The 72089-nt window shown below is 40.0% G+C and overlaps 1 non-coding gene across 1 annotated transcript; it reads right to left on the reverse strand.

The window, feature by feature from the left end:
- Nucleotides 1-42456: 42456 nt before the first annotated feature.
- On the reverse strand, nucleotides 42457-42530 carry TRNAN-GUU (transfer RNA asparagine (anticodon GUU)). Its single transcript has one exon. It is a non-coding gene; the product is annotated as a tRNA-Asn (tRNA).
- Nucleotides 42531-72089: the final 29559 nt, after the last annotated feature.

Consider the following 72089-nt stretch of genomic DNA (forward strand, 5'->3'; position numbering starts at 1 on the left):
TTGATAAGTCAAGATGAGTAGGTTAGAAGGTAGGGGACAGGGAATGATGAATTCAGTACTAAAGATGTTGAATCTAAGTTATTAAGAGGACATCAAATTTCAGCATATAATAGGAAATGCAGAAGTGATACTCTGGAAGCTAACATTAGGACTTAACCAAGGTGACAGTAGCCATCACTGAGGCTGTGAAAGACACCAGGTAGATCTGAAGGGTGAGTACCTGATTTCAGTGACTTAGGAAATGATAATAATTGCACAGATATTGGTAGAATCCCCTCCCTCACTATGCTTAGAGGCTTTATCATCCAGAGTCCTTCACAAAGACACACACACACACACACACATGCACATGCACACTCTAGGGTTCTCAAGGCTTTAGGGGAAGAAGAAGATGTATCTTATATCAGGGAGTAAAGACCTTTCCCCTACACTCTTAGGTTCTGTGGTTGGGCCTGAGAATTAAACTGACAAAGATAGGTTAAGGGGAGAAAAGCATACACATTCTATTTGATGTTAATGTTTCTAGGTGTATACGGAGGTCTTCATATAAAAGAAATGAAGTCCCAAAGAAGTGGATAATCCTGAGAGCTTACATACCATGTTAACAAAGAGTGAGAAAAACTGGAGATGTGATAAGACAAAGGAAAAGGGGGCTGGGACTAGGGGTGGTAAACTGTGGGAAAGTGACTAGGAAGTAAGTGGGGGAAAGTAATGAATATGGGTTATGTAATAAGGTTTTTTAATAGTTTCATCTCAACATCTATTTCCTGTCTTGGGTGATAAGAGTGTTCTCCACTTTCTGCTACAGGGAGGGCATCTTTTTCACAGGAAATTTATGCCTTGCTTTTAGGGAGAAAGGAGGAGGGCAGAGAGCCTTTCCTGCATCTGCTATCTGCCTTCAGCTCAAAATAATCAATATGCCAAAGCAGCACATTGTGGAGCAGCATGTTCTGACCCTCTTTATTTGCCATTCTTGGCTTAGCAAATTTTGTAAAATACAACATAAACAAGATTTTAGCACACATGTATGAAGTATACCACAATATAAAACAGATACATACTGAAACTAAAATTATTTTGTTACTATGTTTATAGCATTTATTTCAGCATTGCAGCATCCTACCAAACTCGAATTTACTAAGCACTTTGGGAGTTGAGAAAATGAAACAGAAACCCAACTCTCAGTGATCATTTTTCAAAGTAAGGGAAATTAGACATAGACATGTATATGAATGTAATGTATATGTATATGAAAGTAATGAATACTAATAAGTATAAGACAGGGTAGAAAGTCATGTAATAAGACAGGGATACAAAATACTATTCCAGACTTGATGGGGTGGGACAGGTGACAAGGCTCAGGTGCTTCGGACAGCTCCATGAGGGACAAGACAACCAAACTGGTCCTTGAAGCATAGCAGGACTTTCAATGTGGAGATAAAGGAGATGGCTGTCACCAATAAGAGGAGCAATGACACAGAGCTGGGGGAATGTAGCTTGTGTGTAGGTAAAAGCAAGTGTTTGGTTTGAGCCAAGGGCAGGGTTGATTGAAGGGAGTACAGGACTTTAAAATTGGAAACGTTGGGTCAGGTCAGGTCGTGACGGCCTCAAAGGTCATGCACTAAGGACTTTGGACTTGATTCTGAAGCCAGGGGAGAGCTTCTGAAGGCTCGGGGGTGGGGAGGGCAGGGGGAGACATGGTGTGATCATGGTGACACTGGGTAAGATGGAAAGAGGAGGACGACCTGGAGGCGTGTAGAAATGAGGCTCCATCAAATTAAGATGCAGGGATTATATGTTATAATAGAGGGTCCGTGTCCACACTTCACAATGTCACGGTGCCCTATTTAAAATGGTTATGTTCTCAAACTAGGATAAAGAGGCAAGTTTCTCTGTCTTAATATGGATTTCAGCCTAAGGATATTTTGTAAAGGTCAAATTACTCACAGAAATAAAGCATCTGTTTGGAATAACTCTGCTAAAACACGGGACACCATGGAAGAATCACACAGGGCAGTGTCAGCTGCTTTCAATGAGTACAGATAACGACTTTTGAACCTTCAGAGACTCCTTTGATCCACAAGTAAGGTGACATTCAGGTTTAAGTGTTACCACTCTGTTCATAAGAATGGTAGCTAAGAGAGAAAAACAATCGAAACTGATCTTTATTCAATACCACAATCAATGGTAAATGATGTTAACTGGATAGGTTTATGGTTCTACGTAAGTATTTTTTGAGGCCAAAGACTGAGGTAATATCAGGCAACACAGCCTAAGGCTTTTAAGTGTATTCCAGTGTTGGCTGTTGAAACTTTCGAACTGATTAGACCTGATGCATCCAACTAATCCTTGATATATTTATGAGCAATGGGGAGAAATGGGACTTTGTCCTTCACACGGACAGTTTCTTCATTCATTCAATCATTCACCTTTGTTCTTTTGCCCTTCCTGGCACTTGTAATCATATATAGAGAGAAATATTAACCACATAAAAACATACAAGTAAATATAGGTTTAGAAACAGCGGTACGTATTCTGAAAGGGTAAGGACCAGGCACTGTGAGAATGAGGAGATGGATGGATGTAGGTGATCAGAGAAAGATTCTGGAAGGAAGAGGTATTTAAACTGAAGTAGACATTAGCCAGGAAAAGAAGGACAGCATTTCACAGGAAGACAGAATCTCAAGTCTAGTTAACTGTAATAATTTACAACAAAGTTACATGACCCCAGTATACACTCTATTGGACCTAGAGGTACAACATAAAAATATTATAGATCATCTAACAATATGTGAAAATGTCACTCATTAATTTTAAATAGCAATTTGCAATACTATGGTTATAAACTATTTGGCTTGGGGCAATATATTTCCATGTCATGAAATTATTAATTCTCATTAAATGCTAATGATCCTTACTGTGAAGATTAGAGCTAATTACGTACTCCTTTCACCAACAGTAATTTATTAGCTAGTCATGATGAATCCGGTAAATGTTTCTGTGTTAGTTGGCCAAAGTAAGTTTTATGGACCAGATACCAACACCACAAAGCACATACATAAACAAATACTTAGAAAAATAAATACTGCCATCGTCAGATAATAAAGTTGGAAAACAGATGGACAACAGGACTAAACGTTATGATATATGAAATAATTATCCAACTAACATTAGTCAGGTGACCATACATGCTGTTTCCATGGTTACAGGCACTGGTGTAACAGGACAGTGTGGGGAGCAGATTTACCTCATCACCCTGTCAAAATCAAAACTGAAAACAATTGAAGTCTTTAGAGCTGGATTTCTTGACTGAAATATTAACAATAGGTAAAACTGCTCTTACAGATTCATTTCTTTCAATTTGGAACAAATTGAAGCCATGTAAGAGCACAGCGCTAACTCAAGAGTTTGGCAATAAATTTAAATTGTTAAAGTTAAGCTTTGAATATTTCAAATATGTTGTAGATTTAAAATTCTGAGGATTACATGGGATTACACATATCATAAATGTTTTTTTAGTAGTATAAATTAAGTTTCATGGTAAATAAAAATATGACATTTATCCAAGAAATCTACTACATTTTCATTTGCAAACTTTTGTATATTTTATTATATCTTACATGGTATGCATTACAATTAATAGTTGCCACTTTTTTTAGGAGACCCTGTTATAGAACATACCTAATTTTTTTTTAATGTAGAAAATTCATCACTCATTATAAAAAGATAGACTTTGGCTTTAAAAAATGTATTTTCTCTTATCATTTAAAAATAAATCTATTCAGGGGACTTCCCTGGTGGTCCAGTGGTAAAGAATCCCCCTTACAATGCAGGGGATGTGGGTCCTATCCCTGGTCAGGGACCTAAGGTCCCACATGCCGCAGGGCAACTAAGCCCACGCACCACAACTATGAGGCCTCACACCTCAACTAGAGAAGAGAAAACCCGCGCACCACAACTAGAGAGAAGCCCACGTGCCGTAAGGAAAGATCCCACATGCTGCAACTAAGAAAGACCCGAAGCAGCCAAAAATAAATAAAATAAGTAAATAATGAAAACAAACAAAAAAAACTTAAAAAATAAATCTAGTCATAAAAATTAAGTGTAATAGAATGGATAAACAACAATGTCCTATTGTACAGCACAGGGAACTATATTCAATATCCTATAATAAGCCATAATGGAAAAGAAAAAGTAAATTAAAATAAAGAAAAAAAATTAAGTGTATATATAATTCTTCTGATATATATGTATATATCAACTAACTCAATCATATTCAAATACATCAATTTTAAAGTTACAAGTATGCTATAAACATATAACATATGTCATTTCCTAACACGGGGCGGAAGCCCTTTGGAAACTCTCCCCAGCATGTACTGAATGCCTTCCTCACTGAGCACAGTCTGATTTCCCGTAGGAAGATTTTTGCCTAATCTTTCTTCTGCTCCACACGGTGCATTTTTAGAGATCTCCAAATGCTGTAAACAGTCAATTAAATAAAACAAAATTTAATTAAACCTATGCATGAAAAATTGAAAGGAGTGTCTTAGAGCAGACCTTGCTCTACTGTCAAAGGCAGTTCTATGGGGAAGCATATCAGGCACAGTGTTTTGAGCCACTGGAAATTAATATTACAATGAATCAACCATGTAACATAAAAAAGAATTCCCCATCACCCTCGGGGAGATGGGTCAAGGCAGACTGAAGGGGCAGCAAGAGAGTCACAGTAATTCTAGAAGAGTTTGATGAATGAAATGCAGGAATAAGTGAGTTCAATTATGAAAGTCACAAGGATTCCCCAGGAAGAACAAGGAGCTACAATGTTATTAACACACTTCACAAAACTATAATTGTGATTATAACTTCTTCCTGGTAAAGACCTAGAGATAGAGCTAGGGAAAAGTTCTCACTTGGTATACAGGCAATGACACTCTTTTTTCTTTGTATACTACTACAACTAAATTAGGGAGTACATCTGCTTAAAGGGAAGACAATTTAGAATTGAACTAAACTCAAACTGTATAATTTCTTCATTAGTAAACAGGGATACCACTATTTATCTCTCACAGTGTTGAGGAGATTCTATGATGCCAGGTATATAAAGTCCTTAGCACAGTGCCTGGCATACAGTAGAAGCTCAGTAAGTATGCATGTATATGTCATCATGATCAAGAGCATCATCAAATGAACCACATCATCTTTGCCATCACACTCTTTATATTCAGGATATTTTATTCACAAAATTGGACAATGTTAGTATTACAGAAATATTCCAGAATCCAAACCCAACATTTGTCCCCAAACTAAATTACATTTTAACCTCCCTCTACTATAGAAAGCATGAAGCTAAACCAGCTTTAACACAGTTCCACCTCTTCCATGGCAGAGTTTCAGAAATTTTTTCCAAATAAGTATTAATAATATTTTAAATTCAGAAAAATCAAGTCCTGTCTTAGTTCCTAAATAACTGGGTTTTTCCTATTAATTACCAGATAATTTTAGAGCTGAAAGTGAAATGATCTAGACAAGACACTCATGGTAAAAAGCACAGAATGGTTAAGAGGCGTGCCTATGACTCTGAATTCAGCACAGGACGGGACTGGAAGAGGTCTCCTGACCAAATGCCAGACTATCTCCATCACCACAGATGCATCCCGTACATATTCAGCTACACCAAAGAGCTTCCCACTTATCAATTAAATAGCATACTACCAAGGACCATCCAGGCTTTCCTTCTTAACAGATACTTTTACACAAAACACTGAGTGCTCTGAGTTTCTAACAAACCAAATAGAGACTAAAAACACTAACTTAGGTATCGTAGTTGAAATAATATTTCCTACAGAAGAGTTAAAAAGTGTTTTTTATGTGTAAACACTACTAAGTCACTAAGTATATTTGAAGCATGTAAATTATACACATTGTGTGGGAATACTTACTTTAACATTCATTTGTTTTACTGAGAATTCTTGGTGCTAGGTCAACTTATTGACTCAGATTCCAAAAGGATACCTGTAGGACAAAACTGTCTTTTTCACCAATGACCTAGTTTATTCTTCAAAAGAATTTAAAATAAATGTGATGCTTATCCAAGACAATCATTCCCACACTCATCTTCCAGCATCTAAAATACCTGCCCTCCTTTTCCTAAAGTAAATTTACATTTAGAGAAAGAGTTTTGATAACAGATTTTTTTCTAGCCTGGAATTTGATAAGTTTATCGATTTAAGATAAAAATTCAAACTCCAATTTCACTATCTGGCTATAAAATTGAATGCCATTCTGGGACAATATAAGTGCCAATATTATTAACTTTATTTGTACCTTCTCCAGTTCTTTTTTCTTTATATGTAAACGAAAAGAATTCCTTTGATTTACAATGTCTGTCTCAGCAATCAGCTTCCCTCTGTAAAGGAGTCTATCACATATTGTCATGTTACTTCTTTGCGTAAACTCTGACTTCAAACTTTATCCCATCCATAGCAGAAGCTTCAGTGTAGGATCTTTCCTGTTCTCGTTTGTTTCTTTGTGCTCCCTCTCTTTGAAACCTGTTTATCTTGCTTAAATGGAAAACATCAGTGAATCCATCTAAGCTCAAAGGAAAAGAATAGCAGTTATAAAACCTCTGCCATAACTATGATTATTCTACAGCCCTTCTTCAATTTCCAGGATCAAAAAATAACAATAAACTTCAGATTTTCTAAATTTCTTTCACATGTCATTTTTTTAAAACAAACACAAAACCGGGAAAGTTACTATTTTGGTTCTTATTATGAAGAAGAAAATAGAACTAAGCAGAGTAAAAAACAAACAAAGTCAAAGAAACCAATAAAAGCAAGAAAAGGATGAAGAAAACAATAAAGTCTAACATTTCCAAAGAAGATTCACCCCAAAATATTTTCCTTAGTTTCATCCTCAGTTATGTCAAACTTTAGAACAATAGTTATTTTTTGAAGCAACAATTTGATTTTTTGTTTTCATACTAAGATGTGTTCTATGGAAAAGCAGATAATAAAACAAAAAATAATTCTTAATTTTTAAAAATTGCAGTTATAGTTGAAACTTTACAAGGAGTAAAGCTGAAACTTCCCACTCTGGAATCTCACCCCATAGGGATACCCCTCCCATCTTTCTGGCTTTCTTCTAGTTTATATTACTGTTTCTCAAAATAACCCCATTTATTCTGCTATTTCTTGATTTTTGTTTGCTGTTCATACTGTCCTCTGATTTCTTCCTATGGAAAATGAATTTCACACCTACCCACACCCACCAAACAAACAAACCATCTTCCCTCTTCCCAATGCAGTTATAACACAATCAGTCAACATTCTATGACTCATTTTCAGGACAATGCATCTACATAGCGAAGCCACACAAGGTTCTAGCGTGTAACTTTCCCCCAACTATTTCCTTTGCTTGGTTTTCTCTGTATCTGCCTCTGAATCATCCATACACTCTCCTGAACAAGCTGCCAATCTTCTGAAGGGTTGGGGAGAGGTGGCTGACCTGCTCTGGGAGTCCAAGTAATGTCTCTCAAATAATTTTGCAAATGTCGGTGCCACTCTGGGCCCCTTCTCTCAGAGATTCCTGCTTCCTACAAATTCCTGTGGCTTTCTGGAGCTCTGCAGAGAGAAGCTGGCTCCCCACCAACAGTCTTGGGTTTCCACCTTATTCACACTGCTAAATCAGGTATCACTCCCCTGCTTTTGCAATCTTTGTTGATATCTGTTGTCTGTTGTCATTTCCTCCCATTCTCTTTGTTCTTGCGGGTTTGTTCCTTTTTAATCGTTTAATATCCTTTGAGTGTGGTTTACAGAGGGAACACAAATAAATGCATCTGTCCAATCCACCATGATTAACCAGAAGGATTTGTTGTGATTATTCGTAAAGCATGATTTTCTATGTTTTTTTTTAACATAACCAAACCCATTTCTCTTTTGTCCACTTCTAGCTGTCCGCCAATAAGTCTGATTAACTAATTGGGATGGATTTTTTTTTTATAACGTTTTTGCCATTCTTTTGCCATTTTCCCCACTTGATGGCACCCTTCTCCAAGATCCATTATCTTCATGTTTCTTTCCCTTTCTCTCTCTCTCTCTCTCTCTCTCAACAAGAAATTTGACCTTAGGGGCAGGGGAAAAACACACAAACTTATTCATACTAGGGTGTAAATGATTGACATCATTAAAAAGTGCTTCCCAGGATTTTAATACAATGAAAAATTCTAAATTGAAGTTAAGGTACACTGGAATTTCCAAAGATGTATTGGAAACTCTCTCTGGGAACAGGAATATGTTGGGAGAAAAGTGGAGTCGAGTAAAAAATGAGAGAGAAGGGGAAGAGAAAATGAAGTAGGAGGGACTAACAGAGGAGATAAGATTGGTTGGTGATAATGTCCAATTTCAAGAGATAATTTAATAACTTTTTTCCTAGATATGCAGATTTGGAAGAAACCAGAATAAATATATTAAGAAAACAAAGACACTCTCGTGAGATAGATAACACTCAGGAAAGTTCTTTGGAAAATACAAAGCACTATAAAAATATTAAAAGGTATCAAATTCAATAAGTATTTCTATTGTGGAACTTCCAGAAACATGCCCTTATTTATGTACAGCATTCAAGTCAAATACCATAAATTACTACAAATTTCCATTCATTTATATACACCCACTAGCTTTTCTATTTTCTCCCAGTGGCCTTTATGCAAAAGTCTTTGCCTTCTAAAAATGACTCCATGAAGCAATTTTGTTATGATGGATAATTAAGGGCTCTGTTACCTTATGGAGGCCACTGAACTTTCTTCTTGAACTTTTCTATGGAATTAATTTTCCTATACTTGCTCAGTTTCACAAATTTCCTAAACTTGTTCAGTTTACAAGAAGAAGTCAAATCATTTCAAGGTCCATAAAACCAAACGAACAGCAGACAGTGGTTAATTAGTCTGAAGGAATCTTAGCAGCTACAAATCTATTAGTAGCTGGACACAGGGACTTCCACCAGTGGTTTTCCCAGTATTTCAAATATGAAAACTCTGTTTGAATGCCAAAATACCTCCACACCTGAAATACATATGACCCAAAAAACCCACAAAAATTAGCAATGCTTTTGAGTGCATCTGTATTTTCCTAATCATAACAGCATCGGTATACATTTGAGAATTAGCACACAGACAAGAGTTGGTGAGCATAGAGACCAAGGGGCCTCAGTAATTTTGACCCACAAGCAGGCAACCATTGACCTACAGCTTACCCTGCCCGTGTTTTTTGTCTTCCAGTAGAGAATAATTAATTTCTCACTTAAAATGAGAGGAAATGAGAGAAATTCAGACACAGCTGTGGCAAGTTTCTACCTTATTGGTTCCTCTTGTTAAATCTGGGAATTGATTCTTCTTTTTTTTTTCCGGTACGCGGGCCTCTCACTGTTGTGGCCTCTCCCGTTGCGGAGCACAGGCTCCGGACGCGCAGGCTCAGCGGCCATGGCTCACGGGCCCAGCCGCTCCGTGGCATGTGGGATCCTCCCGGACCGGGGCACGAACCCATGTCCCCTGCAACAGCAGGCGGACTCTCAACCACTGAGCCACCAGGGAAGCCCTCTTCTTTTTTTTTTTTTATAAGATTTTTTTTTAATGTGGACCATTTTTTAAGTCTTTATTAAATTTGTTACAATATTGTTTCTGTTTTATGTTTGGGGTTTTTTGTTTGTTTGTTTGTTTTGGCTGAGAGGCACGTGGGATCTTAGCTCCCCGACCAGGGATCAAACCCACACGCCCTGCATTGGAAGGCGAAGTCTTAACCACTGGACAGCCAGGGAAGTCCCCACGGATTCGTTTTTAATCCAAATTATCTCCCATTAGAAAATACAGCTTTGCAAGTTTTTGAATCTTTTAAAAGTCCTAATTGTAAAGCATTCACTGTCTGTGACAGTGGTTCTCAACAGTATCAGATTTAACAACCCTTTTCTATAATGAATATCCTTAATGTCCCCCTTCATAGCTTACTTTATCTAGGACTGAAATAAACTAATCCAAACAGCAATTTATTACTTCTCATAATTCTGTGGGTTCACAGGGCAGTTCTTTTGCTTGGTGTGGTGTCATGTGGGGCTCAAGACAGCTCAGAGGTCAAAATGGTCTCACTCACACAACTGGCAGTTGGTGCTGGCTACTGGCTGGAAGCTCAGCTGGGCAGATTGGCCAAGGCCACACCTCTCTTCCAGGTGGGCCCCTCCAAGTGAGGGCTGGGGCCTCTTCATAGCATGGCAGCTGGGTTCTAAAAACCTGGCTATTTCATTAGATCTTTTAGTGTAGTCATATCTGAGCATTTACATATTGAATACATATTTTGTGAATTATTTTCTTTTATTCCTGTTTAATTATAGTTGGGGTGCTATTTTCATTTTTTAAAACATTGTGCCTGTAGTTAGATTCCATTATCTAAGAATTTCATTTGAGGGTATGTGATAGATGATGCTTCCAAAGATGGCCAAAACAATCTCTCTCATCTCACGGGTTCTTTGACAATATAACCTCGCCCCTCCAACACCAAGAGATGGTTTCCCCTTTCCTTGAATTTGGGCAGACCCCATGACCTGGTTTGACCAATAGAATCCAGCAAAAAGATGCTGTGTAACTTTGGGGGGCTTGGCTTAAGAGGTTTGCAGTGTCTACCTTTGCTCCAGGAAACATGTGATTTCCTTGATTTTGCAGTAACTACACGACTGACTATATTAATACCCTATTCAACTAACTGTGTACATCAGAGCCAGGACTAAGGTGAGGGGAGGGAGGTACTCATCTAGGGCACAAAATTTAAAGGGCTCCTTAAATGTAAACTCAGTAAACAAGATCAACAATATTCTGATGCAATCTTTTAAAACATAAAATTAATGGATACCAAGGGGAAGGGGGAGGGATGAACTGGGAGACTGGGATTGACATATATACACTATTGATACTATGTATAAAATAGATAACTAATGATAACCTACTGTATAGCACAGGGAACTCTACTCAATGCTCTGTGGTGACCTAAATGGGAAGGAAATACAAAACAGAGGGGATTTATGTATATGTACAGCCGATTCACTTGGCTGTACAGCAGAAACTAACACAACATTGTAAAGCAACTATACTCCAAAAAAATTAATTTAAAAAATATCAAATTAATGCCAAAAAAATCTATGATGAACAAAGTAACAAAACTTTAAAGACAGGACATACAGAGTAAGTTTTCCAGTAATTCTGACACAATATCTTTATGTCATTTAAGCTTCCCTGTCCATAATGACTTTTCCTAAATTATGAGTCTTTTTTGTATAGCTTCTGATAAAACTCTTCAGTATTACTTTATACTGAAGGGCTACTGACTTACACTTGTATTAAAGTACTACTGACATATTTGTAGTAGGATATAGCTCAGGTTGTCTTTATTTCTTTTTTTTTTTCTATTGAGATAGAGTTGACATACAATACTATGTTAGTTTCAGGTGTACTACATACTGATTTGACATGTGCAATACATTATGAAATGATCATCCGGAGAAGTCCAGTAACCACCTATCCCCACACTAAGTTACTACAATATCATTGACCATATTCCTTAGTTCAGTGTATCCTTTTAAACTCTAGCAGGACTCAGGAATATTTTTCATTGTGCAGAACTGAATCGAGCTTGGAGGGACATCAAGCACACCTGGCCCCCTCCACAATGATACCAAATCATTGTGTCAACCCAAAATGCCCCACGTTTCCAAACCCACTGACAGCGTAGGGGCTGCCCTGAGTGAAAACTTGGAGGTGATCATCAGAGTATGAGTGAAACAAATAAACAGGCTGTATGTAAGCATCTTTTGAAAACTGTCTTGGTTACACATCTAAGGTTGATTTGAACTTTATTTAAGTCACACGTGAAGGCTCTCTAGGGTTTTTAAAAATTAAAGAGCCTTTAAGATATGATATTGCATGTCCTGTTTTAAAAACTAGACAATGATAAAAGCTTAAAGCTGAAGCAACCACACACTACTCACAATATTCCATTTAAAGCTCTCCACTGGAAGCGCTATAACAACTATACTGTTATTCATCTCTTTCATCTAGCCACAAATGAGGTAATTAAGGGTTATTATGTTTTATTTAGTCATGTCTTTCCCTATTTTGTTCCAAAATTCAGGCTTTTTGATTTTGGTAGTGTGTCATGCATCTCAACAAATTATTTCCTTTCCGTTAATTCACAACAATATAGGCATACCTTGTTTTACTGTGCTTTGCCTTACTGTGCTTCACAGATATATTGCATTTTTTTTACAAAGTGAAGGTTTGTGGCAACTCTGCATCAGGCAAGTCTATTGGTGTCATTTTTCCAACAGCATTTGCTCACTTCGTGTCTCTGTGTCACATTTTGGTAACTCTCACAATGTTTCAGACTTTTTCATTACTATTATATTTGCTATGGTGATCCGTGATCACTGATCTGTGATGTTACCATTATACTTGTTTTAGCATTTTTCAGCAGTAAAGTATTTTAAAATTAAGGTGGGTACATTGTTTTTTTAGACATAATGCTATTGCACACTTAACAGACTACAGTATAGTGTAAACATAACTTTTATATGCACTGGGAAACCAAAAAATTCATGTGACTCGCTTTACGGCAGTAGTCTAGAACCAAACCCACAACTCCGACATATGCCCATAATCAACTTTTCATTCCCCAAAGTACCTTTGTAGGGGAAAAATAATAAGATTTATGCAAAGAAATGTCCCAAACTCCCATACATTAAAAAAAGCTACTAAAACTTATGGATTTTGCTGTGGTTATCAACTAGGAAAGTGCATATAAATTCTAGGGTGTTTTTGTTTTGTTTTGGCAATGGCAAAATCTAATAAGTATTAAGTCAGAGTAACTGAAAACAATTTCAGGTGCACCTCTAAGATTTTCCCTCCACCTTAATGGTGGGCTACTTAACTCCATTTAAAGGTACATGCTTTTGACCACGTCACTTCTTAACCCCATGTCCCAAACATTTAATCATACATTTAATTTAACTAACAGTTATACTCACAACACTCTGAGTGCTCTTAATTGTAAATAGATGTCTTAGATTATTAAAACGAAGAGTCTTTACTAAAAAACATCCCTGTATTCTTGGTTATTTGGAAAATTAATAATAGGGCTGGTGTTCCCAGGGCCATCAACCATAATATGCTGCAGACCCGTAGATCACTCTGTAGGTTCCTTTGGGTTCTATAGGATTTTGTGAGTTTTCCAAAACTTGTTCCAGCCACAAAGACAGTTAACTTAATTAACTAATAAATAACTTGAACTGTCCATTTTTTCCTGTTGTCCTACAAGATCTTACATTAGAATTCAAAGACATTAAAGAATAAGGCAGGGGCTTCCCTGGTGGCGCAGTGGTTGGGAGTCCGCCTGCCGATGCAGGGGACACAGGTTCGTGCTCCAGTCCGGGAAGATCCCACATGCCGCGGAGCGGCTGGGCCCGTGAGCCATGGCCGCTGAGCCTGCGCGTCCGGAGGCTCCCGCTCCGCAGCGGGAGAGGCCGCAACAGTGAGAGGCTCGCGTACCACCAAAAATAAATAAATAAATAAATAAAAACAAGAATAAGGCAGATATTACAAATCGCTTGCCTTCTGAAATTCCTAAAACATGAAGTTTTCTGATCGCTTACCTTATAAAATACTGTAACAGTGGGAGAGATATACCAAATAAACTGTCCAATCTCCCCGGTTTTTTGTAAATAGAATAAGTCTCCAGTGAGAATTTTTTAACCTAATTATTGATTTATGATCTCAAAACTATTTCATTAGGAAGCTTTCCTTCCCATTTTGGCAGTCTATTTTTGGCACAAGAATCTAGGCCAAATACAAAGTTTATTGAATAATTTCTGGAATGAAAACTGTTGAACATTCCCTATAAATATACTCTGAGTTTAGAGCATTAAAATGGTATTAAAAACTCAGTCTACAATACAAAGTACGTTATTATACGCTCCAATAAAATATATGTCTTTAAGGCAAATTTACAGGACTGTAGCCTCCATCCTGCAGTATAGTCAAAATTATGTTTCATCTGAAGCATGAAATTTGCTGAGTACCAAATTCATCTTGCTGTGTCCTCTGTGAATACACTCCTTTGTTTATCAGCCATCACTAACATTTATTAACTATCTTCAAAATACAGTCCTTTCCCTCAAGAAGTTTAAGATATGGTAAAAGTACAGAAGATGATATAAAGCCATTGCTATAGTGTGAACATTTGTATAGAAATTCCAAAATGGAAAACTAGAAAAGTATTTAAAATATTTTCTAAGTTCGGTAAATGGCTTCTTGCATTCCTTCAGGCATTACAGAACATACTAAAAATACAAAATAATGAGGCATCATCCACAGAGCAGCAAAGAGACACCTGTGAGAAGAGGTCATCTGACTCAGAAACTAAGTCCGCCTCAGAGCCCTTCACTTACATGGGCTCCTTCCAAGATCCAGTAACCAATTTTATATTCATAATTTTGTATTCTTCTCCTTTAGTGGACTTGAGGACATGGGGAGGGGGAAGGGTAAGCTGGGACAAAGAGAGAATAGCGCTGACATATATACACTACCAAATGTAAAATAGATAGCTAGTGGGAAGCAGCCACATAGCACTGGGAGATCAGCTCGGTGCTTTGTGACCACCTAGAGGGGTGGGATAGGGAGGGTGGGAGGGAGACGCAAGAGGGAGGAGATGTGGGCATATACGTATATATATAATGATTCACTTTGTTATACAGCAGAAACTAACACAACATTGTAAAGCGATTATACTCCAATAAAGGATGTTAAATTTTAAAAAAAGCCTCCGAAACTGCATAAACTGCAGACCCCACAAAACCTGGATCTGTCCCAGCGAGAGAATAAACAATATGTGATTTCCATGTGAGTAGGATACTTGGCTGAGATAATTTCAAAACACTGTAACCAGAGAGATAGAACAGGTTCCTAGATGACAAAACTCAATCCTATTAAAACGTCAAGTCTCTCAAAATCAAATTGAGCATTTAATGCAAGTGCAATAAATATTCCAACAGCATTTAGAAAGCACAACAAGACTTCGGGAAAATCTGGGAAACATCTGGGAAAAAATAAGAATCACCAAGAAATTTTTGGAAAAGACAATTAATTGGGCCTCCCTGGTGGCGCAAGTGGTTGAGAGTCCGCCTGCCGATGCAGGGGATACGGGTTCGTGCCCCGGTCTGGGAGGATCACATATGCCGCGGAGCGGCTGGGCCCGTGAGCCATGGCCGCTGAGCCTGCGCGTCCGGAGCCTGCGCTCCGCAACGGGGGAGGCCACAACAGTGAGAGGCCCGCATACCGCAAAAAAAAAAAAAAAAAAAGAAAAGACAATTAATTGAATATGAGATGCAGAATTGAGGGGAAAATGACTGCTTTTCCAGATACAAAACATATTATAAACCCTCAACAATTTAAACCATGTGGTACTACTGTAAAAAATGTACACACTGAACAAAACGAAAGTTAGGATGTCTAAAACATTAATAAATGATAAAAGAGTTACACAAATTCAGTAGGAGAGGGAAGAAGTGTTAGGAAAATGGTGGTGGTACAATTGGTTAGATCTTTGGGAGTGAAAATCCATTTAGATCTTAATCTTATACCATTCTCTCAGCTAAACTAAATAGATGAAGTAGTGAAATATTGTTTAAAAAGATCAAATTAGAGACAAATTATAAGAAAATAAGACTTAATATTTATCAACCCTATGGAGGAATGGTTTTTTAAAGCTTAGAAACAATGAAATAAGTTACAAAATAAAATACTGACAGAACTAACAATATGAAAATTAAAAATATCTGCACACATACACAAAACATTACGAATGAAAGGCAAGCAAGCTATGGGGATAAAATAGTTTCTGCAAGTATGCAAGATTAATATCAACTGTATATAAAGAGCTCATACAAATCTATAAGAAAAGCACTGAGATCCCAAAAGATAAATATGCAAAAATCATGCACAAACAGTCTGGCAGTTCCTTAAAAGTTCAAACATGGAGTGACCATACGACCCGGCAATTGCATGCCTAGGTGTATGCCCAAGAGGAGTGAGAATATATATCCACACAAAAACTTGTACATTAATGTTCAAAGAAGCATTATTCATGACAATCAAAAAGTAGAAATAACCCAAATAACCATCAACTGATGAATGGAAATAAAATGTGTGAAATCCATATGATAGAATATTATTGGGCAATGAGAAAGAATGAAGTACCTGCTACAACATGGTTGAAGTTTGAAAACTTATGCTAAGAGAAAGAAGCCAGCCACAAAAGACCAGTGTGTGATTATACGAAATACCGTATTCTATGAAATGTTCATATGATTCAATGCAATATCCAGAACAAGCAGACACAGGGAGATAGAAAGTAGAGATGAGTGGTTGCCCAGGTCTGGGCAGGTTTCAGGGGAGGTGAGAAGTGACTGCTAGTGGGTACCAGGTTCCTCGCTGGAGTCATGAAAATGCTCCAAAATTAACTATGGTGATGACTGCACAGCTCTGTGAATATACTGAAAACCATTGAACTATACACTATAACTGGGTTAACTGTATGGTATGTGAATTATATCAATGTACAGTACATTTATTCAATATGCAATATAGATAGTATATTCTATCACTATACTGTATACTATAGCAATATACATTACAAATAGCTTTATTATAGCAATCTGTTATTTTTTTAAAGCATGCACAGTCAAATCACAGAAGAGAGGGCAAGTTCACAAACATGAGGAAATTATCAACATCCCTAGTAATCAAAGAAATACAAACCAAAGCAACAAGGAGACACTATTCTTAGCAATAAAAATAATAGGGGGATAGTTTTTAAATGATAATTCTCACTGCTGCCAGAAGGATGGCAAAACAGATATTCTCATGTAGTGTTAGTGAGAGTGCAAAGTGGCACAGCCCGTTTTTTAAATTTTATTTATTTATTTGTTTATTTATTTATTTATTTTTGGCTGTGTTGGGTCTTCATTGCTGTGTGCAGGTTTGGGCTTTCTCTAGTTGCGGCGAGTGGGGGCTACTCTTCATTGCGGTGTGCAGCCTTCTCATTGCAGTGGCTTCTCTTGTTGCAGAGCACGGGCTCTAGGCACTCAGGCTTCAGTAGTTGTGGCACGTGGGCTCAGTACTTGTGGCTTGCGGGCTCTAGAGCACAGGCTCAGTAGTTGTGGCGCGTGGGCTTAGTTGCTCCGCAGCATGTGGGATCTTCCCAGACCAGGGATCGAACCTGTGTCCCCTGCATTGGCAGGTGGATTCTTAACCACTGCACCACCAGGCAAGTCCGGCACAGCCCTTTTTAAAGGTAGTTTAGCAATATATATCAAGAACTCCAAATATAGTAATACTCTGCCTCAGCAGTGTTGATTATAAAAACACCTACAAAATTCATCTTCTATATGAGGGGGGAAATCATTATATACAAAGATTCACATTTCTGTATTATGTATGACAGTGAAGAAATGAAACATCTTAAATGTTCGGTAATAGTAAAATAGTTAAGTGTTTGTGGTATACACACTAAATGGAATATTATGCAGCCACTAAAAACATAACACATACTTATCTGGGAAAATTATTATTACATGACATCAAGAGAAAAGTGGCAGCACAAAAATGTATATACAATATGATTACAACTAAGCTAAACTTTTTCTCCTTTTTTTGTATTTTTAAATTATCTTTAATAAAGCATATTTATAAATTTTAACAAATATCAAAAAGAAAAGATAAAACAGCAACAATAACTACAATGCAAGGGACTACATGATGCTTGGCTTATGGATGTTATAATGAGCACCAGAAATTCAGAGAAGAGTTTCAAACTGAACGTTTCAATGTTTCATCTGCAGGTGACTTTGAGTTTCAAGGTTTTTCTTCCTCCAACAAAATCATTCAATGAACTCATTTATAGACCCCTCGGCCCTGGCATGTACAAACAAAAACCAATAAATACGGGATAATGTACACCTCAATCCATTTTATGAGATATGATTATTTTCCCTTCAGTCCTAACTCTGCTCTACAACTATATTTACAATAAACATTCACTCAAACTACTTCCAATCTAGATTTGTTAAATATGTTTTTAAAGAAAAGATAGGGGGCTTCCCTGGTGGTGCAGTGGTCGAGAGTCCACCTGCCGATGCAGGGGACATGGGTTCAAGCCCCGGTCCGGGAGGATCCTACATGCCGCGGATCAACAAAGCCCGTGCGCCACAACTACTAAGCTTGTGCTCTAGAGCCCATGCTCCACAACGAGAGAAGCCACCACAGTGAGAAGCCCATGAACCTTAATGAAGAGTAGCCCCCACTCACCGCATGTGCGCAGCAACAAAGACCCAACACAGCCAAAAATAAATAAATAAAAATAAATAAGTTTAAAAGAAAAAGAAAAGAAAAGATAGTATATAACCTGCTTTAAATTGCCACAAATAGAATCAAATATGGCAACATCTTTAAGGAAAACTACTCACAATCAAAATAGAATACATTTTATTCTTTAAAGAACTATCCAGGACTTCCGGGGAAGATGGCGGAAGAGTAAGACGCGGAGATCACCTTCCTCCCCACAGATACACCAGAAATACAGCTACACGTGGAACAACTCCTACAGAACACCTACTGAACGCTGGCAGAAGACCCCAGACCTCCCAAAAGGCAAGAAACTTCCCACGTACCTGGGTAGGGCAAAGCGGAGAGATTCCCGCACAGAGGATAGGTGCCGACCGGCACTCACCAGCCCGAGAGGCTTGCCTGCTCGCCCGCCGGGGCGGGCGGCGCTGGAAGCTGAGGCTTGGGCTTCGGTCAGAGCGCAGGGAGAGGACTGGGGCTGGCGGCGAGAACTCAGCCTGAAGGGGGCTAATGCGCCACAGCTAGCCAGGAGGGAGTCCGGGAAAACTCTGGAGCTGCCGAAGAGGCAACAGACTTTTTCTTCCCTCTTGGTTTCCTGGTGCGCGAGGATAGGGGATTAAGAGCGCTGCTTAAAGGAGCTCCACAGACGGGCGCGAGTCGCGGCTAGAAGCGCGGAGCCCAGAGACAGGCGTGGGACGCTGGGGCTGCTGCTGCCGCCGCCAAGAGACCTGTGTGCGAGCGCAGGTCACTGTCCACGCCGCCCTTCCGGGAGCCTGTGCAGCCCGCCACTGCCGGGGTCCCAGGATCCAGGGATGGATTCTCTGGGACAACACACGGCACGCCTAGGGCTGGTACAACGTCACGCCAGCCTCTGCCGCTGCAGGCTCGCCCTGCATCCCGTGCCCCTGCCTCCCCCCCGGCCTGAGTGAGCCAGAGTCCCCGAAACGGCTGCTTCTTTAACTCTGTCCTGTCTGAGCGAAGAACAGACGCCCTCCGGCGACCTACATGCAGAGGCGGGGCCAAATCCAAAGCTGAGACCTGGGAGCTGTGAGAACAAAGAAGAGAAAGGGAAATCTCTCCCAGCAGCCTCAGAAGCAGCGGATTAAAGCTCCACAATCAACTAGATGTACCCTGCATCTGTGGAATACATGAATAGAAAACAAATCATCCCAAATTGAGGAGCCAGGAGTCAGTACTGTGCCTCTGAGGTGGGAGAGCCAACTTCAGGACACTGGTCCACAAGAGACCTCCCAGCTCCACATAATGTCAAACGGCGAAAATCTTCCAGAGATCTCCATCTCAACACCAACACCCAGCTTCACTCAACGACCAGCAAGCTACAGTGCTGGACACCCTATGCCAAACAACTAGCAAGACAGGAACACAACGCCACCCATTAGCAGAGAGGCTGCCTAAAATCATAACAAGTCCACAGACACCCCAAAACACACCACCAGACGTGGACCTGCCCACCAGAAAGACAAGATCCAGCCTCATCCACCAGAACACAGGCAGTAGTCCCCTCCACCAGGAAGCCTACACAACCCACTAAACCAACCTTAGCCACTGGGGACAGACACCAAAAACAACAGGAACTACGAACCTGCAGCCTGCAAAAAGGAGACCCCAAACACAGTAACATAAGCAAAATGAGAAGACAGAAAAACACACAGCAGGAGAAGGATCAAGATAAAAACCCACCAGACCTAACAAATGAAGAGGTAATAGGCAGTCTACCTGAAAAAGAATTCAGAATAATGATAGTAAAGATGATCCAAGATTCTATTTCCAAGATCCAAAATCTTGGAAATAGAATAGACAAAATGCAAGAAACAGTTAACAAGGACCTAGAAGAACTAAAGATGAATCAAGCATCGATTAAAAACACAATAAATGAAATGAAAAATACTCTAGATGGGATCAATAGCAGAATAACTGAGGCAGAAGAACGGATAAGTGAGGTGGAAGATAAATAGGGGAAATAACTGATGCAGAGCAAAATAAAGAAAAAAGAATGAAAAGAACAGAGGACAGTCTCAGAGACCTCTGGGACAACATTAAATGCACCAACATTCGAATTATAGGGGTTCCAGAAGAAGAAGAGAAAAAGAAAGGGACTGAGAAAATATTTGAAGAGATTATAGTTGAAAACTTCCCTAATATGGGAAAGGAAATAGTTAATCAAGTCCAGGAGGCACAGAGAGTCCCATACAGAATAAATCCAAGGAGAAATACACCAAGACACATATTAATCAAACTGTCAAAAATTAAACACAAAGAAATCATATTAAAAGCAGCAAGGCAAAAACAACAAATAACACACAAGGGAATCCCCATCAGGATAACAGCTGATCTCTCAGCAGAAACTCTACAAGCCAGAAGGGAGTGGCAGGACATAATTAAAGTGATGAAGGAGAAAAACCTGCAACCAAGATTACTCTACCCAGCAAGGATCTCATTCAGATTTGATGGAGAAATTAAAACGTTTACAGACAAGCAAAAGCTGAGAGAGTTCCGCACCACCAAACCAGCTTTACAACAAATGCTAAAGGAACTTCTCTAGGCAAGAAACACAATAGAAGGAAAAGACCTACAATAACGAACCCAAAACAATTAAGAAAATGGGAATAGGAACATACATATCGATAATTACCTTAAATGTCAATGGACTAAATGCTCCCACCAAAAGACACAGATTGGCTGAATGATACAAAAACAAGACCCATATATATGCTGTGTACAAGAGACCCACTTCAGACCTAGAGACACATACAGACTGAAAGTAAGGGGATGGAAAAAGATATTCCATGAAAATGGAAACCAAAAGAAAGCTGGAGTAGCAATTCTCATATCAGACAAAATAGACTTTAAAATAAAGACTACTAGAAGAGACAAAGAAGGACACTACATAATGATCAAGGGATCGATCCAAGAAGAAGATATAACAATTGTAAATATTTATGCACCCAACATAGGAGCACCTCAATACATAAGGCAAATACTAACAGCCATAAAAGGAGAAATCGACAGTAACACAATCATAGTAGGGGACTTTAACACCCCACTTTCACCATGGACAGATCATCCAAAATGAAAATAAATAAGGAAACACAAGCTTTAAATGATACATTAAACAAGATGGACTTAATTGATATTTATAGGACATTCCATCCAAAAACAACAGAATACACATTTTTCTCAAGTGCTCATGGAACATTCTCCAGGATAGATCATATCTTGGGTCACAAATCAAGCCTTGGTAAATTTAAGAAAATTGAAATTGTATCAAGTATCTTTTCTGACCACAATGCTATGAGACTAGATATCAATTACAGGAAAAGAGCTGTAAAAACTACAAACACATGGAGGCTAAACAATACACTACTTAATAACGAAGTGATCACTGAAGAAATCAAAAAGGAAATTAAAAAATACCTACAAACAAATGACAATGGAGACACGACGACCCAAAACCTATAGGATGCAGCAAAAGCAGTTCTAATAGGGAAGTTTATAGCAATACAATCCTACCTTAAGAAGCAGGAAACATCTTGAATAAACAACCTAACCTTGCACCTAAAGCAATTAGAGAAAGAAGAACAAAAACATCCCAAAGTTAGCAGAAGGAAAGAAATCATAAAGATCAGAGCAGAAATAAATGAAAAAGAAATGAAGGAAACGATAGCAAAGATCAATAAAACTAAAAGCTGGTTCTTTGAGAAGATAAACAAAATTGATAAACCATTAGCCAGACTCATCAAGGAAAAAAAGGAAGACTCAAATCAATAGAATTAGAAATGAAAAAGGAGAAGTAACAACTGACAGTGCAGAAATACAAAAGATCATGAGAGATTACTACAAGCAACTCCATGCCGATAAAATGGACAACCTGGAAGAAATGGACAAATTCTTAGAAATGCACAACCTGCCAAGACAGAATCAGGAAGAAATAGAACATATGAACAGACCAATCACAAGCACTGAAATTGAAACTGTGATAAAAAATCTTCCAACAAACAAAAGCCCAGGACCAGATGGCTTCACAGGCGAATTCTATCAAGCATTTAGAGAAGAGCTAACACCTATCCTTCTCAAACTCTTCCAAAATATAGCAGAGGGAGGAACACTCCCAAACTCATTCTACGAGGCCACCATCACCTTGATACCAAAACCAGACAAGGATGTCACAAAGAAAGAAAACTACAGGCCAATATCACTGATGAACATAGATGCAAAAATCCTCAACAAAATACTAGCAAACAGAATCCAACAGCACATTAAAAGGATCATACACCATGATCAAGTGGGGTTTATTCCAGGAATGCAAGGATTCTTCAATATACGCAAATCAATCAACATGATACACCATATTAACAAATTGAAGGAGAAAAACCATATGATAATCTCAATAGATACAGAGAAAGCTTTCAACAAAATTCAACACCCATTTATGATAAAAACCCTGCAGAAAGTAGGCATAGAGGGAACTTTCCTCAACATAATAAAGGCCATATATGACAAACCCACAGCCAGCATTGTCCTCAAGGGTGAAAAACTGAAACCATTTCCACTAAGATCAGGAACAAGACAAGGTTGCCCACTCTCAACACTCTTATTCAACATAGTTTTGGAAGTTTTAGCCACAGCAATTAGAGAAGAAAAGGAAATAAAAGGAATCCAAATCGGAAAAGAAGAAGTAAAGCTGTCACTATTTGCAGATCACATGATACTATACATAGAGAATCCTAAAGATGCTACCAGAAAACTACTAGAGCTAATCAATGAATTTGGTAAAGTAGCAGGATACAAAATTAATGCACAGAAATCTCTGGCATTCCTATATACTAATGATGAAAAATCTGAAAGTGAAATTAAGGAAACACTCCCATTTACCATTGCAACAAAAAGAATAAAATATCTAGGAATAAACCTACCTAAGGAGACAAAAGACCTGTATGCAGAAAATTATAAGACACTGATGAAAGAAATTAAAGATGATACAAATAGATGGAGAGATGTACCATGTTCTTGGATTGGAAGAATCAACATTGTGAAAATGACTCTACTACCTAAAGCAATGTACAGATTCAATGCAATCCCTATCAAACTACCACTGGCATTTTTCACAGAACTAGAACAAAAAATTTCACAATTTGTATGGAAACACAAAAGACCCCGAATAGCCAAAGCAATCTTGAGAACTTAAAATGGAGCTGGAGGAATCAGGCTCCCTGACTTCAGACTATACTACAAAGCTACAGTAATCAAGACAGTATGGTACTGGCACAAAAACAGAAAGATAGATCAATGGAACAGGACAGAAAGCCCAGAGATAAACCCACGCACATATGGTCACCTTATCTTTGATAAAGGAGGCAGGACTGTACAGTGGAGAAAGAACAGTCTCTTCAATAAGTGGTGCTGGGAAAACTGGACAGGGACATGTAAAAGTATGAGATTAGATCACTCCCTAACACCATACACAAAAATAAGCTCAAAATGGATTAAAGACCTAAATGTAAGGCCAGACACTATCAAACTCTTAGAGGAAAACATAGGCAGAACACTCTATGACATAAATCACAGCAAGATCCTTTTTGACCCACCTCCTAGAGAAATGGAAATAAAGACAAAAATAAACACATGGGACCTAATGAAACTTAAAAGCTTTTGCACAGCAAAGGAAACCATAAACAAGACCAAAAGACAACCCTCAGAATGGGAGAAAATATTTGCAAATGAAGCAACTGACAAAGGATTAATCTCCAAAATTTATAAGCAGCTCATGCAGCTCAATAACAAAAAAACAAACAACCCAATCCAAAAATGGGCAGAAGACCTAAATAGATATTTCTCCACAGAAGATATACAGACAGCCAACAAACACATGAAAGGATGCTCAACATCTTTACTCATTAGAGAAATGCAAATCAAAACTACAATGAGATATCATCTCACACCAGTCAGAATGGCCATCATCAAAAAATCTAGAAACAATAAATGCTGGAGAGGGTGTGGAGAAAAGGGAACACTCTTGCACTGCTGGTGGGAATGTGAATTGGTACAGTCACTATGGACAACGGTATGGAGGTTCCTTAAAAAACTACAAATAGAACTACCATATGACCCAGCAATCCCACTACTGGGCATATACCCTGAGAAAACCATAATTCAAAAAGAGTCATGTACCAAAATGTTCATAGCAGCCCTATTTACAATAGCCCGGAGATGGAAACAACCTAAGTGTCCATCATCGGATAAATGGATAAAGAAGATGTGGCACATATATACAATGGAATATTACTCAGCCATAAAAAGAAACGAAATTGAGCTATTTGTAATGAGGTGGATGGACCTAGAGTCTGTCATACAGAGTGAAGTAAGTCAGAAAGAGAAAGACAAATACTGTATGCTGACACATATATATGGAATTTAAGAAAAAAAAAATGTCCTGAAGAACATAGGGGTAAGACAGGAATAAAGACACAGACCTACTAGAGAATGGACTTGAGGATATGGGGAGGGGGAAGGGTAAGCTGTGACAAAGCAAAAGAGCGGCATGGACATATATACACTACCAAACGTAAGGTAGATAGCTAGTGGGAAGCAGCCGCATAGCACAGGGAGATCAGCTCGGTGCTTTGTGACCGCCTGGAGGGGTGGGATAGGGAGGGTGGGAGGGAGACGCAAAAGGGAGGGGATATGGGAACATATGTATATGTATAACTGATTAAATTTGTTATAAAGAAAAAAAAATAAAAAAACTTAAATAGTTATGAATTTAAGAATACAGAAAAAAAAAAAAAGAAATATCCAGGGCTTCCCTGGTGGCGCAGTGGTTGAGAGTCTGCCTGCTGATGCAGGGGACACGGGTTCGTGCCCCAGTCTGGGAAGATCCCACATACCGTGGAGCGGCTGGGCCCGTGAGCCATGGCCGCTGAGCCTGCGCATCCGGAGCCTGTGCTCTGCAACGGGAGAGGCCACAAGAGTGAGAGGCCCACGTACTGCCAAAAAAAAATTTTTTTTTTAATTAAAAAAAAAATATCCAGGTGGCAACATTCTGTATACAGTAGGTTATTTCATGTTATTTAATTTCAGAAACTTGGACTATTTCTTTGAAACAGAAAATTAAACATTCATATAATTTTCATCATTGGTAATTTGGCAAACAAAACTCTTCCCCCAAAAGGTAGATTATGGATAATAAAGTAAAGGAGGAAGGAGGACAGGATTTTAATAAAAAGTTGCAATTTATAAACTTTAATCATATAATTAAACAGAGTACAAGCCTTCAGAAATTTTGAGTTTTTGAACACTGAACGTTTAATCAGGAATCAATACTATCTATGAAGTACCTCTTGCCCTCCATCCACTTTCCTCCATCCACTCATCTCCTTCCTGACAAAAATCAGTATAATCAAAATGCTGTACAACTTTCCTCAAGACTACTTATTTTATTGAAGTAAAAAACTAAGTGAATACACTTGAGCTTCAAATTTAAGAAAACAAAACTTGTGAGCTGCTTTATTCTACCTTGGCTCAGCCAATCAGAACCCAGGGTTGCTTTGGAAACCCTCATGCTTATTAGCAAAATAACTCTGTTGCTTGATTCTTAAAGCATTAAATATCCACTTAGATATCATTTAAAAACCTATTGATAAACAGTCAACATTTCAGAGAACAACAACAACAAGAACACAAAAATTTATTATCTGGGTTGCTTCCCCCTAATCATTATATGAGTACTCTACGAGATTAAGAGAACCATTTCACCCTGCTCTTATATCCATTTCTTGTTTGCCAAAAACTTTGAAAATATAAAGAGAGAAAATGTATATAGTCTGATTTTGTCTGTGTATACTGCATACCATATATTTCATTTCATCACATACAAATGTGTTTATTAGATTCAATTACATTTAGTTATTTTGTATCATCCTTGGTGTATGTGAGGAAAATTTTAGAAACAAAACCTTTAACCAGATAAGAAGAAAACTGCAATGAATTACAAAAGTAGACACTATATTGGCCATATTCTCTGACTACAGCACTAGAAACACAAATTAATACAATTAATTTTGGAAAAAAAACACTTGAAAAAAAAATGTAACCTCTCCTATATAACTTTTAAGTCAAAAAGCAAACCATAATTACAGATTACCTATAAAATAATGAAAATAAGAACATTTCGGGCCTCCCTGGTGGCGCAGTGGTTGAGAGTCCGCCTGCCGATGCAGGGGATACGGGTTCGTGCCCCGGTCTGGGAGGATCCCATGTGCCGCGGAGCGGCTGGGCCCGTGAGCCATGGCCGCTGGGCCTGCGCGTCCGGAGCCTGTGCTCCGCAGCGGGAGAGGCCACAACAGTGAGAGGCCCGCATACCGCAAAAAGAAAAAAAAAAAAAAATAAGAACATTTCTCTGTTTGGTAAGTATGGCTCTAATTGATTTCTTTTTTTTTTTTTTTTTTTTTTTTTTTTGGTACGCAGGTCTCTCACCATTGTGGCCTCTCCCGTTGCGGAGCACACTCTCCGGACGCACAGGCTCAGCGGCCATGGCTCACGGGCCTAGCCGCTCTGCAGGATGTGGGATCTTCCCGGACTGGGGCACGAGCCCGTGTCCCCTGCATCGACAGGCAGACTCTCAACCACTGCGCCACCAGGGAAGCCCAATTTCATTATTTTTTAAAAAATTAAAATATACAAACCAGCCTGTAACTAAAAGAGGAGAAAAGAAAAAGAACAAAACCAGAAATGACTTAAGGAAGACAAGAAATAATAAATAATAAATATAAAAGGGAAAATTAGAAAAACAAAACAAAGCAAAACAAACAAACAAGAAACCCTGGACTTACATACTGGCTGTTGTGCCCCCTCCTCCCAAGGCCCCCTTCAGATCCAAGGCTATTGCTGAGAATACTGGTTCCTGCCGGCTCACAGCTGAATCCATCCTCTGAAATTACCCCCAGCCAAAGGAATTTGCCTCGCATAAGTTATGTCCTTTCATCAAGGGAGGCCCACATACAATGACTGGTCAGCACAAGGATACAAATGCCTAGCCCTGTGCCTTGATCTGGCACATCCATGAAAGACTCTTGCAGCCTCAGTGCTCTGCGTGGAAGCAGCTGAGGCTGCCATTGCAACCACAGTTCAACTTCTCCCTCTGCTCAAAGCTATTTCCCTTGTCCCACAAAGGAGTTGCTCCTGAAAGGAATCCTCAGTAACTCCTAAATGCAAATCTCACAGTCTCTCTTCCTAAGGTCATCCGATCAATCGGCAACAGCTGGTGCTGGAAGTGGTCCTGGGAAGGAGGCTTTAACATGAGATTCTGGAGCTGGATCACCCACTGGCCAGCTGGCACTGAAGACACATCCCTGGTGGAGGATGGGGCACGGATAGCCTCTGGCATGAGGTGGTGGTACAATTATTAAAATGTGCATGGCGTGAAGGGGGGGTGCATACTGGTGACAGGGAATGCACTGGTGAGTGCAGCATCTCAGGAGTTTGAGAGACGAGGAAGTAGTCATTAGAAGGCTGTTGCTGGGAATTCCCTGGTGGTCCAGTGGTTAGGACTTTGTGCTGCCACTGCAGGGGGCAAGGGTTTGATCCCTGGTCGGGGAACTAAGATCTCTCAAGCGGTGTGGCCAAAAAAAAAACCAACCTAAGTGTCCATCATCAGATGAATGGATAAAGAAGATGTGGCACATATATACAATGGAATATTACTCAGCCATAAAAAGAAACGAAACTGAGCTATTTGTAATGAGGTGGATAGACCTAGAGTCTGTCATACAGAGTGAAGTAAGTCAGAAAGAGAAAGACAAATACCGTATGCTAACACATATATATGGAATTTAAGAAAAAAAAAAGTCATGAAGAACCTAGGGGTAAAACAGGAATAAAGACACAGACTTACTAGAGAATGGACTTGAGGATATGGGGAGGGGGAAGGGTAAGCTGTGACAAAGCGAGAGAGAGGCATGGACATATATACACTACCAAACGTAAGGTAGATAGCTAGTGGGAAGCAGCCGCAGAGCACAGGGAGATCAGCTCGGTGCTTTTGACCGCCTGGAGGAGTGGGATAGGGAGGGTGGGAGGGAGGGAGATGCAAGAGGGAAGGGATGTGGGAACAGATGTATATGTATGACTGATTCACTTTGTTATAAAGCAGAAACTAATAAAAAAAAAAGAAAAAAGAAAAAAAAAAGGCTGTTGCTGAGGACAATGGATGCACCAGAGAAAGTCACTGAAAGGCTGGAAGACTGAGGTTAATTAATCATCCGTTAGAGGTGAGTGTGAAGTTAGCCTCTTTGGCACCATTTAAAGAGACTCTCATCTCCTATGAGTGGAGACCAGAAAAGGCTGAGGCTGAAGCCCAGGACTCAATTATAGGAGGAGCCGAGCTTCAGAAGAGGCTGAATGCACAGGCTTGGCCAATCTGCTACTTAAGAACAGGGCCCATTAGGGAGGAGTTGACTCTGAGGCATGTGATGGGGACACCTTGACTCCAACATTCTCCCCATCCCCTGGGCCTGCAGAAGTGGCCCACTTCACCCTGTGAAAGGCCAGTGCTCCCTCCTTGCGTGAAGATGATGCAGGGTCCTTTGTCTTGCAAGAACAAAGGCATTTCCCTCAGACCGAACCCCACCTCCCTTCTGGCCCTCAGACAAATAAGTAGGGTTAAGTCTACTTAACCTACAGAGCCCAGCCTGCTAAGGGAGAGAAGAGATTATGCCCCTCAAAGGAGCCTCGGGACCAAGCTCGCATGTACCATCAGAAGCCAAGAGAGTGTTTGGATCAAAGGGTGTCGGATCAAAGTGAGTGGAAGACAAAGATGGATAAAGGAAAGGTGATCAATATGGACAACGCTATGACACAGGATTTAACCCTTACAAGCATCCTGGAAGATGACGTCAACACATGCTGGGATGGCTCTGAGAACCTTGTAGGAAACACGTCTGCATTCGGTGAAGAGGGAATGCAGAACTGCCACAGCAGACAGGAAAATAAAGATCTGTAAGGTTCAGAGGAACGTTCTAGAGAGGATATACTATGTCAGGTCAGCAAACTCACCCAGGGGACACTCCTTAATGAACAGGGAAAGCACTGGGATGAGAGGCACCGATATCACAGTCAAGGTCAAGGTCAGTGTGGCTGTGTTCCATGGGCTGGGCTGACATTGGGAATGGTCTTACAGAACTGGGCTCCGTGATAGCAATCGGGATGGTAGAGTCTTGGAGTGGTGGAGGGCAGCTTGTGGGCAATTACTGTAATCACTGGCAAGGTTAGATTGAAGGTGTGGGGGAGGGTGGGTGTCTGACCCACTGAGATATGGAGATGCTTCACAGAACATAACATCCTTAGGGACAAGATGGATAAGCAGCCAATAGGCATAGTGCTCAAACTACACAATCAAAAGACATCAAGGATGAGATCCCCAGGGACTGAGGGCAGTCACCCCAATAAAGAATTACCACACTCTGCCTAGTTTCTGGATCTGAGCCATTCCTCAGGCTGGGAACCCACTGATTGAAGATTGGCTGGGTCCCAGGAGGAAGAATCCTGACACTCATGGTATTTATGATGATGAAGATTCTCCCAGTCCTTCCCTCAAAGGGACATATAATCATGTACTCCAGTACAGTGGGTGTGGAACCTGGAGAGTGCTAGCAGGCACTGGCTATTTTCTTAGTGATGGGAAGTGTGAGATGCAATACTTTGCCAATTACTTTTGGAAGGGATGCTCCCAACCACAGGATTCCTTATAACTTCACCAGTATGGTGGGGCTGGGACCAGATGTCTGGCACTTCGGTGCTCTTCCACGTGGCCTCTTTCTCCGAATGATATGTCATCATGCAGGGCCTCTCCATGGGGCCTCTCTCTCCATCTGACTGCAACCACATGAGAGCCAGACATCAATCAAGGCATTGCTCAGCTGAGTCCATGGAGTGAAGAGGGATAATAAAAGGACTGGTTTAAGCCACTGAGTTTTAGAGTGGTTTATTACACAACAATAGAGAACTAAAACAAGAACTTAGTACCTGGAAAGCTAATGCCACATGTTTTAGTGTTTCATCAAGGTGTCTGCCTTGACGAAACACTAAAACATGTGGCATTAGCTTTGGGACCAAGATGGAGCTCCTTGAAGAGATCAAAGTGAAGGCTTGAAAGACAGCGATGAAATTGCTATTGGAGACTGAAGGAAAGGGGAACCTGAGTATTATTACATCATAACAGCATGTTGTGCAAACACACGCATGACACACACCATGGTCACCTGCAGTCAGGTGGGAAATAGAAAAGGTACCTAAGGAACTCAGGAGTCTGGCTGAGGCTACTTATAGGCAGACTGTTGAAAGCACCAACTGTTTTTGTTTTGTTTTGTTTTTGTTTTTAGCTGCCTATGAAAAGTACATGGGAAGTAAGATTTTTTTTAAAAAAGGAAGTATATAGTTTTTGAGCAGATTTAGAGAAAATATAAAACAACCAGGATATACTGGGTTTTAAAGCAATGCTCAAGGTAAGAAATGGACTCAGAGGGGGAAAAAATCAAATCTAGGACATGGAAAGTAAAATATGCCTCAGTGCCAAGTTCAGATTAAGGGTGGGACTGTGAGACACTCTGTCGAAACCTCAGGAAGATTTTAGGTGATGCGTCATAAAGCCTCTCAGCTGAACAAAGAGCCTTCTAAGAATCCTCTGGGCGTGCCTCACACGCCTCTCACCCAGACAACAGGGCTTCTAAGAATGAATCCTAAGGAAGTTGTCCCAGAGGAACTTCACATACCAGTTTCAGAAAGAAGCGTAGCTGTGGCTTGTACCCAATGGAGTTGATTGTGATTTGATACCAAAAAAAAAAAAAAAGCACAATGTTTTAAATGAACTGAATCCATTTGGACTGAAAGGGATAGAGTCAGTTCATAATGAAAAGAGGTCTTGGGACCCTCAAACTTCTACAGGCAGTAAGCAGGCTAAGAAAGCTGCTTAGCTTCTAAGAGGGGCCATTTACTATGGAAAAGGAAGGTTGACTCAGGGGAACTATTCCTACAGATCAGGACTGGTCTAAAAGGACTGGGAACATGTGCCCTGCTGGATTTCAGAAGCACTATGAATCATGACTGCAATGCGCCTACCATTCCCCCCTTGTGACTATTCCAGTTTTCCTGTTCCTGCCTCATCATTGTTGGGTGAATGTTGAGCCAGTAACTTCTCTCTTTAATTTACAGTTCTTTAGAGCAAGAAGAACCTACTAAGGAGCTACATCCAAGGAAACACACTTGAGAAGATCCATCAATGCCTACACCTGATTTAGATGATGAGATCCTAGATTCAAGTTGATGCCATTATGGGATGAGACTTGTGGTCTTGGGAAAAGGGACGAGTTGCATTTTGTGTGAGGGAGGAATGTGAATTGTGGCCAGAAGGTGGACAGTGGCAGCTATTCTTCAAGGACAACCCTGAATAATTCTGCCCCTCCCTGCATGTGCCTACTGCTACTCCCATCTGAGACAAAACTTATGTCCCATTGATCTGGGTTGGGGCCTGTGACTGCTTTGATTAACAGAATGCAAGGAGGTGATATTCTGGGACTTTGGAACCTAAGCATTAAGAAGGCCAAGCAGCTTCCAGTTCTTCCCTCTTTGACCCTTAAGACAACATGTAAGAAGTTCTGGCTATCTTGCTGGATGGAGTGGCCACATGGAGGAGCACTGAGGCATCTGGACATCCAACCCAGCCCCATCTGACTGCAAAAGATTCCACACAGCACCAGTAGAGGAGACCCCCAGACGAGCCCAGGCAAACCACAAAATATGAGCTATAACTAAATTATAATAACTAAGTTTGGGGGTAGTTTGTTATGCAGAGACAGATAACAAAACAGTCAGGGTAAGGAGGCCTGGGGAAGGGAGATGTGGATGAACCAGTGGTAGTGGACGTGAAACGTGAAGTTCTTTGTACTGCACGTTAGTTCCCACAAGAGAGCAACCACTAAGGAAGAGACACTCACAGAACGCCTCAGCCAGTTCACATCAGCCAGCAACTATCATCCACCATCTCAGTGGTGATTCAGTGAGCTCTTGAATGGAGCAGCTGTGGTGCTAGGGATGAGGCTATGGAAGGGACCAACAGCATGGGTCTCCATTCACTGAGGCTGAGGCAGTCGCTGCCACTGCTGAATGTTCACTCTGCCCAAAACAGAGACTAACACCAAGCAGCCCTCAATACAGCAACCGGTCAAGGACACCATCTGGTCACCTGATGGCAGGACGGACCCCCTGCACCCTGACTGGGGCAGTGACTCCTGACTCTGATACATGCTCCAGGTACAGGCTTCCCTTTGGCACCCATACAACCTAAACTATGCCACTATGGAAGGACTGGTGCTTCATCAGTGACTTGGGGCCACACATAACATTACATCAAGCCACTTTTCTGCAAAGAAGGTGCAGCAGTGGGCATATGACCACGGGATCAACTTATCCTTTCACTTACTGCATCACTCAGAAGCTGCTGGCCCGATAGAGCAGTGAGATGGCCACTTAAAAATATAACCGAGCCAAAGTCAAAGCCAGCTTGGAGGTGATACCCTGGATAGCTGCTCCTTGGGACATGGTATACACCCCAAATCAATGACCATTATATGGTACTGTGTCAGCAGTACATAGAATACATGGGAACCAAGGTTTGGATGTAGGCGTGGAACATGTTACCATCACTTCCAGTAACCTACTTAACAAATTTGTATCCACAATTCTAGGCGGAATGCTTCCACCAAGGGACACAGCAAGATTGTCCATAAACTTAAAGCATGGCTGCCTCCAAGTCACTTCCGCCTCTTTTTGCCAAGAGACCAGCAGGCAAGGAAAGTAATTATCAATCTGTAAAGAGTACTCATCAGGGGGTGAAAGGATTGCTCCTTCCCTGTGAGGACAGGAAAGAATACACTGACAGCCCCGTGACTCATTGTGGTGTTCCTTGGGACGCCTCTCTCCAATTTTGATGGTAAATAGAGAAGTGCAGAATTGACAGCCAATGAAGGGCATGATGAGCATGAGTTCAGACCCCTCAAGGGTGAGAGTCAAGATCAATCCATCAGATAAGCTTCCAAGACCAGAATAGATGCCAGCACAGGGTAAAGATGGAGATGATGAGGGTCAATGACAGCCTCAAGACCAGCTGCAATGGCCAGAGCCATAATTTATCCCACTAACCTTCCTCTTGTGAATTTCCCAGAAAAAGAGACTATCCAGCATCGTGGAGAAGATGTTCCCAGATGGGATGAGCTTACTATATGAAGCAAGTGAATCCAATCAGTAGAAGGGGTCAACTATCGTGGACCCTCAGGACCAAGGACATATTTCTTCTGTTGCTGGTAGTGTTGGCTGTTGATAACTCATAGCTTCATCGCTCTTCAGGAATTGCCCGTGGCCAAAGAAAGATGCTTTGCCCAAGGCTCTGACCCCTCCCCATGGACTGTCCACATCCAGTGACTGCTTGATATGGAGACACAGAGGCCTTTGTATTGATTTGGGATATCTCTGAAAGGCCTTCTCAGCTCCAGAGTTCCCTGTGGTATTGGTTAGGGTCTCTGCTGTAACTGAATCTCATTTTAACTCTTCCCTCAGCCCAACCTCATTTTTCCTTAGAGCACTTCACCTCTTGTACCCAAATCTCAGCATCTCAGTATGTTTCCCTGGGAACCTGATTTGCTGCAACTTGCTAAATAAATCCAAGTTTTTATTAATGTAGATAGTCATCTCTACCAGATAATTCCACGTTTTTGTTTTCCACCAAAATCCAGCCAAGTTCAAGAGTACTCATTATTTTGGGTCCTCCCCAACTCTTGCAAGTGTTAGCCTAAAATTTTTGCCAATCTGGTGCCTGCGTAGTGGTAAGTCATTCCATATATAATTTACATTCTCCTGATTACTGATGAAATTTAGCATCTTTTCATTTGCTTAGAGGCCACTTGGATTTTCTGTTCACATCTACTGCCCATTTTTCTATTAGGTATTTTTCTCCTCCTCTTCTTCCTCCACTTCCTCTTTCTTTTTAAAAATAATCTATATATGATCCAGTGTCGATTTTATGAATTACAATTCTTGGCTTTCCATTTAATTTCTTTAAGAGTGTCTTTGGATGAATATAACCTCTTAATTTTGATGTAATCAAATTTATCAACCTTTATCTTTGTAATGAGTGGGATTCTTTTTTTTTGTCTTGCTTAAGATAGTCCCTATCATGAGGTCATGAAGATATTTATCTGCATTATCTTCTAAAAGCATTATTGTTTCATTTTTCACACTTAAGTCTGTGATTCACTTGGAATTGACTTTTTTGTGTGTGGTGTGAGGTAAGGATCCAATTTTCGTTCTTTCCAAATAGATAACCAATTGTTCCCATACCATATATTGAAAATGCAGTCCTTTCCCCACTGTTCTGCAGGGCTACCTTATTTTTTTAAATAGACTTTATTTTTTAGAGCAGTTTTATATTTGTAAAAAAATTGAGAAGATAATGCAGAGTACTCTCTACCTCACGTTCAGTATCCCCTGTTATTAACACCTTACATTAATATAGTACATTTGTTACAATTCATAAACCAACATTGGCACATTATTATTACTAAAGTCCACAGGTTATTCAGATTTCCTTAGTTTTTGCCTAATGTCTTTATCCCATCCAGCATACCACATCACATTAACTTGTCTTGTCTCCTTAAATTCCTCTTGGCTGTGACGATTTCTCAAACATCTCTTGTTTTTGAGGACCTTGACAGTTTTAAGGAGTACCGGTCAAGTATTCTGTAGGATGACCTTCCATTGACATTGATCTGATGTTTTCATCATGAATAGACTGGGATTATGGGTTTGGAAGAGGAAGAGCACAGAGGTAAAGTGTCATTATATAAGGGTACCAACTATCAATATGACTTGTTGCTACTGAGGTCCTTGTTCCCCTGGCTGAGGCAGTGTTTGTTGGGTTTCTCCACTATAATGCTATTCTTTCCTCACCCCCACCCCCAGGGAACTTTCCATATTGTACTCTTTGGAAGAAAATCACTATGCACAGCACACACTTAAGGAGTGGGGAGTTATGCTCCCCACTCCTTAAGTGTGTGCTGTGCATAGTTCAGAAGTGGGGAGTTATGCTCCCCCCACCACCCCTCCCTGAGCGCCTACCTTCTTAAAAAATTAAATGTCCTTAAGTATGTTTCTTAAATAAGTAGGCCACTGGAAACAATTGCATCAATATCCTATTTTCTTATATGTTTTATAATAGGTCTTATATAACAAGGGGAAACAAATCCCCTAAATATAATTTCTAAGGTTGTGGTAAAAATATACATTACATAAATTTTACCATCTTAATCCTTTTAAGTGTACAGTTCATAGTGTTAAGTACATTCAGTTTGTTGTGCAACCAATCTCCAGAACTCTTTTCATCTTGCAAAACAGCAACTCTATACCCATTAAACAGCACTTCTACATTCCCCTGCTTCCCCCAGCCTCTGGCAGCCACCATCCATCCTACTTTCTGTTTCTGAATTTGACTACTCTAGGTACCGCATATGAGTGGCATCATACAGTATTTGTATTTTTGTCACAAGCTTATTTCACTTAACATAATGTCATCGAGGTTCATCCATGTTGTAGTGTATGTCAGAATGGCCTTCCTTTTCAAGGCAAAATAATATTCCATTGTATGTATGTTCCACGTTTTGCTTATCCATTCATCTGTCAATGGACATTTGGGTTGCTTCCACATTTTAGCTACTGTGACTAATTCTACCATGAACATGGGTGTACAGATATCTCTTTGACACCCTGCTTTCAATCCTTTTGGGTAAGTACCCAGAAGCAGAATTGTTGAATTTTATAGTAATTCTATTTTTAATTTTTTGAGGAACCACCATACTATTTTCCATAGTGGCTGTACCATCTTATGTTCCCACCAGCAATGCACAAAGCTCTCAATTTCTCCACATCCTCACCAGCACTTGTTATTTTCTGCTTCTTGTTGTTGTTGTCTTTCAGGATAGCCAACCTCATATATATGAGGTAATATCTGTTGCGGTTTTGATTTGCATTTCCCTAATGGTTAGTGATGTTGAGCTTTCTCTCATGCATTTATTGGCTGTTTGTATATCTTCTTCAGAGAAATTTCTACTTAAATCCTTTATCCATTTTTAAATTGGGTTTTTTTGGTAGTTGTTGAGGTGTAGGAGTTCTGTATATATTCTATCTATCTATATCTATCTATATATATATATATATGTCTGATATTAAATCTTTATCAGGTATATTATTTGCAAATATTTTGTTTCATTCTGTGGGCTGCCTTTTCACTCTATTGACAGTGCCCTTTGTTTGCAAAGAAGGTTTTAATTCTGATGTAGTTCAATTAATCTATTTTCATTCTTGTTGTTTGTGCTTTTGGTGTCACATCCAAGGAATATAACCAAATCCAATGTCATGAAGCTTTCCCCCTATGTGTTCTAAAAGTTGTATAATTTTAGATCTTACACTTAGGTATTTGATTTAGTTTGAGTTGATGTTTATATGTGATGTAAAGTAGGGGCCCAACTTCATTCTTTTGCATGTGGATATCCAGTTTTCTTCACACCATTTATTGAAAAGACTGTCTTTTCCACATTAAACGATCTGGGCACTTGTTGAGAATCACTGACCATACCCACAAAGGCTTATATCTGAGTTCCCTATTCTCCCTCAATGTTAATTTTAAGAGAGAAAAAATTTTCAAAATTTTATATACAGTATGAGTTCAGGTATTATTATTTTTTTTTTTTTTTTTTTTTTTTCGGTATGCGGGCCTCTCACTGCTGTGGCCTCCCCCGCTGCGGAGCACAGGCTCCGGACGCGCAGGCTCCGGACGCGCAGGCTCAGCGGCCATGGCTCACGGGCCCAGCCGCTCCGCGGCATATGGGATCCTCCCAGACCGGGGCACGAACCCGTATCCCCTGCATCGGCAGGCGGACTCTCAACCACTTGCGCCACCAGGGAGGCCCCAGGTATTATTTTTATGTTATAAAAAATGTTATTTAACAAATAAAAATAATACATGTTCATTACAGATGATAAAGAGCTTACTTATAGAAAGTAAAGTATAAAAAAGAAAAAAATCACTGATAATCCTATTTTGGTGTATTCTTATTTTGGTGTAATCTTATTTTGGTACAGATCTATAAATATTTCTTGATGGTATTCACCATCAAGAAATATTTGTAGATCTTCTATGTAAGTAATTCAGTCTCATTACAAAATTGGGATCATGCTTTTTGATAGTTTTGAATCTAGCTTCTTATACCTAATGCAATATTTTAACATTGTCCAAAGGCTTTTTTTCCTGAAACACATTTTGTAAATGGCTGTATAGTATTCCAATGTTTAAATAACATACCAGAATTTATTTCATCATTTCCACTAGTGTTGCATATTTTATCTTGTTTGTAATTTCTCACTATTATAAATAATGTTGCAGTAAACATCATTGTACTTAAATTTGTACATATACTTATTATTATAACCTTAGGCATACACTACTTTAATAATAACAATGAAGAATTTTGCTAGAAGAAAGTAAAACTTCGCTCTAGATTCTTATATGTTGACTCTTTCTAGAATGGCTTTCCTCAGTGGTATTCAAAACTGACTTTCCACAACTTTAAACATAGCTTTTTATCACAGAGATTAGATTTTCCTTTATAGTTATACATACTTTCAAAATAACAGGACCACTATTTGTGTTCCTCCAGTGGTAGACTCCAGATTAAAATTCTTAAGATTTTAGAATATATTATTTGGGAAATCAAGGAGTCATCATCTCTTACTATACCTTTTGATCTCAAATCTCACCTTGGTTTTAAAGTTTAAAATGTATTTTCAAAACTAAAAAATTAACTTTAATGCCAAAATTTCTAGAAGGTTGTTTTTGTTTCATGTTTTTTAATGGGTGGGGTAGAAGTGCATTTTATTTGCTTACAGACAAAATTAAACACTTCAAATAAATCGTGAATTTCTCATATTTTCTGGCTTAATAGCTCAAATTTAGTCTTACCAAGTTTATCATAGATGATTAAGTCAAACGTGAGTAGGCATGGAAAACTGATTTCTAATTTCCATTATTTTTCCCAATCTTTATGTGTAAGTACTTATCTGATAGGGTTTGGTAGCAAATGTATTTTTGAGTCCTGATCTATGACAACTTAAAATTCACATTTCAACCTAATAATCCATATGTTTACAGTTTAAAAGTTACATTTTGGTGACTGGGATAAACACAAGAGGAGGTTTCTGGGATGCTAATATTATTTTACATATTGACCAAGATATTGATTACAAAGGTGTGTGTTTATTTTGTAAAAATTTCTTCAGTTGTACTCCTAATGATCTGTGCACATTTCGGTATGTATTTAAGCTTAATAACGAGTTTCTTTTAAAATTATATTTTAAGAGTTTTCTTAAGGATATGAGTCTCTACATTTTGTAGTTTAAATACTGAACAATGAAAATTCGAGTGGCTTCTCTTAAAAATTAAAGCTATGAAAACAATTTAAAACTGAGCTGTGTACTACAATTTACAGATATAGTTTATTCTCACATCATTCTTGTAAGTTCAACAATTATTTTAAAAAGAGTGGATATATGTATATGTATAACTGACTCACTTTGCTGTACAGCAGAAACACATTTTAAATCAACTATACTCCAATAAAAATTAATTTAAAAAACCACAAATACATGTAAAATAACACACACACAATTTTCAATATGCAAAAACACAGACTGCATGGACACCACCAAAGGGGCTCAACATGAAGCACTTTAAATGAAGTGCTGCAGCTGATAAAATTAACATTCTTAATTATTTAAAAGGTTTCAACTTCTTAAACTATTTTCTAGTTAAATGCATTATGGCTTCTTCTACCACCAATTTATCCCTGCTCTGCTGGCTGTAGCAATAAGTTGAACATTTCAGGCATCACCTCCACCAAAATTCAGAGAAATAAAATTAAAAGTCATGTTGGCATTACTCATTAGGATGTATTATGAATGCAGAAAAAAGGTAGTTGTGTTTCTCTGGCAGCTTAACGTCTTGTTCCCCCTAAACCTTGTATCATATGACATCAGATACAGGTGTTAACAAATGAACAGAGAAACATATTAGCCATGTGGTCTCCTCCCAACCTCCATTATCTAAAGAAATGCTACAATATAAAAAAACACTTTAAATTATGAATTATTTTAAATCACATGACTATGACCTTCTCTAACAAGTTCGTATAAACCACAGCACTTGATTCACCTTTTACTGCATTACTTCAGTGAGTTTCCTTCTGATTTTATATATGAAGTTTAAGTATACAACTGTTTATCAGGAACATATTTACACGCTCAGATGCTCAGCAAAGCCTCTTAAAAGCTCTTCAGCCTTTAACTAATGTCCTAAATGATCTCAACATATTCTGGGCTTGGTTGGTACTACAGACCCAAGAAACTAGGAACAAAATAACGCTCCCCAGAAACAGCATTTATTACAACATCTACACCCAATACACATCGTACAAAGCCAACACATCCATAAATAATTAAGCAATTAAGGGCCTCCCTGGTGGCGCAGTGGTTGAGAGTCCGCCTGCCGATGCAGGGGATACGGGTTCGTGCCCCGGTCTGGGAGGATCCCATATGCCGCGGGGCGGCTGGGCCCGTGAGCCATGGCCGCTGGGCATGCGCGTCCGGAGCCTGTGCTCCGCAACGGGAGAGGCCACAACAGTGAGAAGCCCACATACCGCAAAAAAAAAAAAAAAAAAAAAAAAAAAAAAAAAAAAAATTAAGCAATTAAAAAAATGTTTCCCACCTATCTTATCTGTATGCAACAGCCTAGCATAAAGAAATTCACTAAGTACCTGTCCACATAATAAAATCAACTACTTACATTAGAGGGCGATTTTGCAGTCCTCATCCCACTCCATTCTCATGTAATCCTCTCTCTTTATTTTCTGGCCTCTAAATCCCATTAATCTCCCAAATAGGGTGAAGTAGAACATACTTAGAAATTTAGGATCAAGTTTAAAACTACCACCTAGGCATCTGTCAAGTGCAGATCCTGGTATTCTCTCACAAAGGGGTCCTAAAATAGGGGTCTGTCTGGGCTCCCCAACCGCCAAACACCAGCCTGGGGTCCAAGAATCCCTAGACACCAGATTAGCCCCCACTGCTTGGCTTGAACCAATTCTTGTTCCTCTTTCTCTTCCATATTTTCTCTGGGCTATTCCAACCTGCCTTGATTTCTAATCTTGTCTTCTCTACACAAATGCTATCAAACTGTTTTCCAAAGACATGTTTCACATGAAGATTTCATGTTCCCACACAGTCTTCATTTCAATAAAATGAAGCAGCACAATGAGCACATGACTTAATGCCCTTTAGTATTCCATGAATGTTCTGTGGAGTTTTTTCTTTCCTTCGTGAGATTTGGAACAAAATATTAATGAAACTTCATAAAAACCAATTAAAGTATCACCTTTGGTTTTAAATTAACGAATCAATCAAGTAGCTCTATTTTAGAGGAGAAAACTTCTGGGTAGGTAGTACAGGAGTGAGAAGCATGGGCTCTGAAGCCTGACAACTCGAGGTGAAATCTGCACTGTGCTAGGCACTAACTGTGACTTCAGGCAAATCACTCAGTTGCACGGAGCCTCAGTTGGCTCACCAATACAATGGAAACAATAGGACCTCCCTGGGAGAGTTGTTGCACGGATCTCACACTTCCATCCAGGAACGCACTTAGAAGTGTGCCTGACAAGTAGTAAGCACTCAAAAAATGTTAGCCTTTATTAATATGCTAACGTAGGGGAAAACATAAAGCAGAGCATAACTACATACTTGCAGGAATAAGACATACCACTTTTCTCCAGAACCGTCTTTCAAATTAATCTATGCCCAAGGCTAATTATTATGGTGAAACTGATTACATCACCAAGGCAGCATATATTTAGAGAACAAAGTACAAGGTAACGATTTTAGAGAGCTTTGCATTTTTTTGTGAAATAAACGGTAATATGCTTATAGAATGTCGAAGCAAAATATGTTAGCAGTTTCACTTTACTCTTTCTCATAATTTGGGGTTTTTTTAAGTGTAACAATGATACTGTTGTAAAAAAACGTTTTCTCCCTTTCTGAATATATGGGACATTTTGCAGGTTTACTCTATTCTCTATTAAATTCTAAAACTTTAGTAGAAAAAGTAAACTATAACATACAAATGCTCTTACAATAGTGTCCACACAAAGGCTTTATGACAAACATTTCTGAGTTTACCAATGCGAGGGTTAGTCTAAGTTAAATTATGGGAATATTTGTTTACGCTGACGAGGAACAGACGAAACGCCGCACGATTCAACATTAGTTTAAAAAAAACACAAATAAAACAACAGATAAAAAACCTGGAGCGTTTTAAGTCAATGTACAGCTTGAACTTGACACTAAATACATACATTCAGTCGACCTCTGACATCGCAGGGGTCCTGAAGCAGAACCAGGCCAGCTCGGGCCGCGCCTGCAGCCGAGGAGGCGAGTTCGAGGCCGGAACGCGGCGGCCGCCCGGCCTCTGCGCGTTCTGGGCGCCGCTGCCTGACCGGGGCCCGCGGGAGCCCGGCCAAGAGGGACTGGGAGCTGTGAGACGGGGGCTTCGGGAAAGAGCGAGGGGAAAGAGGGCCGGAGTTTAGGAACCCAGGGAGTGGAAGCGAAAGGATGTGGAGGCCTTAAGGAGCTGGACCTACACGCCTGTTCGGGGCGGCAGGAAGCGCCCACCCGGCCGCCGGGGTTGGAGGAGGGGCCCCAGCGCTCCCGGAAGCTGGAGAGCCACCCACTGCTGGACCGCGAAGTGAGATCCGCGGTTTCTCTTCTCCGGACCCTCGAAATCCACGCCTGTGTTGCCCGGAGGCCTCAACTCCATGATTTGTGCAAAACTACCGGGACCCGCCTGTAAAAGGGGCGAGCGTCCCTGGGTGGGCTCGAACCACCAACCTTTCGGTTAACAGCCGAACGCGCTAACCGATTGCGCCACAGAGACTCTGATGTGGCAGTGCTCTCCAGCCATAACCTTTATGAAGAATAATAAAGGCAGCGTGTGAATGTTCGTTTCTTTTCTGCTCCCTGATGCCTATCATTAAAATCAGATTTTTCCACTTACCATTTCTAGCCCTTTAACTCTATTTTCCACCTTTAAAGCATATTGGAAAACTATAAAATGCAGCAAGATCAAGCAGAATTTCAGATTGCAACGTGTATTAAAATACTGCTGTTCCCCCCGCCTCCCCACCCCCTCCCGTTTGGAACGTTTTGTTTCAGGGAGATAACTATTTATTATGTTTGTTTTATAGGGAAATAAAAATTTTAATCTTTAATCTTATGAGTTGAGAAACTTTCCTTTTATTTCAAACTCTTTGTCCAGTACTTTGCTCACTCATCTTCATAATTTACTTGTGTAGCATTCCCAAAGCCATCTGGATTGTATTTGCCTTCTTTATTTTTATTTTCAGGTATTGTTAAATACGTATATGCAATTCCTATTTGTTGTGTACTAACCTATAGTACAATTACTTGTCACTAACATTTTGTTACTGGAAAAGGACATTGGGGGAAAAGCTACAGTAACATTCTTTCATCCCTGTACGCTGTAGTTCATTGCTAAATCCGCTCTTGTTTATTCCTTGGAATTAGCCTGTACACCCACATTTGAGCCATGCCACTTAAAACGTACATTTCATGGGATACATATAACCCAATCTGAGGAAAGAGAAGTTAGAGAAGAAAAAAAGTATGATTTATGACTAACGCCTGAAAATCCCTAACACAGAAACACCTCTGGCAAACGTTACATCCCTGTAAATACCCTACATGAAAATCTTACCTTTTGTGTGAATATTTCCTGATGCCTTCTGAGGTACTCTTCAAAACTCCAGGCACTTTTTTCCCCTATTCCCGCCTCAGAGAACTGCTAGTTTCCACTTGACAACTCTGTACTTAAACTTTTAACAGCTACTAAATTGCTCTGTCCAGAATCCCTTGAGAAAGAATTCGTATCATGATTTATAGTTGTATGCGACCTGCCTTAGTCCAGCCAACATTTTGAGTTCCTGTGGCTTGTTAAGACAACTTAAATTGGCTTTGGAACCAATTCGTGGAGTTCCTTGAAAGCGCTGAGATATCAAACAGCTGTGAATTCATACCAAGCTGTACCACTCTGGTCTCAAAAAACTTTTAGAAGTGCACTTGAAAATTTTAAATATGAAAAAAAAATCCAGGAAGCACTTATAAAGAATATATAATGAGTCTGATTTCATTATATGATGCTACCTTAATACTTTATGTTTTATGTACCTGTTAATGTGAACTAAAACTATTAGGCGCTGGTTTTTCTTCTCCGAATACCACAATGAGTGTTCTCTCCTCTGCTACTGTGCTTGTGACTATTCAGTTAAAAGACTGCAGCTAGGATCTCACCACCCCTTCATTCAATATTTACTCTGCCGCTTGGAATATTAGGAACAGTTCTCCTCATGTGACTATCTTAAGCTCCAATCTCTTTTCCTCACTTCAGTCATCATACTAACATTTTAACTTCTAAAAAAGAGAGATGTTGAGAAACAGTTGATGAGAAAAAAATAATTCTGAAAGAAATAATTAGCTCATTGTATGCTAAAATTTTTTTTCTATGTGAGGATCACTGTTTGTTTAAAATTCAGCCTGGTTCTGTGGTTGTTAATATTTTTAAGAAAATAAATTGCTCTGTCCACGGTTCATTAGCTTTGCCTTTTGGTCTCTCCATTTGTAAATACTTCAAAAGAACATATAAATATTAAACATATTGAATGGAATATCAATATTTCACTCCAATTACGTATATCAAATGCAGCTTTTATGCAAAATGCCCATTTACAAAAATAAAAGCATGTGTTGTCATTTAAATCTTTGTGATTGTCTCATTGTAGGCCTTAATATCTATGCCCAATTTTTAAAGACAAATTAAGCCCACTGGATTAACTTTATTATTTATTTATTTATTTATTTTTGGCTACGTTGGGTCTTCGTTGTGGGCTTTCTCTAGTTGCGGGGAGCAGGGGCTCCTCTTCGTTGCGGTGCGCGGGCTTCTCACTGTGGTGGCTTCTTTTTGTTGCGGAGCACGGGCTCTAGGCGCATGGGCTTCAGTAGTTGTGGCTCGCGGGCTCTAGAGCGCAGGCTCAGTAGTTGTGGTGCACAAGCTTAGTTGCCCCGCCGGCATGTGCGGTCTTCCCGGAGCAGGGATAGAATCCGTGTCCCCTGCATTGGCAGGTGGATTCTTAACCACCGCGCCACCAGGGAAGCCCTGGATTAACTTTAGAAACATACATCATTTTTCCTGAAATTTCAGGGTAACCCACAACAAATGATTCTTAAAGCTTCATTAATACTTAGGTCTTTATAATTGCTAAAAGTGAAAAGGACTGGGCATCTTGCCCCCTTTTTGTATATCATACACAATGAACTGCAACTTTAACTTTTCCAAGAATGTGCCCTATCAAAGAAGCTGACCTCTGCAGATTAATGGGCCTGTATATTTTATTTCCTTCTTAGGAAAAAAAGAGAGAAGAACATCTTGCAAATGGGATCCACCTGTCTTGACATCCAAGGCAAGATGGACTACACTGATTTATAGACCTTCCTGGAAGCATGAATCCAAGGCTCTCAGATGTGCCTCCAGCTTCAAACCAACAGAAGAGGCAACTCACAGGATTTCCATTAACACAATTGTGCATGACCTTAATTCTTTTCAATTCCTGTATTTCAAAAGGACTGAGTTGTTAAAAATGAAAAATCCAGTTAGAATGTAAAAAGAAATCAATGAGTTAGAGAAATCATCTCAATAAATGGAAGATTGTGGCACCAGGAAATCAGTTAAAAGAGAATGCTGGGGACTTCCCTGGTGGTCCAGTGGGTAAGATTCCACGCTCCCGATGCAGGGGACCCAGGCTCAATCCCTGGTCAGGGAACTAGATCCTGTGTGCATGCCGCAACTAAGAGTCCACATGCTGCAACTAAAGATCCCACATGCCACAGCTAAGACCTGGCGCAGCCAATATTAATTAATTAATTAATTTTAAAAAGAGAGAGAATGCTGAACCAGGGGTCTCTAAGAGCAAGAGAAGAACTATGAGACCAATTTTCAAAACTAACTGAAGTCACATTTTAAAACTGATATATAGTAAAGGGGAGTCAAATCCTTCCAACCAGACTCAAGCTTAACTGGTATTTCCTACTCACTAAAAGTATCATTCTCATTCAAAATTGTTGACTAAGGGTCAGTTATCAATTTCGCAGGCCAGTAGCAGCATGACACAGAACAGTATTCATAGAGCATACTTCTCCCATAGTTGACCATTAAATTGGGTCTACACATAAAATAAGAAAATTGAGACAGGTATATTAGAATATCATATCTTTTTTTCCATCATTTTAAAAATTGTGTCAGCTAGAAAATTTTGTGAAATTATTCAGACAATCTCCATTTTATTTTTAATTAAACAGACATTGTATACGAGAAAAGACAAAATAAGGCAGAAATAATATACTGATATTCTATTCTAATGGGTTCAATCAAAATTATTAAAATATATGTTTTTTTCTTCATGAACCTCTCTTTTGGAGGTAGAAATCATTTTCGATTGTTTTACCAAATAATCCAGGATGAAAATATTAATCATTGCTTATCTCAGTAGTGAAAAAGTATGATTCGTGGGGCTTCCCTGGTGGCGCAGTGATTGAGAGTCCGCCTGCCGATGCAGGGGACACGGGTTCGTGCCCCGGTCCAGGAGGATTCCCACATGCCGCGGAGCGGCTGGGACAGTGAGGCATGACCGCTGGGCCTGCGCGTCCGGAGCCTGTGCTCTGCAACAGGAGGGGTCACAACAGTGAGAAGCCCACGTACCACAAAAAAAAAAAAAAAGTATGATTCGCTAACAATATCGATGATTTCAACTGTGTCCAGACCAATAGAATCCTTGATCCAGCTAGAAATGGTGGGGAGTGGAGGGTCTGGGAGCAGCACAGATTTCCATTTTGTTCAGTAGCATGGGAAAACTGCTCCAGGAAGACCCTATGGGTATCTCAGAAACTTTGATGGGTTCTACCTCTCAGTCCGCCTCTTGACCACACCACCATCCATGAGGTAGCCACAGCCTTTTATTTTCCATGATGTGTTCGTGTTCACAGGAGCAGTTGGAGGCAAGTTTTTTGCTATCCCGTCTCTACAGTGAATGCACTGACAAATTCCCAGTCCTGCCTATCTTTCTGAACTCACCCATTAGAAATTAACATTTAAAAATTCAGAACAGATATCCTCTTTTCATTTACTTCAAAAGAATAAAGAGGGCTTCCCTGGTGGTGCAGTGGTTGAGAGTCCGCCTGCTGATGCAGGGGACACGGGTTCGTGCCCCGGTCCTGGAGGATCCCACATGCCGCGGAGCGGCTGGGCCCGTGAGCCATGGCCCCTGAGCCTGCGCATTGGGAGCCTGTGCTCCCCAACGGGAGAGGCCACAACAGTGAGAGGCCCGCAAAGGAAGATTCCATTCCTCAGCTGTGGATTGCCTGGGGTGAGAGGGAAGGGTTAGTCACTGGAGGAACTCAGAGACCATAGAATTAATAATAGCTGCCCTGCCTTAGTCAGAGACCCTATTGGAAAATAACACATTATATTTCTTTCGCTTCCAAATTGTCGTACAGATGCTATTTAAATTTTTCAAAGATCAGTAGTTCTGTTTTAAAGAAATGAAAGAAAAATAACATCTTAAATCAATCAGAGGGTATAATTTAGATGAAACCAGAGGATCCAAACCTCCGGTCATTAAGGCCAAGATGCTTTATTCAGGAGAAACACCAGTCACCGGCACAGCACTTCTTCCAGGGAGTCCCATTGAAGGCAGAGTGAAAAGTGAAACCACTGCCCCATTTCCACAGTTCCAATAAAATTTCAGGTATGGGGAGTGTGTACAGACCAAAGCCCTGGGGATAGCCTCCTCCTTGCAGCTACTTCCTGTAAATGGATAGGAAACCTTGAATTAAAGTCAGCCAAATCACTGAAGAGATGGTACCTGGTAAAGAGCTGGTAGTCAATGAACTGTTCACTCAATGAATAGTTAACCATAGCATCGTTAGAATTTTTGAAGGCATATAAACATTACCTTAGGTAGTTTTTTAATAAAAAAGATAAAGCAAGCTCAAATAAATCCATATTCGAAAGGTTTGGTAGTATTACAAAATGACTCATCCTAGAACATTGTAAATAACAAGTGCTCTTGTATAAAGTATGGTCCTGGGCTTCCCTGGTGGCACAGTGGTTGAGAGTTCGCCTGCCGATGCAGGGGACACGGGTTCGTGCCCCGGTCCGGGAAGATCCCACATGCCGCGGAGCGGCTAGGCCCGTGAGCCATGGCTGCTGGCCCTGCGCGTCCAGAGACTGTGCTCCGCAACGGGAGAGGCCACAGCAGTGAGAAGCCCATGTAATGCAAAAAAAAAAAAAAAGTATGGTCCCACCAAAGGGTGTTCTTCAAATATGAGAGATCACGAATAAAGCACTAGCCCAGTGCCCTGTGTTTATGATGTAGAGTAAAAGTTAGTTTCTTTTCCCTGTGGCCCTTTAAGGACACCATCACTCTTCCAGCAGCCCGAGTTGAAATCCTGACATCATCGCAAGTTCCTTATCTTTTCTTATATTGGGTCAGTCACAAAGTCATAGATTCTACCTTTGCAACATCTCTAAACTTTGACTTTGTCTCCTCCTTTCCACTAAATACTTTTTAAATTTTTTATTTATTTATTTTTATTTTTGGCTGCGCTGGGTCTTCGTTGCTGCGCAGGGGCTTTCTCTAGTTGCGGCAAGCGGGGGCTACTCTCCGTTGCAGTGCGCCGGCTTCTCGTTGCACAGCACGGACTCTAGGTGTGCAGGCTTCATTAGTTGTGGCATGCGGGCTCAGTATTTGTAGCTGGTGGGCTCTAGAGCTCAGGCTCAGTAGTTGTGGCGCACGGGCTTATTTGCTCTGCAGCATGTGGGATTTTCCCGGACCAAGGCTCGAACCCATGTCCCCTGCATTGGCAGGTAGATTCTTAACCACTGCACCACCAAGGAAGTCCCTTCACTACTTAATATTAATCCAATACATTCCATGTTCCAATTTCCCTACATAAAATGTAAGCTCCAATAAATGTGTACCAAAAATAATAACATTTAATGAGCATTTACTGTCAGATACGTGCATTATATTTATCTTTCATCTATTCTGTAAGATGGATACTATTGTTATACCCATTTTATGGATAAAGAAACTAAGGCTTATAATGGTTTAAAATTTAAACCCCAAGCCTATTTAAACTTTAAATAACTTGCCCAAGGTACCACCTGCTGTTCCTTGTTGCTGTACCTTTTTTTTTTCCACTCAACCCTGTACTTAGAATATCCTTCGTTTGTCATCTTGCCTATTAAAGCCTTACTTCTCCTTCAAGCTCATATAGTGGCCTCATCCTGTGAAACCTTTCTTGATCCCTCCAACTAGATAAAATATTTTCCTCTTGTAAACCATCTAGCACTTTTTCCTTGGCCAAACCTCACATTATATTGTGGCCATGTTTGCACCTATTTAATCTCCGTTCTAACCTATATACTCCTTGAGGTCAGAAATGTTATCCATCTTTATACCTCCCACAGCACTTGACATAGTCATGCTAAATAAATGTACTGAATAATTGAAATAATAATGAAAGTGAAAGAGCTATCTATATTCAATATTTGTTCTAAAATATTAGTGGAGTTTATAGGTTCCTAATATGAAGCTGACTAAAAAATTAGTACTAGAGATTATCAAAGGAAGCAACAGGAATCCCAAGCTGATCAAAGAAGAGACTAATAAGAATCCAAATCAACTGTTTCTAGAAAAACTTTAACATTTTTTTTAAGTTTAAAATACTGCTATTTCTAAAGGTGATTTTGGTACCCTTAAGGCTGAAGTGCTTTTCTAGATTTATTCATTTAACAGACACATATATAAGACTTTGTTTCAGGCACTGTTCCAAGGCCTTTGAAAATATTTACTCATTCAAATTTTATAACAACCTTGTGAAGTAGGTTCCATTATTATCATCCCTGTTTTACAGGTAGAGAAACTAAGAAGTTAAGTAACTTACCCAAAATCACACAGCTAATAAGTGACAGGGAGAGTTCAAATCCAGGCATCCTTCTCCAGACAACTCACTTAACTGCTAGTCTATCCTGCCTCTTTTTTTTTTTTTTTTTTAGTGTACAGTAATTCTTGAGTACTGTACATTAGACATTTTTAAAAATAATTTAGAGACTTAAAAAATCTTCCACTAGTTTAAAGGTTTTTTAAACATGAGTTCAGACTTAAAAGTTGCAAGAATAGTACAAAGAATTCAACCAAATTTCCCAAATGTTAGTATCTTACTACACTGACTTTATCCTTTTCTCTTTCTTTCTCTCAATATTTAATTTCTTCTGATCTGTTTAAGAGTAAATTGCAGATGTAATAGCCCCTAAATAGCCCCTCAGTGTGTTTCCTAAAGTTAAGGAATTCTATTACATAACCACAGAACAATGATCAAAATTAGGACCTTAACATTGATACGGCACTATTAGGATTAGGACTTAATCTGTAGATCTTATTCCAATTTCACCAGTTGTTCCAATAAGGTCCTTTATTGCAAAAGAAAATTCAAGATCGTAATTTGCATGTCATTGTCCTGTCTTTCAGTTTTCTTTAATCTGTAACAGTTCCTGAGTCTGTGTCTCTTTCTGTCTCTTACATACCATAACTTGGACATTTCAGCAGAGTACAGGCCAGTTATGTTGTAAAATGTCCTTAAATGTCACGTTGTCTGGTGTTTCCTCATGACTAGATTCAGGTTAGGTGCTTTTGCTCCCTCTAACACATTTAGTAAACTGGATACTGTAACATCAATCTGAAATAATGGTAAAATGAAAAAAAAATGAGGCTAGAACAAGAACAGAGAGATGAGTGATGTCGATCATGAGTTTGGCAGAAACAGAACTTCTCAGGATTCCTCAACATCATATGTAGAGTCTCAACTATTTAAACAGAAATATTCTTTTTTTTTTTTTTTGCGGTACACGGGCCTCTCACTGTTGTGGCCTCTCCCGTTGTGGAGCACAGGCTCCGGACGCGCAGGCTCAGCGGCCATGGCTCACAGGCCCAGCCGCTCCGTGGCATGTGGGATCTTCCCGGACCGGGGCACGAACCTGCATCCCCTGCATTGGCAGGCGGACTCTCAACCACTGCGCCACCAGGGAAGCCCTAAACAGAAATATTCTTGAAATAATAATTTAAATTTTATTTTAAAATCCCCTAACTGTACCTCTTCTTTGTTTGTTTCAGTTATATGTTCACTGAATCACTCTGACCTGACACTTCATCTCCTGAGAAATAGCCACCAGAAAGGGGAACAACCGTTGCCTATGATTTTTGGGTGGGATGAAGCCCTCAGTGAATAGTCATTGAGTCTTGTGGTTCAAAAATAAAATCCTCTATCACTTGGTTATGAAGAATCAAGTCTTCCTCACCTGTTAACCTGTTGGTGAACAGATACATTTGAATTTCTGAAACTGAACTAAGACTCACATGGAGATGGTGGGGTTTATCAGAGTTTGGACAAGTGTGCCTCTTGTCCTGGATTGGCTGCCACAATTGTATTAGTTGGGGCTCTTCAGAGAAACAGAACCAATAGGACATATATACATATACAGAAAGAGATTTATTCTGAAGTGTTGCCTCCTGAGGTTATGGAAGCTAAGAAGAACCACGATCTGCCATCTAGAAGCTAGAGGCCCAGTCCATGCCCAAAGGGCTGAGAACCAGGGGAACCAATGATGTACGTCCCAGTCCTGCCCAAGAAAAGGAGCACCAAAGTCTGAGGGCAGAAGAAGATGGATGTCCCAGTTCAAAGAGAAAGGTCCTTCCTCTGCCTTTTGTGTTAGTCAGGCCCCCAATGGATTGGATGATGCCCACCCACACTGGTGAGGGGGATCTTCTTTACTCAGTCTACTGATTCAAATGCTAATCTCCTCTAGAAACACCCTCACAGACACATCCAGAAATAATGTTTTACCAGCATTTTGGGCATCCTTTAGCCCAGTCAAGTTGACACATAAAATTAACCATCACACAGTTCTTAAGCATGACCAATAAAACATAGGGAGCAGAGATTTTTCAAAGATTTAGCACTGTCTAAATAATCACAAAAATCCTTTCAGAGATAATAGGGGATCTATGCACAATTCAACAAGGGATCTCAACAGAAACACTGTGCCAAGGGTTCACCTTTGTCAAGACCAGGAAAGAGTTTGTGATCTGTTTACTTAGAGGGAAAAAATTCAACTTTCTTTATGAGCTAAAGAACCAAATACAACTGTCTATGGCAGTTCAAGAGAATTCTTTCCCCAACATGTGAGCTTCACCTTACTACCATATTTTTTTACCTAGGGAATGTTTTTTAAACTTTTTTTTCCTATTAAGATTGCCAGTAACAGAAATACAAAGACTAAAATTGAATCAAGAGATTCTATTGCCCGAGTGAAGACATTTTTCATTTCTGAGAATTCTTACATTTAGAATAGAGACATTTAAAATCGTTTGTCTAAGTTCACAAGGCATAACAAATACATATTTCTTTAAAATTAATAATTTGAAGGTTTTGCTTGAAGTTGTACACTAGGTTTTAAATTAACATTAAGCATTCTAACAATAAGAAATTGAAGGTCTCAGTTCATAATTGACTTTTTAACGGCTTCATAGAATACACAGAGAAATTGCCAAAGCCCATATCATCAGCGTAAAAGTAGAATTATATAAAAGGTTCATGCAGGTGAGCATTTAAATTTAGATTTATGCATATAATTTCGTTATTTTAGATGGGACACTGATGCAAAGTCTTCTTTTTCAATAAGGTATGAAAGAAAATCCAAACTGACAAGTCTCTTGAATTATCAAGTAATTTGAGAATAAGAATGTCTTCAATGTAATTCACTTTACAGTTCTGGAATTGCAGTTGCGGTACTGGCATGAGGATAGACATAGAGATCATGGAATAGAATTGAAAGCCCAGATATCTGTAACCAACTGATTCTCAACAAGTGTGCCAAGGCAATTCAATAGGGAAAGAACAGTCTTCAACAAATAGTTCTGGGACAACAACATATCCACATGCAAAAGAATGAAGTTGGATCCCTAACTCACGCCATATACAAAAATTAACTCAAAATGGATCAAAGACCTAAATGTAAGAACTAAAATCATAAAACTACTAGAAAAAAACGTAGGCCTTAATTTTCAAGACCTTGGATTGGGCAAAAATTTCTTTAAAAAAAAAAAAAAAAGGGCTTCCCTGGTGGTGCAGTGGTTGGGAGTCCACCTGCCGATGCAGGGGACATGGGTTCGTGCCCCGGTCCGGGAGGATCCCACGTGCCATGGAGCGGCTGGGCCCGTGGGCCGTGGCCGCTGGGCCTGCGTGACCGGAGCCTGTGCTCCGCAACGGGAGAGGCCACAACAGTAAGAGGCCCGCGTACCACACACACACACACAAAAATACAAGCACAAGTAAAAAAAGAAAAAAATAGATAAATTGGATGTCATCAAAATTGAAAACTTTTGTGCTTTAAAGTTCCCCGTCAAGAAAGTGAGGGGAAAAAAAACCCACAGAATGAGAGAAAATATTTGCAAATTATATATCAGATAAGAGCTTAACATCCAGAATATATCAATATAAAAACTCTTACACTGCAATAATGAAAAGAAAAATAACCCAGTTAAAAAATGGGCAAAGGATTTGTAGACATACCTTGGAAGAAGATGTACAAATGGCCAATAGACACATGAAAAACTAATCAATATCATTAGTCATTAGGGAAATGTAAATCAAACCACAATGAGATATCACTTAACATCTGCAAGGATGCAATAATAAAAAAAGATGGACAATAACAAGTGTCGACCAGGAGGTGCAGAAACTGGAACACTTCTACATTGCTGGTGAGAATGTAGAGTGATACTGCTACTTTGGAAAACAGTTTGATGGGTCCTCAAAATGTTAAACATAGAGTCACCATATGACCCAGCAATTTTACTCCTAAGCAGAAAACGTAGGGCCACACAAAAACTCATACAATAATGTTCACAGCAGCATTATTCACAATAGCTCAAGATGGAAACAACCTAATCCATTAACTGATGATTTGACAAGCAAAATGTGCTATGTCCAATTAATGGAATATGATTTAACAATAGAAAGGAATAAAGTATTGACACATGCTATGAGATGAATGAACCTTGAAAACTTCATGCTGTTTTTTGTTTTGTTTTGATTTGTTTTTTTATGCAAAGGTAAAGAAGCCAGACTCAAAGACCACATATTGTATGGTTCCATTTGTATGAAATGTCCAGAATAAGCAAATCTACAGAGAAAGCAGAAGCCAAGGACTGGAGAATGGGGGATTGGAGGATGACTGCTAATGGGCATGGGGTTTCTTTGGGGAATGATTTAAATATTCTGGGATTAGATAGTGATGATGGCTGCACACTCTGTAAATACCCTTAACTGTACACTTTAAAAGGAGTGAATTTTATGGTATGCAAATTATATCTCAATTAAAATAAATAAAAACAGGAAACATAACTTTGCCTTTGAATTGTTTACTGGTGTAGAAATGAAGGCACAGAGAATTAGCAAAATTGCCCAAAGTTAGCAGTGGAACCTGCATTCTGATTTGCAAATCCGTGTATTCTAATCTACTGTTCACTGTGACTAGCGGGGTCTAACCCAACTCCCATGTTGAAACTGTCACCTGGTTTCCATTTAATTACTGAAATTTGATGACAAATCTGGCAGGAAACATTTCCTTACCTACTCACTCTGTAAAATGCAGTGGCTTGATATCTAAATCTACCGCTGTATTATCAGTTTATTTAGGATCAAATTTTAAATCAGTACACGTTGACTGAAAATCTTGCACATGCCCAGTCCCATGCACATTTTTGGAAATGCAGAACTCAAGGTCAGAAAGTCAGGGAATTAGAGAGATAGATTGAGAAATCAAGTGTCTGGTGGTGTTGGTTAAAGTCCCAAGATGGGATGAAATTGCTGGGGAAGAGCAAGCAGAGAAGAGAGGAGCTAGAACAGAACCCAGGGAACAGATGTTTCAGAGCCTTCAGAGATCAGCCTGCTAGTGACAGGCACTGATAAGAAGTGGTTAGTGAATGAGAGACGCAGGAGAAAGCTACCCTACCTGATAGGAGACCTTGTATCTTATCACATTACATTGTTATTATCTGTTTACATGACTGTCTCCCTTGCTGTTCCCTGAGCTCCTTGGGTTTCTGCTTCTCTCTACTGCAGAAAAGTATTTCAATAAGTCACCCAGACCCTCCAAATTGTCAGACTCCATGGACTTTCACCGCTCCTTCTTACTTTATCACTGTATTGTATTTGATACTGTAAATAGACCATTACCTTAATTTTTCTTAAAATGTGGGCATAAAAATGGTGCTCCTCTCCTGGGGGTCCAGAATGGGCAGCTCCTTGGACATAAGGCTGAGTTGGTGCTGCAGAGAACCCTCCTTGGATGTGTGCCATTCAACTTTCCCGAGCCCCTCACCCTCCCAACTCCACCATCTCCACTGCACCAGGAAGATCAATCAGAGTTCTTTGTGACGCTGCCCCTATGAAGCTCTACCCAGGGGATCCCACCACAGGAAACATGAACAGCATGGTAAGAGTAGAGTCCTGGCTTCATCCAAACACGCTGCCTTGTACAAGCTTCGTGACCCCTCTCCTGGTCCTATCCCCTTTGCAGGATCCTCTTCCTCTGCTGACTGTCTAAACACTGGCATGCTTCCTCCCTAGTCTCATGTTGCCAACCCCAATCTCTATATAAACAACTTATCAATTTACATTTCTCTTCCAGATCTGCTCCTGAGGTCCAACACCATATATCCATCTTGTCCTTAAGAAACCTCTCAAATTCAACATGCCAAGGAAAGGAACTCTTTCTCCCAAGACATGTTTTTCCTACATTTCTATTATCATGTACCCTTTAACCCAACCTGCAATCTAGGAATCATCCTACCTCTTTCTCTCTCCCAAAACCAGTTGATGAGGTAATCCTATCCGTTCTACCTCCGTAAGATATTTTAGATCCAACAGCATTCTCGTCAGTATGCCACATGTTACATCCTAATCACTTCTTCCGTAAACTGCTGCCATTAACTCATGGTCTCCCTACCTCCCATCATGGCTTTACTCCATCCAAGCCTCCAATTCACTGAAAGAGTGATCTTTCTAAAGCACAAAACTGAATATTTAATTTACTAAATGAAAAAGTTTCAATAACCTATACCGTGGTTCCCACACTATGCACAAGTCACCCTTGGGCACCACAGTGAACTCAGATTTGCTGTAGGCTATTTAATTTTTTTGAGGGAAACGCAGCAACATCTATCAGACACCATACAAACTACCACTATTATGGCATTTGGAACTAACTACTTAATGAATGGAACTGTTATTTCTCTTGGCCTAGGGCATCATGAAAAAATTAGAGAGACACTAAGGGTGCAGTGAACTGAGAAAGTTTGGGAACCTATGACCTACCAAATGTCTTCAAACCCTGTAGCATGACATAAACTGGTACCCACCTCTCCAGCTTCATCTCTCTCCTCATCACGCCTTGTCTTCTTCCCTAGTCCTACTCCTCAATCCAGCAGACAAACTTGCATCTCTCCAGACATGTCCTTTCTGCCATCCTGAGTGGTTAGGCTCTGGCTCTAAGAGAGTAGAGACATGGTCTACCCAGGGTTTAGGGGTGAGACCGGATACCCTTAAGAGAACACAAGATGAAGTAAACAAACCAAGGAAGTCACTCCACAACCCCTACACTGGGTGGATTCTGTATGAGTTGGATAATCTGAAGTTAAAAAAAAAAATTGGTTGACTATTCTTTGCAATTTCACATGTATTTGTCAGGCCAAGGAAAGGGGAGAGACCAGCCCCCCGGTCCTCATCTTCTCCCCCTTTTCTATAGAGGTCTGTATTTTTCTAGGGCAGAAGGCAAAGAGGCAACCAACAAAGCAACAGTAAGACTGTCTTTGTTAATGGTTGTACCACCCCTTCCTTCCCTGAAAAGGGGCCTAGCACCTGAGTTATATAAATGACTGCTCTTTTCTCTGTGCCCCACTTTATCTCATTTTATCACAGCACCTCTAATATTTTTGCACTTATCTGTTCACCTGTCTGCTCCACTTGACTATAAACTTGTGGAGGGCTAAGACTATGCCTGATTTGGTTCTGTATTCTCCTCACCTAGCAGAGTGGCTGATACATAGTAAGTGATGAATGGATAGTTGATGAATAAATTTCAAGGAGGGTGTGGGTGAGCCCCACAAGAAGCTCAAGCAAGTTAGAAAATAAACAGTGTCCTAGACTAAAAAGTCCAAAAGTCACTGATGATAGCAGTTAAAAATGTTTCAAGAGAGTGACAGGGACAAACTGGTTTGCACATGCTGAGGTGCAAACTAGGAGATGTGGCAGTGCTTACTAAGTAAAAACCACTCCCGCATTCCCTCCTGCTATACAGAACTTGTTTTATTTAGGCAGCGAGAAGATTCCCTTTGATGTGGAAAAATGGGCCCAGCTCCTAAACTATATCAAAATTCTGACTGATGAGATGTAAGAGGAAATCCTTTGGTGGGGTGTTTTCGGAAAATATTTTACCTCCTTGACAAGGCTAAGGCTGATGAAGAATAAACTTTCTGCCTGCCTTCCCACCTTTGCACCCATGGTGAAGATGTGATACTTAAAGCGTAGCAGCCATTCTACAACCATGAGGTGAAGGTCAAGTGAATTTCAGAGCTGTGACATCACTGAACCCCTGAGAAAATATTAGCAACTCTTTACCTACGGACTTCTTCTCACATTAAAAACAAAAACAACAACAACAACAACAACAACAAAAAAAACACCTTCTGTTTTAGCTGGGTTTTCTATTACATTCTAATTTAGACAGGAAGAAAGAAAAGAAAGACAAGTGAGTATAGACCCCTCTTTTTAATAAACATAGTACAAATAATACAGATTAACAGCTAAAAGAGAGTTTTTTTCAGTAGTCTTTGGAAATGAGGCTGGAGATGCAAATGTAATGAGGGTACAGGGGCCTCTAATGCCAGAGAAGAGACTTGGGCTGTAATTCTGTTGGCAATAGGGAGTCATAAAAGGTTTTCGAGTAAAGTTTTAGAACTTCCAGAAGGTTACTTTGGCATAATTAGCAGGATCCATATGTGCCCAAAGAGTAATGCATCTCGTGGCACTTTCATTTGACATGATTGTACTGGCATCGCCCACCAATGCATATGGCAGGAGTTCATACAATGTGGGAACGCCCCTCACTCAGCTCACACATGAGTAAGCGAAACAATAACCATGTTGCTTCCCCATGCTTGTTGGCCTAATACTAACAAAAATAAAGTCTCAAAGCAAATGAAATATTACATCATTTCAGTGCTGCCATGATATGAACAGTCCCTGGGAAAGTTACAAGCAAACAAAACTTCTGTTAATGAAAAGTAGCAATGGTAGAAATATACATTGTATGAACTCCTGCCATGTAAAATGAGAACATGAGACCACATATATACTTCCAAAATACCAATTCCTGATACTCAATCTGCACCAAAAAAATTAGACGTGCCAAAAGAACATCTTGCATGCTAGGCCTGAGACTGATCTTTCAAAAGTGTTTCTATAATGGTGTGGAAGGTTTTTAATTTACTTCCTTTTAAAAGCATTTTTAATGATTACATCATACAAGAATAAATGCTCTTATGCTTATTCATAGTTTCAAACATGTTTCTCTCTTCTCACTAAATGTACTCAGAAAACAAATAAGCTTACAACAGAGAAACACCAAACTAGGAAAATCTCTGTGATGTGAACATCATATAACAAACACGGTAGAGGAAAAATACTAAGGAATGGTGTTTACTTTGTCATCATATATGTGAACACAATCCTACAAAAATTATTACTAAGAAAAAGAAAAGTGTCATTGTTTGTTTTTTGCACTAGGAATTGATGTTAGAGATTTTTTTTAAATAAATTTATTTATTTATTTTTGGCTGTGTTGGGTCTTTGCTGCTGTGCACGGGCTTTCTCTAGTTGCACGAGCGGGGTCTACTCCTTGTTGTGGTGCACGAGCTTCTCATTGCAGTGGCTTCTCTTGCTGCGGAGCACAGGCTCTAGGTGCGCAGGCTTCAGTAGTTGTGGCACACGGGCTTAGTTGCTCTGCAGCATGTGGGATCTTCCCGGACCAGGGCTCGAACCCATGACCCCTGCGTTGGCAGGTGGATTCTTAACCACTTCGCCACCAGGGAAGCCCAATTATAATAATCTTATGATAAAGTACAAACAACAAAAATGTTAACATCCTGCCATAGGTGGCTCTGATCTTTTTTATAAAGAATTGATACCCCCTTTGGATTCCTTCCTATTCCCCTCCTTCCTTTGCTCCAAAAGGAAATCACTTTTGAAGTCAATATATATCCTTCCTGGTAATAGCACTATACTTTTACTTCACATGTGTATATCCTCACTCATACCCTTTACTTACATAATTATTCATATGTAAATTATTAAATTCTTTATATGCTATTTACACATTCTGAATATTAATCCTTTGTCAAGTACACGTCTTGGAAATATTGTCTCCATTTGTCCTTTTATGATGTCTTTTGTCATATATATATATGATTTATTTTAACATAATTCAATTTATCCTTTCCTCTATGGATTGTGCATTTTAATGTTTTAAGAAATCCTTCCCTACACCAAGGTAATAAAGATATTCTATATTTCCTTCCAATATTTTTAAAGTTTTGTTTTTCTTATTTAGGTTTTTGGTCTATCTGAAATTTAATTTGTGTGTAGAGTAAGGTAGGGATATAATTTTATTTTTGTCCATATGAATGTTTGTTTTTAAATGAGAAAAAATAAAGAAGGAATTAATCCCTCCTTACAAACTGTAAACTCTTCAACATCAGATACCATGTCTGATTTATACCCTCCTCCCCAATACACTGCCTCAGTGGGCTTTGAACATTACTAGTACGATATATCTAGATATCTAAATATATGATACTTTTTTCTACCTCCACTTGCTTATATACAAAGTCGTCCATCTAAAATAAACTGAGTTGTGCCTTAATTTATCTCCTTTGATCAGGAAATAACATCTTAATAGTATTAACTTGGTATTAAGTACTGAATCGTTCCAATTAAAATGAAGGGTAATAATAACTTTCTAACTTTGCCTATTTTTAGAAATCTTGTCTGGAAAAAAAAATTACCTACCCTTCCAGTGAGACTCATTTTATTTGTTCATCTACCAGGAGAAAAGCATAACAAAGAAGCAGGAGCCTGGATTAAAACCTATTTTTAAAAGACATAAAGTCAACTATTTGAGTCAGAGAAAAACACGTGCAAAACTCAATTTGATAAACATATCATGAGGATAGCAATTCACAGATTTAGGCTCTTAATAAGGCCTAGTTCCATTGGTTTAGTTCTTGCCAAGACCTACCTCCTTTCTCCTTTCTTTCATAAAGAAATAGTCTGAAAGTAAGATATGAACATAACCTAACTTTAATCAAAGCAATAAATGAAAACCAAGGAAGGTAATTTTTAAAAAGAACCATTCTAAGATTCTTTCAAAGAATACTAACCTGAGACATTTTTTTAAAGATTCTCCTTGTAAAATTTTGAAATCTTTTCAAATAATTCCAAGAGCATTAGAATCACATAAGGGAGAAGCACTTGTATTTTCTTCTGGAGGATGTGGTTCTGACAGACTAGAGGAGGTGAAACCGGCCAGAAGATTTGGGAATAAAGTGAAATGTAGTTGGTAATAAATATACCGGGAAGCAAAATCAGTTTATTTTCAAATATTGTACGGAGACTAACCTTTCTACCAGGACTAAAAGACGAACTCAGGTCAGAAAATGATGTCACTGCTTTCAGATTTGTATTGACTGAAGCTCTTCACTTGAAATAGCTTCTATCAGCTGGTTCTTTAACAGAACCAAGGAAATTCTGCCCAATTCCCCCTTACCCACCCACCCCCAAAAAGCAAAAACAAACCCGATACTCTCTACTACTAAGATTGAACACAATCAAGAAATATCACCTTCTGCTTTACTTTTAACGTAGCAACATATTTCCCACTGTTTCACTGAAGAGCGCTTAGAGACCCTGAACCTCAAAATCATAATGCGTCTAGAGAAACTATCCGAGAACCACAATTGGGGGGTGGGTGTTATGTATTCAAAAGCATCCGTCTCTTTTCAAAGAGTTCACCCTCTTTTTTTAAAGGATCAAAGTCAACTATGAGTGTAAAAGAAAAAGTCATTTTCAAAAAAGTTTGGCCTTAAAAACATAAGTATCTTAGTGGTTGGGGTTCCCTCTGCTCAAAAGAAAACAAGAAAAAATGATTAATATTGCTGTCTTCTCTGCACGCTTCTCTTAAAATGGTCTTTGGAAGTCCCTTGGGAGAATGAGATCCACCTATTCAAAGTATGCCACGCTCACGAACACTGCAAAAACGATATTCTAAGCTTCAAATATATAAAAAGGTATTCACTTCTGCGTAAGCCCTGAGCCGCCTCCTGGGCGGTGACGCCCGGCTGGTGGGACGGCGCCGCGCGAGTCCGGGCGCAGAGCCGCGGGGGACGAGGGCGCAGGGCGAGCGCACGACTAATTAAAGGAGCTGTTTGGGTTCTAAATAAAACCTGTCTCTACCAAACCCACTCGCTACCTAGCCTCACCGTCCCTACCACCCCCGCTCCCCGACACGCAGAAAACATCAAGTGAGACGGGCGGGGGAGCGCGAGCCCAGAAAGGGAACTGAGAAGAGAAGCGCCTGTGACACAAAATGGAGAAGGAGGAACCGAGAGGGGAAAGAAAAGAAGGAAAAGCGGGGGAAAGAGGTTGTTAATCAGAAAAGCAAAGGGGCGATGGGGTAGAGATTACGGGGAGGAGAGCCGAGGAGGGGGGCGTTGAAGGACTAGAAACACAAAGTAGACGAAGTTAAGAGAGGAAAGAAAGACGTCCTAGAGGCCGAGGCTCCATTTTCAGCAGCGCCATTTCGCTTTTCCTTTCGCCGCGTTTTGTTTGGTTTTGTTTGCAGCCAGTGGACGGGCGCCAGCGCAATTCTGCAGCTTCAGCAGCTTTGGTCCGACAGATGGGGAGGGACGCAGGGCCCGGGCGCTGGCGCGGCCCCCTCCCCGTCCTGGACGTTCCGCGCATCTCCCGCCCGCGCTGCTCCCGGCGGCAAGGCGGCCTCCCCCTCGGTCCCCGGCCCGTAGGGGAGACGGCCCCGGGGCCCGCGGCGACACCCCCGGGGCAGGCACGCAGAGCCCTCCAATTCGCCCGCGGGGTTGGTGGTGGCCGCGTGCCGCAAAGGGATGGAGGAATCGAGAAGCGTCGAGGAAAGAAACCGAAAAAGACAAACTGTACCCGAGGGGAGGAGGGGAGGGCGCACGCTGGGCGGGGGGTGGGGGTGGGGGTGGCCGAAAAGAGACCTTTCCCGGGTGACTGGGGGCCCGGCCCGCCTTCGGCCCCGGGGTGAGCGGCCCGCAGAGCACCTCCACCTGCGCCCGGCGGCGGGAGTGGCGCGGCCTCGTTCGCGCACTCGCGCCCGGGCTGCGTCCCCGGCCAACCCGGAGCCCTGCTGCCCGAAGCGGCGCCGGGTCCAGGCCTCCAGGCCTCTCCCGGGCGCAGCCGGAAGAACGGCCAAGGTCGGGCTCGGCCGGGAACCTCAGGCGGGCCCGGAGGGAAAGACGGGCCAGCGCCAGCCTCGGGGCGCCCGTCTGAGAGGCGGCACGGGACGCCGGTCTGCGGGGTGCGAGTCTCAGGGATTTACGGTGCGGGCGGTGTCTCGAAGCTCCTTCGGGGTTAAATTCTGGAGCAATGGGAGGCGGTCCAGGAAACAGAAAATCAGGTTTTCTCACCCCCGACCCTCAACTATGGTTTCCGTCGACTGAGTGTCCGTTGTAAGAGTGTCCAACGCGCCCTGGGTACATTTACTTCGTACTCCTCTCCTTTTTTCCTTCACTTGCACTTGACATTGTCTTTCGCTCAAAGTGACGTCCTCGCCGGCGCTAGAGGAGCCCCCGGCTCCCCGGCGCCCGCACCCCACCGCTAGGTCCACGGCACTCGCCGCCCCCGAGCCTCTAGGGACGAGTCGGGGGGAGACGCCGGGCAGGGAGGCCGTGCGTCGGGGGCTGCGGCCGGTCTCGGCCCAGCTCCCCGCGCGGACCCGTGCAAGGGCGGCCGCGGCCAAGGAGGCACAGCGGCCAGACCCGCCGTCGGGTTCCGCGCCGCGCTGCGCGGCGAGCCAGCACCGCCGCCCCCTGCCTCCCGGGCCCTCCTTCCTTCCCGGTGCAGAGATGTGGTGGCTTGAGGCTGGAAGCCAGGGATTCTACAGGCCGGTGCAGCGGAGCCCGTAAAGGTGTGGACTTGGGATCACCGCAGTGGTAACTGAACCCCGCAATGTCCCGGGGTGTTTCGGTCAGCGCTTCCTTGGCTTTGCACCTAGAAAAAAAACGTCTTCAGTCCTGTGCGCCCCGGCTCACTGCGTCCTCCTTTCGTGGTCAACTCTAACAACACAGCACTGTGCGTGCCACCGGCCCCCGGGGTGCTCGGATAACTTAGACCCCGCAGTAAATCAGACGCGCCACCCAAACTTGGCACCTTCGAAAATCTTCCCGTGCGGGCGGCGGGGTCCTGGAATCCACTCGCTCCGCCAGCCACGCACGCGCAGGCCCACCTGCCGCTCTGCCTTGGACCTCGTAACTCGGTTCTTTTATCGCTACTACTACATTAACCGGCCTTTAAATTTTGAAATAACATTTAGGGTATTTCCAACAGTTGCTCCTTTATATAAATAGTTTTTCAGATTACAGATTTCCACAAGGAAAACATGTCTTTCCCAAACGGGGGGGGGGGGCGGGGGGGAACCACCCAGTTTCTTGTATTCTTCAGTTAGAAAAGTTGCATTAAAATGCAGATTTCGAATTACTTCAGGGTTAAACTCTTTTCCCAAAGAGAAAGCTCGATGGCTAACCTCAAACTTTAATCTTGACATCTTTAGTTATGGTGATCTCCTTGTTTTTTGTGATTTTGAAACACAAGCAGATCGATGCTAAAGTCAAAAATTCAAATTCAGAGGGCTATCTATGATGGTTTTAGAATATTCCACAAAATTAAGAAGTAAAGAATATTAACAAGCTATAAGGCCTAGTTGACAAATAACACTGCAGCTTCGGTTCTGAAACAGATAAAAAGGACCGCAGGAGATTTTAAAAATTAAAGTATTCACAGTCTGGTATAGACGTTTGTCATTTGACAAGATATGAAATTTAAATTGAGCATTGTCCATAAGTCTCATGCTTATATTATGTTTCTTGGATTTACTCACGTCTTTTGTGCTTCCCTCTTTTGTGGGAAAGCTTACATATAATGCACCATGTTTCTTTTAATTTAACCATAATTTTTCTCCTTTTAAGTGCAAACTCAAAAGCCAGTTAGAAAAGGATATTTTATGACAGACAAATACAAGGGCAAATAAAACTTAAAATAAGTAACTTTCTCATCTCTCAAGGATCACTTTCTTCAGAAATAAAAGTGGAAGTTGTAGTTTGGCAGGTACTCTATCCACTCTTAAATCTAGCCACTGAATGCAACTGATTAGGTATTAAGGCCTACTTTTTTTTTTTTAACATTGCAAAGCATTTTTTAAACTCTTAAGAGAAACTTGGGTTTCTTTTCCTAAGTCCATGAACTGATTAATTTTCAGTGTAGAATAAAGATCACTGTGCTAAGGTACCCCACTTCCAGCATTTCATGTGTTAAATAGTGCAAAACAGTATGCAATTCAAAAAGAAAAGCATCTCTGTTTGATAGATTTACCCTGTAAAAGAAGGCATACAATCACTGTCTTAGAATTAAAAGAAGAGGCAAATTTTAAGTAGAACTCTTATGTTTGATTCAAAATCCATTTAGAAAGATAGTTAATTACCTTCAGAGCAAATTTTTGTCAAGATAGTTCTTAGGAATGCAAAAAACTAAATCAGAAATGTTCAATATATGGTAGTCAACTTATACAATTTTTACAAAACTACATTATTATTTTTAACATTACCTATTGATCTCTTTGTCTTTCAAAATCTTAATATTGGTAATTTATTGAAGACTTTTAAGGCACTTCTTTATGTTTAGAATTGCCTGCTGTGTTACATCATAAGTCATAATTGCTTCAACCCACTGAAATAAGTGTATTTTAAATGTTCCTTATTTGTTTTATGAATGCCTCAAGTTTCAAATATCTGCAATTTTTACATTTTGAGGTACATTTTTTTAGTGCTAGAATTGTTATATGTTAGCACATGGAATACATTCAAGTATTTCATTCTAATAGGATAAAAATGTAAATGCCTAAAATAAGGTATGTACAATCACAGGAAACAGCAAAGCAAATAACCTCATTTTACTATAATTCTATTGTCATTTTAAGAACATTCAATTAAAAACATAAAGTAAGTTATTTGCTAAGACCTTATTTTTAGTAGAATATTAAAAAGTTTGCTAAGACCTTATTTTTGTACTAAAATATTAAAAAGTAATACAGTTATATTCTCTAGCAATCCCTTCCCAATCCATTGCTTTATTAACTACTCTTCTGATTATGTCTACTGGATACCAAGCATGATCAAACACTTAGATAATGAAATGAAATTTTAAAATTTCCCTTTTAAAAGTCTGATATTGTTTCTTAATTGTTTTATGAGAAATAGATACAGTTAAAAGATTTTAACAATTTTAAACCTAAAATTAAGATAAACACTTGCACTCATTTATCAAATATACAGAATTTATTGAAGTCCAAGGTCATCTGAGCAATGAATGTGTCGAAAATCAATACTGAAATACAGGAAGTTCAAAAGTTTTAATTCTTTACACTAACTGAGAATTTAGGAAGAGTGTTCTTTTTATTTAATATGTCTTGCTTTAGGAGGGCTGTATATGATACAGAATATCCTAAGAAAAGTGTATGTAGTGCTGGTGGTGGTTGGAGGGCTGGTGGTGGGAGTTATTGAGGTAATCTTACTGCTTTTTTAAAATCTACATTTGTTTGAAAACATTTTTGATTTCAGCTAAATATTTGGCAATGGGTTCAATGCCTCAGAAAATTTCTCAAATAATTATAAAGACCTAAAAATAACAGTAAAAGAATGTTGATCAGCTAAAATGCTATAGTTTTCATGTCACAAATAAAAATTGCATGTAAGCCATTGATCTTAAGTGGTATTAATGAAAATTCTACAAATAATACAGAAAAGTTGTATAGTTGTGTTACTGAATTAAAATTTATTACTACAATAAATGGAATATTTTATAAAAGTCAGTGATCTTTTCAGTGGTTTTAACACATTTTAATGTATTGTTTTAAATTCTTCACTTTATTATAGTACAAGTCTACTGAATAGAATTGTTTTTAAACATATAGAATACCCAGCTGATTTCATACACTGGGAATAATAAGAAACTACTAGAATTCTTGGTTACTAACAATGATAAATGCAATGATAACAGAATTTCATAAATCAATTATATGCTCCATTTGAAGATTACAAAACATAATTACCTTACTTGACACTAACACAAACAGTGTTTTGTTTCTTCACAGAACAGGCTATGAGCTGTTTTCAATTATTCCAATGAAATGCTGTCCTCTAGAATTAACAAATGAATGAACATTTGCATACTGTACATTGTACTGTAGACAATTTAGAGTGGGGCTACCCAATTGTTTTTCTAATGATATTTTGCCTCTTACATAATTTATTTTCCACTGAGGAACTAGTGATTACCTAATTATTTTTTTAACTAACTAACTTGGTGTAAAAAACCTCCTAAAGTAAGGTATTATTCTTATGAACCCTGTGAAATAAAATTAATCATTTGAAATGGCATCTAGAGATTGTGATTTTGCATAAAAGAGTTATGTGTATCTTGTGCCATGCTCTCCCTTACAAGAACGAAGGAAAAATAGAAACACATATATAAATGATTAAAATAAAGTTTCTGGTTATGTAAAACAAAGGAGAGCTTTATGCGAAGAAGGGGTTTGTGCAGAATTCCTGCCTGCCTTAGTCACAGGTTGTAGGCAACTTGCTACTTGGTACAATTTCAAGGGCAACTGCAAGGAGTGTATCCTCCCTAAATACTTCTGTTACCCTTTACTGATGCCTTCAAATTTTTAGCTTAAATGTTAGAACGTAGGTAAAATTTAAGTACTACTGAGAAAACTCACATTCTCAGCTGTTATCAGTAATTTATACCTTTGAATGGGTGTCAGAGCTAATGCTGGTGGAAGGAAGAGAAAGTTTGATGACATTGAGTAATTAATATGAATGGAGAGAACTTGAGGAGGGGAAGGGGCAGAGAGAGGGCTAAGGATGGAAATTGTTGAGGAACAGAGACAAACTTTTGTGCACAATTTTGCCTGGTCAAAGGTAACTGACGTGATAAAGACCCATTTAAAATGAGCAATTAATGATCTATAATCCATTTTATACCATTCCTTATATCTCAGCAATTATCAGTGTAAGGTATAATGGGGAAAAAATGAATTAATTAGAGACTTCAGGTGCAAACGACTTGAATGTAAAATGCTCAGATCATTAAAGTCACGTGTATAAAATAGAAAGTGAAATATTGGTTGGATTATGTATTTGACAACCAGATAATTTATCTGTCCACATAAATTAACTAGATGATTGCTAAACTTCAGGTTTACTGTGAGCTGTATTCATATATATCGCAACAAAATACAGTCCCAAATCATTTTTGTAAGTTTTAGATTTTTTCTTTGTATTGGTTATATTAATGACGATTTCCATAGTGTGTAGAAATTAGAACACATGACAATTCAAAATCAATTGTTAAGAAAGCCAAACAATCATGTAATGGTTTGGCTATTTCATACATAAACCAGACTCCGATTTTTTTCTTTTTTTTTTCTAACAAACTGGTTCCAATCATTCAAGATTCTATCCTAAAAGCAGTATTTAGCAGTTTTCAGACAATTTCCAAACAAATGAAGATCAACGAATCATCAGTAATTAAATTTCGCTTCCTAATTTAAAGTAAAACATGAATTGTTGGTCAAAATGCTAATGACATAAAAGTGAAATTCATGTATATCCCTTGTTCTTAAATATTGAACAAATACCAACTAATCACTGAATTAGCCAACACCAAAAACTATTGAAATTCAATAACTTATCTGTGATCAAAGATGTATTTCAACAACCTATCTCTTCTTTAAGTTTAAACAACTGGAAACCATTTCTCAATGGTGCAGCCTTTCTTAATATTAATTCAAGAGACTTGGAGACATGTTGCTGTTATTGGAAGCTGATATGTGCTGATTCGTGAGGTAATTGTTTAGCTTGTACCCTGTTCTCTGATGAAGGGAGACACACTTTCAGACAAATGCAGGCAATGCAGACTCCAGACTTTTTTCCTAGCTGGTTATCTGCTTCCTGAGACCAATTTGAATAGCAGGTGAGTGTCTCCTCCCCAACCTGACTAGATTTTGTTTTCCTATTTTGTGATTGCAAGCTGAATATTTTTCACTCCCGTATTCCTAACATGACTTGACAAGTAAACTGTGTTTTGAGCCTACTTTCTTAGTGTTTGTTTTTGAAAAGATCTTGATCTGTTTCTCTGATCCCCGCCTACCCATCCCAGCGAATGGGTGACATGAACACAGTGGCTGTGCAAGCAGTCAGTGCCCTTTGTCCTGGTAGCCTGACCACCCCACCACCTGCCCTTCACGAAGACCAGGGACCTGTCATCTGTGGACTGGGCTTCCCTCTCAGCGATGCCTGATGTCAAATGGTCCAGGAATGAGTAACTATGTGCTCCCAGAGTTGTTCTAGGGTTTCTTTCCATTTCTTCTACTAACTAGATCAGTGAGTAGTTTTTTTGTTTGTTGGTTGCCAAAGATGACCTTCCACCAGGCTTATCTGAAAACCTGGCCAATTAGCCCATCTTCAGTTAAAAGGAATAGAGGAACTATCCCTAGTACCCACATTGGCTCAGCGCTGGGCCAGCCCCAGCAGTGATTGGATACTTGTCTTCTTAGAACTAGACCTCCAGGTATGGAAGATGGAGAATATGAAGGCCTTGAGCAAGGTCTCGTGTTCCTGGCATCATCTTGGCCTCCATGCTGAAAGCCTGTGGACAACTCCATGGCTCTGTCTGTCCTGGTGTTGGATCCCCTCATCCTGGGCCATTGTCTTTGTTCTGCCCTGTGACAATTTTGGCCAAATCCCAGCACATCTGTGAAGCATCTACACCAGCAATGTAATCATAGGGAGCCAAAGCCAGATAGTGTTCTTGTAGAAAATGAAGTAAATGTTGGTGCTTTAATTTATCACATTTTCTGCAACACAGCTCTTTCTGTTTTTACTGACACCCAGCTACCTCTCTCTAGGATTCTGATGTAAACAAATGGATGGTAGGGTCTAACCCTACTACTGAGTCTTTTACCTCCTTGAAGAGTTGCTTTGGTCATCTTATTCCCAGATGTACTTAGTTATAATTAACTCAAGTATAGGGATTGCGAACCTACCTGTAGTTTTTTTTTTTTAAATCTACTTTTCTAACATGTTATTTCATTATTCCTCATAGTAAGTTTATGAGGACAGTATTATTAAACTTATTTTACAGAAATGCAAGCATATTTTCTTAGCTCATATAACAACTCACATTTAACCAAACCTTATACAAGTGTATGAAGTGCTTTACACATAAAGGCTCTGAGAAGTGGGTACAATTATTATGACATTTTACTGAGGAAAGAAGCCTTAGAATACTTAGTAAAGTGATGGAGATTCTTACCACTGTTACTAACAGCCTTCCATGCTGTCAAATCCAGTGGATCATTTTTTTTTGTCATCTTTTTCAACCACACGACACCAGTCAATCCTCTTAGATAGACATGGTAATTGCTGGCTCTTTTCCCCACCTTACTGGTCTCCTCAGCTGGCTCTTCCTTCTTTACCTTAACTCTCAGGGATGAAGTTCCTTAAGACAAGATCCTGTCCCTCTCCTTTACTGTCTCTACTCTCTTTCCCTAAATGATCCCAAACATTCTTATAACTCTATTGTAATCTGTACAATTACAGCATTTATACCTCTAGCAGAGACCTCTTCTCTGAGCACTAATTTATCTACCTAACAACCTACCTGATATCACCATTTGGATGCTCCATGGGTATCTAAAATCACATAATATATCTAAAGCTAAATGCTTGACCTTTTGCCTACAAATCTGCGCCTCCCCATTCTCAGTGAACGGCATCACCTTTTACCTAACTGCTCAAGTCAGAAACCTGGAAGTCATTCTTTTCTTAAAATTCCTATATCCACTTCATCATCAAGTTCAATCAATTTCACTCCAAAATGTGTCCTGTCTTTCTCTTCTTCTCTATCTTGAAGGCCACCATATCAGCTCAAGCCACCATACACTGTGTGTTACTATAATAACTTCCTATGGGGTCTCCCCTCTGCATTGTCCCTGAAATATGTTTTCCATCCAGACATTGTAATCCTTTATATATACTTTTTTAAGTAAAATTTTCACAGAAAAATGCTCAAACCATAAATGTTCAACTCGAATTTTCACAGCCTGAACAGACCTGGATAACCAACATCTGAGTCAAGAAATGGAACGTTATCAGTATCCCCAAAACTCCCCTCATAATTCTTCCCAGTCATTACCTCTCAAGGGTAACCACTATCCTGACTTCTATTGCCATAAATTAGTTTTGCCCACTTCTGAACATTATATAACCGGTATCAACATGTTTGAAACATAAAACATATTATGACACTACAGCCTAAGCTCCTCAAAGGCTTCCTTTATACTTGGACTAAAATGCAAACCTATTACTGTGGCCTGCAAGTCCCAACACAGTCTGTCCTCTACGTATTTCCCCAAGATCAAGTCCTGCCATTTCCCATTTGCTCAATATGCTACAGCTCACTTGGTCTTGTTTTAATTCCTTAAATATGTCAAGCTCTTGCCTTGACTCAGGGCCTTTGCATATGCTGCTTCCCCTGCTAGTTTGCTGGTTCCAGCATGGTTGGTTTCTTCTCACCCCTAAAAGTTCTCACTTAAGCATCACTTCGCAAGAGGGACTTCCCATGGCCACTGTAGGACGAGGTTCCTGAAGGCTGGCGTGTGTCAGGAATGATTCAGAGTCTCTTGCTTGGCAGACAAAAGGGCATAAGAAAATGTTATCTTTGTTTGCTTTAGTGGCTGTGCACATGTACAATACATGGGGGTATTTGAATTGGTTAAATTTGGTTTAAAAGGAAGCTGGAGGAATCAGAAAAAGTGTCAAACAGAGATGGCAGAATCTGAAAGACCTGCATTACTGTCTTCCAGGAAGCTAAATAAAGCTTCTCCCTTATCGCCTATTTTAGATTAATTGTTGGGGGGAGGAAGGACTACAGCCTTTTCCTTTAAAATGCAAATAAGGAGTCAATCAGTCTGTGACTAACTGGATACCTGGCAGGCAGAGAAGGGTGCGGGGAGAAAAGCAAGGATTCCTGCGTATTGGGCCATTTCCCCCAGGACCCAGGTGGCAGATACCTGGTGGAAATGGTGTCCTGTATAAGTGGAAACACTCATCAATCTGTATTAAGTATGTACATATCAATCTGGATTTCTTGCAATTCCATTTTACCTTATTCTCTCAAGCTTCCTCCTACGGTCAGCAAATACTTTCACACTATAAAAGGCTGCCTTTGGGCTGATGAAACCAACATCTGGGGGGAAGGGAAGAGGAGAGAAGAAGGCGGACGGGGAGTGGGCCCGAGGACACGATCCAGTGAAAAACAACACCTATCCTTGGGGAAACTGATGCAAAGTGGTCCTCCTCGGGGGCCACAATCCCACGCTGTCCTAAGGGCTGTTAGGCAGGTCCCTGTCCGCCCTCCCTCCTTACACAGCTCCCGGCCCAGGCCTGTGGAGTCAGGCTGCACGGATATATTCCCTGGACATCGTTCCTGTTTCACAGAAATGTTCCAGTTGGAACGAATTGCCTCCTGTAGGGTTTGGGTTCACCTTGGCTAAAATGTTGTCCAGGGTCATTCGTATGAAAGCATTCTACGCTCCCAGATGCTTGTTGTCAGGGAGCACGGGCCTGGAGAGAACACAAAGGTGTAATTATTGCTTACAACAATAATTCTATCATTATAATTAATTTTTGTTAACAATTGTTAAGTACACTATAAGAGATATTAGACTTTTGTTACTGTTTCGGGTTTAGTCGGGCTATTTCAAAAGACAGAGCCTGACTCAAGTTACCTCAGCTCACTGAGGTATGGGGCCTGTGAGTGGAGGGTGTGCTGAAAGCAGCCCTGCTCTGGGGTCACCTAGAGGGCTTTGCTC

This window comes from Mesoplodon densirostris, chromosome 4 (assembly GCF_025265405.1).
Source record: "Mesoplodon densirostris isolate mMesDen1 chromosome 4, mMesDen1 primary haplotype, whole genome shotgun sequence".
NCBI classification, from domain to species: Eukaryota; Metazoa; Chordata; class Mammalia; order Artiodactyla; family Ziphiidae; genus Mesoplodon; species Mesoplodon densirostris.